The sequence below is a fragment of the Phoxinus phoxinus genome (genome assembly GCF_949152265.1).
Source record: "Phoxinus phoxinus genome assembly, chromosome: 9".
NCBI classification, from domain to species: Eukaryota; Metazoa; Chordata; class Actinopteri; order Cypriniformes; family Leuciscidae; genus Phoxinus; species Phoxinus phoxinus.
This window is the reverse complement of record NC_136884.1, coordinates 19,310,817-19,382,905: the sequence shown is the minus strand read 5'-3', so window position 1 is coordinate 19,382,905 and position 72,089 is coordinate 19,310,817. Positions and strand designations below refer to the sequence as shown.

General features: G+C 39.1%; 2 protein-coding genes across 3 annotated transcripts in view; both read right to left on the bottom strand.

Moving 5' to 3' along the window:
• The window catches only part of kcna1b (potassium voltage-gated channel, shaker-related subfamily, member 1b), a 5,502-nt gene extending 518 nt beyond the window's left edge, over nt 1–4,984 (bottom strand). Inside the window, exons 1-2 of the mRNA XM_079623449.1 lie at nt 4,807–4,984; nt 1–4,193 (exon numbers count right to left, since the gene is read on the bottom strand). The exon at nt 1–4,193 is cut by the window's left edge and continues 518 nt beyond it. Coding sequence (XP_079479575.1) covers nt 2,471–3,952 — 1,482 coding nt within the window. The 5' untranslated portion in view covers nt 3,953–4,193; nt 4,807–4,984 and the 3' untranslated portion in view covers nt 1–2,470. The remainder of the gene's footprint in view (nt 4,194–4,806) is intronic.
• A 25,459-nt stretch (nt 4,985–30,443) lies between these two features.
• On the bottom strand, nt 30,444–49,912 carry LOC307003843 (shaker-related potassium channel tsha2). 2 transcript variants are annotated; one of them, XM_079622672.1, is made up of 3 exons: nt 48,294–49,906; nt 46,829–47,038; nt 30,444–35,307 (listed from the first exon to the last, which is right to left on the bottom strand). In XM_079622672.1, exon 1 carries the CDS (start codon nt 49,775–49,777, stop codon nt 48,344–48,346), a length of 1,434 nt encoding a protein of 477 aa, XP_079478798.1. In that variant the 5' UTR covers nt 49,778–49,906; the 3' UTR covers nt 30,444–35,307; nt 46,829–47,038; nt 48,294–48,343. The 2 variants fall into 2 exon arrangements, with proteins under 2 accessions (XP_079478798.1, XP_079478797.1); XM_079622671.1 differs by having other exon boundaries at nt 46,829–49,912.
• Between the last annotated feature and the right edge of the window lie 22,177 nt (nt 49,913–72,089).

Here is a 72,089-nt window from a genome sequence, read left to right as displayed (position 1 = left end):
GCAGTCTCAGACCGGTGTTGGTGTGGAGCTTATAGCATCACTAAGGGTAGTTTCAGTGGGTTAATTCATTAAGGTAGAGCTTATAGTTATAGTGAAGGATGGGTTTAGTGGTTGGGGTGGGATATGCGATCGTCAGCTCCACCTTAACTTCAGGTCTGAGGCTGCTGTCCTACGACTGCTGTGATGTGTGGTTCTGCAGTTAGATATATCCCCTGTGTTGTACCAGCTAAACCAGCACTATACCAACTCTAACCAGCCAGGACCAACATGGAATTCATGCTGGTTTACGCTGGATTTTTCAGCAGTGATACCAAACCCTTCCATATTCAAAAGAAATCAAAATAATGCTAACAAAGTTAGAAGCCTGGATGATTATGTAAATACACAGAATAATTCCCACACATGATAAAGATTCAGAACCCTGTTTATCTTGTTTCAAATTTTTTTTTTATCCATTCTATATCACAGATGGTAAATTAGAATCTGATTTACTGTAAGATAATATACTGACAAATTTTAATTATTGCCATTTTTTATTTCCATATTCATAACCTACATAAATTACATGAAAAACTTGTTTTGGTCCACTGTTTTGTATTGTATTTTATTCTTTAACGTTTTATATAAACGTGAGTGTTTCTTAAACTGCAGACATTTATATTCACAGTATATAAACACCACTCTGGCATGTATTTATTATACAGACTTGTGTAAATACATTGTCTTTGTAAAAAATGTTGTTTTTTAAAGAGTTGTCATCTCCGCTATTTAAATGGCTGGCAAAGCATAACAGTTGTGATGTTTAGTATTTAAGTGACTATAATAAATGCCCCAAAGAACGAATTAAAGGGTTGTAAAACACCTATGCTGGTTAAGGTGCTTAACACACATCCTTAGCGTGGACAAATCAACAGATTTATTAGTCTTTAGATTCTTTATTTTACCTTTCCTACTTTTATGTCATTCTCGTTGCTAAACCTACATGAATTCTCTTTAAAGTGCATTCGATTTTAAAAGACAACATGTACACTCAAATTAAAGGTTTTCTTTTTAGACTGCAACTCACATTGATATACGGATATTAAAGTAATGGCAGTTTCTACCGATTACAGTCCCTGATGCAGACCTGTGCGTATTATACAGCACTATTAGCGCTTGTGTTTTGCATCACTCAGAATCGTCTAGTTGCTTTAAACAAAAACTGTGTAGTATTTCTAAACTTTGTTTGTATTTATAGTTGTGTGGACTTATTTTAAATGGAAGTGTTTCACTTCTATTGCATACTCACTTCGCCCCAACTCGTTAAACCCACAGGACAGGACAATTTGACTGGATATGAAGTTGTGCATTCACAAGCATTTTATGCATGACCACACTGAGGTAGATCCAAAGAAACCAATGAGCAAAAAAACAGCCATTGCAAAAGAATACATAAAGATGAAAAACACGTTTCATACTTCTTTTAAAAGCAATGTCTGATGCAGCGAGATGTACTTATTCTATTTTATGTACAAGGATGTTGAGGGACCATGTCCTGAAATTCAATCCCAGCAGCTCTGGAATATCCCTCGACACATCATATGTTTAAGATTTGCAAATGTTTTACAGTAACTATTGCATGTAGAGACACTCTATGTCAGTTAGAGGACTGAAGGCACTATTAAATTATGTATTTAAATAATAATTAAATATGTAATCATAATGTATTAAATATAATATTTCAATAGAATAATTACAACTATTGTATATAGATAAACAAATCGAATGATTAATTAAGCATAGTGTTGAATATGTACATTTAAAAAGCTTTAACAAATTAAGTTATACTTTTAAAAATGTAATACTGCCTGGAACAGTTTTTAGATAGTTTGTTTTTTAAGATGTTTAAGAAAGTTGTGCTTTTAATGGGCAGTGTTTGGTGTCCAAGAGAGTCGTACTGTCGGCTTGGCTATGAGTGATGAAGTTCATATTAATGTCATGTATTATTAAAGCAAGATACATAGTACCATATCAAACAGACCTCAACGTTTCATAAAACATGCCATGATCTGCATAATTAATCAACATTCAGTTTGCAAATGCTTAAAGTAGCCTTAATGAGCAAATAAACAAGTACATAAATAAATGATGAACATACGGTACAAAAAAAGTAATTGTTCTACATGCAAATGTAATTTTTGCAAATGAGTCACTGAATAACTAATAATATTTTGGGGTAAGGTGCATTTATGTGTCCAAGTACTCAAACCATCCGATTAATAGTTATTCTGTCTTTTACTTATTGGTGTCCATAGGCATATTTTAGACTACCATTCTGTTCTTCAAACAGAATCAAAGCAACTCTTGTGGACTTGAGATCAAACATACGCAATTAAATAATACATTATCAGAGGCCCAGTTTAAGCATTCTGATATATGAATAGACTACAATATGTACAGTCTTGTAATGGCCTAGAATGACACAGGAAATCTATACATCTGTGAGACGCTTCACTTTATTTACGCAGTTCTGATTTGCAACTGTGCAGTTCCCAGTTCGCAGGTTCGCCTCTCGAAAGTTATCAATGCTGTTATTGAGGTCATCGTCAATCTCCATGTATTCTGACTTGCTGACGACAGACGAGCTGCGACGACTGGAGTTGGAGTCAGACGCGATGTTCGGGTTGCTCACTGTGAGGAGCTGTGCCTGTTCGTCTCCTTCGGTTTCTCTGTGGTAGAAATAGTTAAAGTTGGACACAATCACAGGCACTGGAAGCGCGATCGTTAGCACTCCAGCAATGGCACATAGAGAGCCTACTATCTTGCCCCCGATCGTAACAGGGTACATGTCTCCATACCCCACGGTTGTCATCGAAACCACTGCCCACCAGAAAGCGTCTGGGATACTTGTGAAGAAGGAATCCTTCTCTTCGGCCTCGGCAAAATACACCGCGCTGGAAAATAAGATTACGCCGATGAAAAGGAAAAAGATGAGAAGTCCTAGCTCACGCATGCTGGCTTTCAGAGTCTGGCCCAAGATCTGAAGCCCCTTGGAGTGTCTGGACAGCTTAAATATCCGAAACACCCTAACCAAGCGGATAACTCTGAGAATGGCAAGAGACGTGGCCTGCTCTCCTCCACCCTTCACCTCCTTTTCACTGTCGGGGTCATCTGCCAACTCCGTTCCGAGCGTTATGAAATATGGAATGATGGACACTATGTCGATCGTGTTCATCATGTTTTTGAAGAAGGCAGGTTTACTTGGGCAAGCGAAAAAACGGACAATCAACTCAAAAGAAAACCAAATGATGCAGAGTGTCTCCACGACAAAGAACGGGTCGGTAAAAATATTTGGTTTGTAGTAGAACGTGCTGTTGCCTATCACCTGAAGCCGTCCATGTGGATCCTCTTTCAACTCTGGTAAAGTCTCCAAGCAAAATATGACTATAGAAATGAGAATAACCATGACGGAGACAATCGCGATCCCTCTGGCAGGTCCTGAGCTCTCGGGATGCTCAAACAGCAGCCAAATCTGTCTCTGAAACTCATTCTCCGGCAGGGGGCGCTCTTCCTCACGAATAAAGCCCTCATCCTCTCGAAATTTCTCCATAGCTTCTTCTCCAAGCTCATAAAACTTAATTTCCTCAGAGAACATATCCAAGGGTACATTGACAGGTCTTCTTAACCTCCCTCCGGACTGATAGTAGTAGAGGATGGCATCAAAGCTTGGGCGGTTTCTGTCAAAGAAGTATTCGTTCCTTAAAGGGTCAAAGTAGCGCATCCTTTTTTTGGGGTTGCCTAGTAGGGTCTCTGGGAACTGGGCAAGCGTCTTGAGCTGTGTCTCAAAGCGCAGCCCTGAGATGTTGATGACCACCCGCTCGCAGCACTCGGGGGAATACTGCGAGTCCTGCGGTTGCCCCTGCAGAGTGGAGGACGTCTCGTCTATATTATCTCCAGCAACCACCACAGTCATCCTGGAGATCAAACTCGCAGTACTGGATGGCAGTGGATGTTCAGGTGGGTTGAGTATGCATCCAATGCCCTGCAGTTTGAATAGTCAATGACCCAATAGGACATCCAGCATCATGTTCCACCAAATGTCGACCATCTCCATGTCCAATGGAGCTCTGCATCTACTTCAAAGTCCGCCAAAAAATTAAGGGGAGTAATGGGATACCTCAGAGACCATGACAGAGATGAAATATGTCCTGTACCTAGATAAAAAAAAGGGAAGTGATAAGAAATTTCTACTGATCATAATGTATATTTTGAATCATATTCAAAAATAAATAAAGGTCTTTCAGAACACAAAGTTCCCAACAGGACCATCACGATTTGCCAGTATAAGAAAATATCAAATTTTAAACATCTTTGCTCTGTGAATTTCTTCAGTCTACTAGCAAGATATTCTAGTACAATGCACATAACGTTCTGGATAAGACTGCACAATAATATCTAATATGGTTCTAAGGATCAAATAAGATCTGATTGGGTGATATTAATTTGAAATGGACTTGCTCAAATAGATTTTCAAGTGTCCTGAAAGCAAGTTTAACCCTACAGAAGCAGACAGAACATATCATCTTGTGAGACAGCTATGTAGAGAACATATGCTCTTGCTCTTGTATATACACACACACACATACTCAAAACATGCAATATGGTTTTTTATCATTATAATTAATATAATTATTTTTTAAGTAGCTCTCAGCACATATCAGGACACTATTTGCCAATATGAATATTATTCATTTATAGCAAAGAGAATGAGAGTGATACCAAATGATGCCAATGGGGATGTTATAAAATGACTGTCTTTGTACTTACGTGGGCAGTCAGATTGAGGAACAGTGCAGGAAAGATCTGCGCAAAACCTCCTATGTGTAATTAAAAATAGCTCTCACATTACAGCCTCACATTCATACAGCAAGAATAAAATACATCCACAATAAACATCCTACTGCCGTCAGACAACAGCAAACTTGCAGTGCTCCTCAAACCGGTGCAGCAGAACAGTGGAGACACAAACAGAGAGAGAGAGAGAGCGAGAGAGGGAGGGAGGGTGAGCGAGAGAGAGAGAGAGTGAGTGGGTGAGTGAGTGGATGTGTAATGCGCAATGCAGACAGACTCCAGTATGTTGCCAAATGTCCTTTTCCACACATCAGATGGGACACACACTACAGCTGAAGGTGAAATTCCTGTTTAAATGGTTTTTGTTTCTATCATTAGTGCGTAGTTTTGTTCACAAATTGCCATACAAACAGATTAACATGTATATACTAATTAAGTTAAATATATGAATGCACTAATTTGCATGCAACCTCAAACCAGAATTTTTACTACAAACCAGTAAAAATGTTCTTACTCTATGTAATCACTATGGACAGTTTTTTTTGGAGCATTTAGCAGACTTAATGTGTGTGTTCGAGGAATAAACATTTTAAAAATGTGCTACATCTAAATTAAAACAACGATTCAATAAAATATGATTTATGCAATCTGATGTCATTTGCTTCCACCAACAAAGGTACATTTAAAGGGTTGGATGAAGTAAAAAAACAACTGCACTTGCATTTTCAAACCCGTGACCTTGGCTTTGCTAGCACAATAATCTACTTATTTTGCTCATATTTACATAGAAATTGTGCAATAAATCAGGGCCTATTTGTGTTTAACATATCTCTGACATCTGTGTCTCCAACTGATACTTAAATCAGATTGCAAATAATTCACCTGAGAGTTTGTGGTGGTTGATCATGTTGGAGTCTTCTGCATTAGATTGCATTTAGATGCCTTTTAATGTAGAAATGGGAACCAGTATCTGTTTGGTCAAAGCATCATTGAGATGTACAAAGTGAAGACTGTAGCTCTGTGAACATCATCCAGTCCTCAGCAGACAGCGCAATCGTTCTCGGTACCAGAGATCAACACAATTCTCCATGGCAACCAGGAGTTAGTAAAAGAGTGAGGAGAGGAGGAGGGAAAACAGGTTTACACACACCGCTGCTGTCACTGCAGCACAAACAACAAACCGCACACTCATGTACAGCGTAAAATAAAATGTAACTTCATTTAATTTCAGCAATTTGTGCAGTTATCATTTGCAACTATGAAATTGTATTGGGTTGAGATTGGCATTATATTGGCCATTGATCACCATGGTGTTGTTTTCTTTTCTTTGAAAAGTCCACCGGAAAGGTCGCAGAATCTGATTTCACCAAGTGCAGCGTGACAACATTCCAATTAACCAATCGGATTTGAGGGACAAGTTTACAGTTTATGTCAAGTTTAGGGTTACAACTAAGGTTAGGGGCTTCTACAACAGTGTTATTCACCTATAATGTTTCTCTGATTTTAGGGATAATTAATGGGTAGGGTTAGCTTTAGGGGTAGGGAGGTTTAGGTTTTCCATAGTTTTTACTGTTAGGGGTGGATATGTTGGTCCAGGATCAACAAAATATGTTGACCCAGGAACATGTCTAACTCTACAAAAAGAGGACGTTATCAGGAAATTAAGTATAAATACTTAAGGAGTATGTCAAAAAGAGAAAAATAAAAGTCCTGTTTAAATCAATTATTTTGTTGTTATGTTTAACATATTTTGCTATCTTTCCTTTTGACGTGAACAGTTTTCAGATGCCTCAGGAATGGCAGTTGCTCATCAGCACATCCTCTTTTTCATGGTTATATCCCACTTTTCACTATATCTTTAAGTGAAGTTACAGCAGAAATCAACATTTATAAGAAGTAAACAACTTTAAGTAATAAGAAATTTCAGTTTAGTTTCAATAGTTGAGTGAGTAAAAGAGTTATGCCACATTAAAACCTATATTGTGGTCCAACAGAGTTCTCTTTTCATCTGAACATTTTAATTATCTTTTATATATATATATATATATATATATATATATATATATATATATATATATATATATATATATATATATATATATATATATATATATATAAAATTGACCATACATACAAAATACTACAATGATTTATAGTACAGTTTAAATATTATTATTTTTTAAGGATTGTTATTTTGCTTATTAATTTGGGGAAAATTTGCTGTAATGTCATTAAAAAATCCTTTTAATTCAGCAATATACATATTAAATGTGGGGTTAAATTTGACCTGTTCCTGTACTTGCTGTTGCTTGGGAGCAGTTTGTATTGTGAAAAGCACTACAGATAAAAAAGAAAAATGCATTGGATTTAATTCAAGGTCAGACTGCATTAAAGAGCACCTCCCCACAAAACACACTCCTGTTATCTGATCATGCCATGCTTTCTTCAAGAATGATAAACCCATTATAAGTTTGTTGCACGACCTTTCATAAAGTACAAGAACATGTTTTTACAGGGATAAAACCTGATACTCTAAATGACTCTAAACACCCCCCCCCCCCACCCCCCTAAAGAAGGCAATTATTTCAGCTGCAGCTTTATGAATAAAACAATGGAACGTAATTAACCGCAGATTCAGGAATACTCTCATGACCGAGTGTTAGCCTACATGAAGCAAATTCCTCAGAGTATTTCTCGTGTGGAAACCTGCTGATGTGGACCCTCTGCTTTTTGCCTAGCAACAGTCGCTAGTGTACTACACGTCTCTGACAGCCCTGTTCCTCATTTCATTTTCAAGGATCCTCCGCAGAGCTCATTTCATTTTGAAAGGGTGATCGCATTTACGTGGACGCTCTTGAGGATTATGGGTCCGGTTTGTAAACTCCCACAGATCCCCTCACACGAATAAGATCTGCGAGCAGCATTTAGCTTCCCCGCATTCATTTCAGCAGAAGGACAGCTGAGGAGAGGTGCAGTCTTACAGTATGAATGTAGCACCCCTCCTCCACTCTCATTCATGAATGCACCGGGCCGTTATATAACACTTGTGCTCTATTTAAAAGAGCCGTAGCAATGAAGATGGGCAAGAGACTCACGCGGTGCCCTTCAAGATGAACGCTGGAGCCCTAGGGGCTGTTGGGTCAGACCGTTAGGTGCTATTATTAGCTGCGTGTCACACCACAACCAAAGGAAATGGAGTAGAACTGACAGATGTGTGTGTGTGCATTCATTGGTAATGTGCTTTCGTGTGTGTGTGTGCGTGTGATTGCATCATGAAGCGCACAACGGCCAGATTTACTGCACTGCACCATTCTGCGCTAAACACACAAGACACATCATTTACCTCGATTTCTACAACGCATTCAAATTAGTTTCTGTCCCAGAGACCGCTTAGCTGAGCGTACACATTTGACTTTACAAGAGAATGTAATAATGTCGTCATTGGGTTTATTTTTAGGTCCCGTGTCTGCTGGGCTCCCAAGGGAGTCCTGTTGACACACACACACAAAAGAAATCTGTAAAATGTACATGTAAAATTATTTACCACATTCAATCTATTTTTATTCTCATTTTATTCTCACATAATTTATAAATTCTCATACAGTTCTTATTTTATTTTTTGTAATATCTGTTTGTTGAACAATACTGGCCAGCTGGACATAGTACCTGGCTCAACCATGGCATGGGGCAAGATTATCTGTTTTTTCGACCAATGGCAGATGGGGAGTGATCAGGAAACCTCTTTGTAAACAGTCATTCTTTTTTTGTGCAAATCAATTTGGTGGTGAAAGTGATCTTTCTTTTCTGTATGCTGCCCTCTGGTTTGTACCAAACCCCTTAATATTGGGTTTCTCCATTGTCATTCTCATGTGGGAATATCAATCACAGCAAAAATCAATCGATGGCAGCAAAAATAGAAGCATTTGATATGCGATTAGCAATGGAGTCATCAAAGTGTCAGTGAAAGAGTTATGGAGGAAGCATATTGTTAAAAAAATATTAGTGATGTTTTTACTGTCAGTAGCAGTGTTTACATAGACACTAATAATCCGTTTGTAATCAGGCTAGCACAGTCGGAATAAAAAATCCACATCAATCGGAATTGGTCAAATTGTTTTTTAAGGGGTGGTTTAAACCTTTTCTAATGCGTTCGATAGGACATGTAAACATTTGATCGGATTGAAACTGGACAATTCTGTGCATGTGCAATGGTGTAGATATGGCTTAAATTGGCGTATGACGCATAGAACAAGCTGTTGATGAATATAGTGTAATAAAATGACTGCTGTGTTGTTGTAAAGTTCTCCTTCCATCATCTGTAAAGTGGTGCAGGACAACGTTGTCCCAGCAGTCCTTGCCTCGGACTCTCATCCATAGACGCCTTGTTAAGGATGCAGAAAGGGGCATTTGTACTGCTTGATAAATATAAGAAGCACAGCATAAAGCTTCATGTGCTCATTCATTGTCTCATTGAGCGTTCGCAAAGATCCGCCCCCTATAGTTACTGTCGCTCTCACGCAACACCATGTTGTCACGCAGTGAAAAATACAACGCGGAGCAGAGAGGACACTGACAACACGCTGACAGACAGGACAAACCAGGTTACTTTTATAATTAAACATATTAAACAAAGTCTCACCTTTCAAATTGTGTCAAATTTTAAGAAGAAATCCGTTTTTCAAGTTCAAATCCTCCCATGTTAATCTACTAACTCTCCTGACTGCCTTGTCGGACAAAATGGCGGATGGCGAAGTATGATTGGTCAGATCACCTGTCAATCAAGCTCCCTGCGAAGGGTCAATTAGGACCCAAAATAGATAAATATTAAGTCTGCTTTTTAAAACAAAGAAAATATGCAATGGTAGGGGGATTTAGCTATTATACGTCAACAGCAGGATACTCTTATCTATTAGTGAAGTGTACGCAAATCAAAAGATCAATTCCGATTTGAAGCTTGTAACATCAAAACACACACACCCTTCGCATTTTGAATTCGCATTCACAAAAATGTTAAAGGTCCCATGACATGGGTGGAGCTACGATTAAATATACGATCAAAAAGGATTTAAACAGTGAATTTTGAATCTCTTCTTGTAAACTCAGAGATGTGGATTCAGACGGCAATTAAATGACCACCCGACCTGTTTGTCAAAAAATAGTAGGTAATTTGGCAAGGGATTTTTATGCAGGTTAGGTGAGAAAAAAACACTCACATTATGGATTCGGACGGCAATGAAATCACAGACTTTCCCCTGTAAATGTTTAAAATACCGTACGAGCCCATTAGAAACAATTAGCGTCCGAATAGGACTTAACTGACAGTATGCTTTCTCTGGCCTTTAAAAGTGCTCGCGGACGGCGCCGTCTTTTAGAACAACTATTCGCTATATCGCTGCCATATCGTGAGCTGTATCGTGAGCAAACTCACCACCACAATCATACCTTTGGATAATATAATTCGAACAACAATCAGTGTAATGACAAATTTATTCTTTGCATGAAAACACTTGAATTAGCCTAATTGAACACTGTCTGGGTGTATTAAAACTTCAGAATTGTATTCGTATAGACCTGCAACAGTGATAAGGTAAAGCTAAGAGTAGTCCAGACCAACCTTCTGAACGTATGACTTACAGATGGTATACTTAACTAAATATGTGTTTCCCGAAACGTTCTAACGATCAGGTACAGTTATGGAGTAACTTTAGAACGACGTAGCGTTAAGTTTCAGGAAACGCAGCCCAGATCAGTACTTGATGATGATGTCATACATAATACATCTGATCATATTTTCTCTTGCCATAACAAACGTATTTTATTAAAATACAGTTACAGCAGCCAGAGAGGGATTAAAATAAAAGTTAAGGGTCAAGAGACCAAATAAAGGTGCCACTAATCACAATTCTGGTGACTTCAAATTAAACATTCAATGAAACATCAACATCTAATCCTGTTAATTCTTAATAAGAGCACATACACAAGTTGTGTAACTATAACACATTAGTGTGTAAAAGGTTTCAACACACTTTTGTGTAAGAGGAATAACACTTTAGTTGAGTTACAGGTAACACAAAATCTGCAGTCCTCATAAACACAGAGATGCTGAAAAATTACACAGGTTGTGTGTTAAACATGTGTTGTCCCTGAGCATACATGCAACATGTATTAAATCCAACACTACATGTGTTAAATTATACACAACATGTGTTGTCCCTGAGCACACACGCTACATGTATTAAATCCAACACTACATGTGTTGAATTATACACAACATGTGTTGTCCCTGAGCACACTCACTCGAAGTGTCAGTTTTAACACATCCCTTTTTAGAGTGTACTGTTAATAATATATTGGTAGGCTATGTGGGGTTTTTTTTTACAATGAGATGGACAGCCTAATTGTTTTTAAATCCAGATGGACTGCAGGTTATATATGGTATTTACACTTGAAAAATGATTTTCAAATTAATTAATTTTCTTTATAAAAGACAAGAGTTGGTCTTAAACATTTTTTTTCCAAATTGTACACTATCTCTTATATTCTGTAGATTCCAAGTGTTTAGGAGTAGCAGAAGTATAGTGCTGGGTCTACCCGCAGACGAAGGAGAAGACGAGTCACGCAAACGTGCAATGTGACTTTCAAAATTATTCTGTAAAAAAAAAACATATTGAGCGATATACATCAAATACTGGTAAATACAGTTTACTATTTGTCAAGTCAAGTCACCTTTATTTATATAGCGCTTTTTACAATACAGATTGTATCAAAGCAGCTTCACAGTGATTACATGAAAATAATACAAAAAACAATTTCATCATCGTCCACCTTTAAGGCAGATCTATAATATTGTTGAATATTAAATGTCCCCAACTAAGCAAGCCAGAGGGTAAGGCAACAGCGTCAAGGAACCAAAACTCCATCAGTTGACAGAATGGAGAAAAAAACCTTGGGAGAACCCAGGCTCAGTCGGGGGCCAGTTCTCCTCTGGCCAATGAGTGAACAGTGTATGAAGTTCAGAATGAATCAGAGTATTTGTCCAGTTCCGGTTGGTTGAAGTCGGAGTGGAGAGGAGGAGAGACTGGTTGACACTTCAGGTCAGCGGCGTCGTCGTGTCCTGGCGCTGGTCCTTCATCAGATCTGGAAACGGCCTGGTTCCGGTGGACAGCGGTAAACCTCGGGATAGACAGAGAGACTAATATTAGCGTAGACGCCATCCTTCTTATGATGTACCAAGTACATCAGGATTTACGGGAAGTGTTCCCAGTCCCGGCTGTTCTAAACTATGCAGCCTAATTATAGAAGTCTATAATGTGTTATGTGTATGCTAGGCCGAAGAGATGTGTTTTTAGTCTAGATTTGAACTGACAGAGTGTGTCTGCTTCCCGGACAATGGTTGGAAGACTGTTCCAAAGTTTTGGTGCTAAGTAGGAAAAGGATCTACCGCCAGCAGTCGATTTTGATATTCTAGGTATTATTAACTGGCCGGAATTTTGAGATCGCAGTAGACGTGAAGGACTATAATGCGTTAAGAGCTCGCTCAAGTACTGCGGAGCTAAACCATTTAGTGCTTTGTAAGTGATCAGCAATATTTTAAAATTTATACGATGTTTAATAGGCAGCCAATGCAGTGTTGACAGAACGGGGCTAATATGGTCATACTTCCTGGTTCTAGTAAGAACTCGAGCTGCTGCGTTTTGAACTAGCTGTAGTTTGTTTATTAAGCGTGCAGGGCAACCACCCAGTAGAGCATTACAATAATCTAGCCTTGAGGTCATAAACGCATGAACTAATTGTTCTGCATTATTCATTGAGAGCATATGACGTAATTTAGATATATTTTTAAGATGGAAGAAAGCGGTTTTACAGATACTAGACACATGATTTTCAAATGAAAGATTGGTATCAAAGAGCACACCCAGGTTCCTAACCGACGACAAAGACTTAACAGAGCAGCCATCAAGTGTTAGACAGTACTCTAGGTTATTACGTGTGGAAGTTTTTTGTCCAATAATTAGAATCTCTGTTTTTTCTGAATTTAGTAGTAGGAAATTACAATTCATCCAATTTTTTATATCAGCTATGCATTCCGTTAATTTTGTGAATTGGTAGGTTTCGTTAGGTTTTGAAGAAATATACAGCTGAGTATCGTCGGCATAACAGTGAAAGCTAATTCCATGTTTCCTAATGATATCTCCTAATGGTAGCATATACAGAGTGAACAGCAGCGGTCCTAGTACTGAGCCTTGTGGTACGCCATACTGAACTTGTGATTGATAAGACATCTCTTCATTTACTGCTACAAACTGATAACGGTCAGATAAGTATGATTTAAACCATGCTAGTGCAATTCCACTAATGCCAACATAATGTTCGAGTCTATTTAAAAGGATGTTGTGGTCAATGGTGTCAAATGCAGCACTAAGATCCAGTAATACTAATAGAGAGATACAACCACGATCGGATGATAAGAGCAAATCATTTGTGACTCTAACGAGAGCTGTCTCGGTACTATGGTACGGTCTAAATCCGGACTGAAAATCCTCGCAGATATAATTTCTTTCAAGAAAGGAACACAGTTGTGAGGATACTGCTTTTTCTAATATCTTTGACAGAAAAGGCAGATTAGAGATCGGCCTGTAATTGACTAGTTTTGTAGGATCAAGTTGCTGTTTTTTAACAAGCGGTTTAATCATAGCTAGCTTAAAGGTTTTTGGTACGTATCCTAGAGACAAAGATGAATTAATGATATTAAGAAGAGGATCTATGACATCTGGAAGCATCTCTTTCAGCAGCTTAGTTGGTATAGGGTCTAACATACACGTTGTCGATTTAGATGATTTGACGAGTTTGCAAAATTCTTCCTCTCCTATAGCAATGAATGAATCAAATTTTCCCTCAGGGAGACTACAATGCACTTCCTGATGCGATACTGTATTAGACGGTTGCATAGTTATAATTTTGTCCCTGATATTATCGATCTTATAAGTGAAGAAGTTCATAAAGTCATTACTGCTGTGTTGCTTGGAAACTTCTGGGCTTGAAGCTTTCTTTTTCGCTAGTTTAGCCACTGTTTCAAATAAATACCTAGGATTATGTTTATTTTCTTCTAATAGGGTTGAAAAATAAGCAGATCTAGCAGCTTTTAAAGCCTCTCTGTAAGCAATCGAGCTCTCCTTCCATGAAATCCGAAACACCTCTAGTTTTGTTTTCTTCCAGTTGCGCTCCATTTTTCTGGCTGCTCTCTTAAGGGCCTGAGTGTGCTCGTTGTGCCACGGCGTTGGACTATGTTCTTTAATCTTCTTTAAGCGCAGCGGAGCAACTGTGTCTAAAGTGCTGGAAAAGAGAGAGTTAAAAGTTTCTGTTGCAATATCAAGTTCTTCTAAGCTATCCGGGATGCTGAGATGATGAAACTGGTTAGGAAGATTATTGATAAAGCAATCTTTAGTGGCAGAAGTGATCGGTCTAACATATTTATAACACGGAGTCAGCTTTGCAGCCTTGGCTAAGTGTAATTTACACGAGACTAGATAGTGATCTGAGATGTCATTGCTCTGTTGCAGTATTTCAACGGCATCAACATCTATTTCATGTGATAGTATTAGATCTAGAGTATGATTACGACAGTGAGTCGGTCCTGACACGTGTTGTCTAACTCCAATTGAGTTTATAATGTCTTTAAATGCCAATCCCAATGCATCTTTTTCATTATCTATGTGTATATTAAAGTCACCAACAATTAGTACTTTATCTGCAGCCAATACTAATTCTGATAGAAAGTCCGCAAATTCTTTTATAAAGTCTGTATGGTGCCCTGGTGGCCTGTATACAGTAGCCAGCAGGATTTTCAAACGTGATTTATCGTTTACACTATATATTTTTACATTAAGCACCAACACTTCAAAAGAATTATATTTACAACTAAATTTCTTAGTGGTTTTGAAAATATTACTATAAATTACAGCAACACCTCCTCCTTTGCTTTTCAGACGAGGTTCATGTTTATAACCGTAATCTTGTGGGGTTGACTCATTTAAAGCAATGTAATCGTTTGGTTTTAGCCAGGTTTCTGTTAAACACAGCACATCTAGGTTATAATCTGTAATCATATCATTAACTATTAGCGCTTTTGAAGTAAGAGATCGAATATTCAGCAACCCAAGCTTTATCATTTGCTCATTTGTATTATATCTGTTTTTTATTTGTTGAAGATCAATTAAATTTTAACCTTAGATGGGTTTGAACGTTTTTCGGATTTCCAAGTTCGGGGAACAGACACAGTCTCTATATGATGATATCTAGGTGAAAGAGGCTCTATGTGATGGGATTTATCTGACCTTGGTGACGTGAGGCCGCTAGCAGACGGTCGGTTAAGCCAGTCTGTCTGCTCCCTGACCTGAGCCCCAGATTGAAGACTATGAGCCAAATTACTAGAGAGAAGAGCAGCACCATTCCCAGGAGGGATGAATACCATCTCTTTTCAACAGGTCAGGTTTGCCCCAAAAACTTTTCCAATTGTCTATGAATTCTATATTATTTCGTGGACACCACCCAGACAGCCAGCCATTGAGTGAACACAATCTACTAACTATCTCATCACTCCGGCGAACAGGAAGGGGGCCAGAGCAAATTACAGTGCTTGACATCGTACTTGCAAGTTCACACATCTCTTTAATATTAATTTTGGTTAAATCACAGATAAATAATGTATATTTTTTTAAATGAAAATGCATGTTTTTGTATATTTTCCCAGATGGAACTCAATGCAAAATCATCGTCCCATTACACATAAATGAAATATAATTTAGGGAGATGCTGAGGGAAAGATTCCCTGACCTCCCAGACAGATTTGAATTTTGCAAAGCAGCCGGAGACCGAAAGGGGATGCCAATTCAGCTGTCAGTCTTGTGCCTAGATGAAATAAAGCATGTAATGTGCTGGGGCGGTCAGCTCGATACATGACTACTGGTAGGCAACATTTTTACCATTCTTTTACAAACAGATTTGTACATTTTCCATTTTCATATTTCTGTAAGCGCTGAAAATATATGTTATAGTCATAAACCACCATAGCTTTAGCCAAACCACTTCAGATGCCCATAGTCATTGAAATCCGGAGGCAACTGAATCATCTCCACCGATTTCCCCAAACCCAGCTGCCTCTCTAGGGCAAAACCATACATCTGTGTCAAGAACCTCAACGTCCACAACAGTAACATGTCTTCACCCGCTCAAAGCCCCTCTGATAATAGTGTAAAATATCAGATTATGATTTTATTTAATTATCTGTCAGATCAGAAATAACATCTACCTTTTTTTGTTTTGCAGCATTATCAACGTAGACATGGCAGTTTTTTTTGAGGAATCAAGGTTGCTCAATTGCTTTAAAATTATTAATTATCTTAGGCTGTTAGAAAACATTACTTAATTAGTCTGCTTTTGTAATTTGTTTTGGAAAGTAAAATCACCTGTATTGAATATACACTGTGGAATCCTGGGGCCTCATTTATAACCGTTGCGTACGCACAAAACAGACCCTGAAAGAGGCGTACGCCACTTCCGACGCATAAATGTGCGCACCTGCACGCAAACTCTGACCCATGCGTACAAACGTTTTGGAGACGGAGCAGTTTGGCGACACCGATGGTGAGCTAGAGTTTTGTCTTTTTGGCCACTTTTAGACAGAAAATCGAAATAAAACGATACATATAAAGGAAGATAATACAAATATAATTTCACTCACCAAGCCTATCACTTGAAGCAAATATCCACACCTTAAATGTCCGCGCCAGCGAGCGCGTTGGGCCGTTAGTGAAACATATCTAACGGCAGATGAAGTAAAACTGTAAATCTTCATTATGAGTCCTAATCATTTAAAAAAAAAAAATAATATATGATTTATTTTATAAATATAAAATCTCAAAATGTACAAGTGTATTGTATGTTAAATGATATGCTTTAATAAAAAGACGTTTGATATGAGTCTTAATCATAAATAGGCTACAGTTTAGGCCTATATAAAACAATGATTTAAACTATGTTTTATTTCTGATATAAACATTTAGATTAAATATGCCACTAGTCAACGGAGTTAAACACTTAAACTACATGACATTTAGGCCTACTGAATAGTAAAAAAAAAAAAAAAAGTAAAAAAAATAATAATTATATATATATATATATATATATATATATATATATATATTCAATAAATAGCCTATAAATATTGGTTGTGGATGCAATGCTTTTGAACACTTTTCCTTTGGCATGCTGTGTTTCAATGTTTTAACTACAGAGATAATTGCTTATCATGATAATAGCAGATTGTGCAAATATAATGCACAACAAGGTCTTTCTGTTTCCATTAAAAATATAAATCAATTAAAAAGACTATTTGGTCAGTGGAAAAGATTGAGAAAAACTTTATCTGAAATGTATTTTACACTATTTTATTTATTTATTCAAAAACAAGGCAAGGATACTAAATTATTTTTATTAATGTAATGTGACGGCACATCCGTATTTCATATTTTCCTAATGTCTTGTACCGTTAAACATTTTATCACTTCACGTGGATGAATAATCATATGCAAATGATATGCAGATGAGGATATGCATAGTAAAACTAGGCGTTGTAAGCTCCATATATGGTTATTTCGGGGAGGAGACGCATGTGCGCACAATCTTCCGCTGAGTGGGATTTATAAAGTGAATCCTGCGCAGGTTCGGGCGTACGCACGGTTTTATAAGTCTCAATATTTTTTTGCGCACGCCATTTTTGGCTTTTGGGCGCACGTACACTTTTAGTAAGGATCCTACGCACAGTTTTATAAATGAGGCCCCTGGTCCTGGAGGGCCACTTTCCTGCAAAGTTTATCTCCAACCAGCTCCAAAACACACCTGCCTGGAAGTTTCTAGTAATCCTGTAGACCTTGATTAGCTGGATCACATGTGTTTAATTAGAGTTGGATACTAAACTCTGCAGGACAGTGGCCATGTAGTACCAGGATCGCCCACCCCTGATGTATTGTTTTAGTGCTTGCTTTTTATCAAGTGTATAAACAGTTCATGAACGGCAAGTGTTATCAATTAATGGACAATTGTCAATTGTAATGTAAACCTAATTTTAATTTACTGGATGAACAATTCAAATATATTTCAAACTGGGTTAGTGCAAAAAGACCTTTTGGATGTTTTAGAGGAATTAAGGGGGGTTCAATTTAGACCTAAACCACCCATGTCACAGTTGTGGCCCGCCGAAGAAGAGTATAACATAGTGCGTGTGTTGCTCTTCATAAATCCTATTTTGAATGGCATAAAATACCAAACATTGAATTTGTTGGTGAGATGGCGGAAGATTATGGAGGACCACGTCGAGAATTCTTCAGGTGATTTCTGACTTTAAGTTTGAAAAAGTAATGATACTTTCAGCGTTTAGGGATGTACGTGTTTTTATGAAATGTGACATCCTGATCTTTTTTTTTTATATTCTCAAATTTCTCATGAGCGAAGTGCAGACATCCCTTGGTATTTTTGAGGGGAAACCTGGAAACATACAGTACTCTTTGCATATAATCAGGATGCACTGAAGCAGAACAAATACTACACTGCAGGAAAGCTGACTTTCTTCACACTGGACCTGGGATTAAATGCCTTAATCAGCACCTTTTCCAAACAATGTGAGGTTGTACAATAGACCTAAGCAAGTTTGACCTAGAAACTTTCCCAGCACAGATGTACAACATAAACTGGAAAATGTACTGTATTAATAAATAATAGTAAAACGTGTGCTCTAATCGGCTTTTGTGTAAAACACTTTCATATACACAGATTGATTATGTCATGAGTAGAATATTTTATCATAATTATGGATTTTAACAATGTGTTTATCAATTTTAACTAAATTACATTTTACAATGCAAGACCACAGCGGAAATGTTGGAGGTCAAAACAGAACTGGGCGACTGGATTGCTGAATGTGGGATCCCCAACATATATTCTGCACCACTTGCTGATTTTCCAGTCATTTACCAACAAGTAATCACCCACTACATGTAGCACAGGTTGGGCATTTAAATGTAATGTCATGTGCATATACTTGTTATTTAAACATGTAAATATATGGTTGGCTAAGTATTAACAAATACTAGTTTGGCATTTTGACAACTTCATGTCACTGGCAAGAGTTCTTCAAATGTCATTAATAATGTTATTGTTTGTCATAATACAATTTTATAAGCACATAGATATTCTGCTATGATCACAAAAATATGTTTGAGACGCAATTAAATGCCAACACCTTAAAAGATAATTGTTTTAATGTTAGGGTTTTCAGCATGATACAGCAATTCATCTCCGGAATGAATGATTGTGGCTAGACGTGGTAAGTTGTCCAGAGAAACTGGGAAACCTTTGAACCACTATTCACACATACAACCAAAAAGCTGTCACGGAATGATATGCAAGAACTCTTCGACATTAAATGGAGTCTGCAAGGCAACAACAAAAGAGATCAGGAGGAGGACACCATCTTTATTTGAAAGTGGTGGTTGATGTCAATTCAAAAAGTAGCCTAGTTATTTTTGAAAAAATTGATTATGCAAATGTTGCTATATGGTGTTTAATCAAGATTATGTTAATGTAAAAATTTTGTTTTTCTGTTTATATAGATAGAACTAGCTAGATGTTTCTTTGGAGGACATTCTCATTTTTGTAACCAGAGCAGATTCTGTGTCCCCACTGGGTTTTCCACACAACTGTGAAATCCAGTTTTATGAGCAAGAACCTGGAAGCCAACACATTCCATACTCTTCCACCTGTGCCCTCATTTTGTACCTGCCAAGAAGCATTACAGAAGAGGTGATGTTTAAAGACTTACTGCAGATGGCCATTAAGGATTCTGCGGGCTTTGGAAAAGTCTAATTGGCTTTCCTGAGGCAATAATACATGTATGGCAAAATGTGTCATAATGTCTATGAGTGCATGCTCCTGATACACTGTTTGAACTAGTGCAAAATCGTTTGCTGCAACTTGTTGAACAATGTGACCCTATTGGCGAGGACAGAGGTTTCGCTGGGAATACCCATACTCCAAAGAGTTCTGGCTTTCCTGAGGCAATAATACATTTATGGCATTATTTAACACTATAAATACACTTACCAAACCTCCATCTCAGGTTCAGCTTCAGATGAACTTTGCTGTTTATTCCTGAATCACTTGCTAGAAAAGACAGATGCTATTAGACAGATCTAATATTCGTAGCATCATTGGAGAAGCACTGGTGGACAACCAGTGCTTCTCCAATGATGCTATGAATATTAGATATTTGCCAAATCAATCGGGGGTGCGTTTCCCAAAGCCAACTATGGTCGCAAGATCCGTCGTTACCAATAGAGTTCAATAGAAATTGCGATCATAGTTGGCCAACGATGCTTTTGGGAAACGCACCCCTGGTCAATTTCTCTGACTACTCTATCTTCTGTCTCTGAGTTAATTTTGAAATCCAACCCTTCTTCTTGTCGTCTTGTTCCTACTCTTCTGAAACTCTGCCATTCAGTCATCTCTGCACCTATCCCTCACTTCATCAATGCATCTCTTACCTCTGCCACTCAAAACTGCTACTATTACCCCTGTTCTCAAGAAACCCAACCTTGATCCCTCAGTTTTATCTTTATATATATATGTGGCAATGTGGGTGACGTAGTTCAGTCTTATTGGCTCATTGGTGCATGATTGTCACCCACCATAGCCTATTGGAGGTGGCACTGATGGTATTTTAGGGCTGGAGTTAGATCGCCTGGTATGCGTCACGACTGGGACCGCCCATACTGAGCGCGCTGGTGTGGACGGTGCGTGGTTTCTCTTGGTTTGTTTGTAGCTTTTTGGCTAATAGACGTGAGCAGGTGGATTTTTAAATGTAGACTTTCTCTTTTTTTAGTGCGTGTTATGCCGGGTTGGGTCATAGGCTGTCCACTGTATGTCAGGTATGTGCGTGATTCTTTTCCCTACTGTTATTTTGGCCTCGGGCGATTAATTATCTGTTTTACTCTTAGCCGTGAAATCAGTGAAAAGTCTTCCTGCATGCTAATGCATTATGAACTGTGAGCGACTATACACTCCGTGTGGCACGAGGAATTGCTTTGGGTAAGCGTGATCAATCTGCTTCCTACTTTTCACAAAACAAGTGTTTAATTAAGAACTTCTCTTTCTTAGTGCGCTGAGCTGTCTCTCCCGTCGCGTTTTCTGAAGGCGGAAGTTTATATCCGTTGTTAAAGGAGGATGCGCTGCTGTTTTTCCTTTACTGCTGTTTTTGGGCTGGTTTACATCTAGGGCATTATTAATGTCATCGCTCGTGCCCCGATACCGTTAAGTGTGTCCACGCTAGTGTGGGGAGAACTTTGATTCTGGGACCTGCTTTAGTGAGCATTGGAACTATTGCATTTATTTTACTTTTCTGTGGTGTTGTTTATATTGTTGTTTACTAGTATTTTGTTTTCTATATTTTCAGTAGTTTAAGTTTGCTATTGTAATAGTGTTTCTTTATAAATGTCTTTGTTTATTTTGCTGGAAATATCTTCATCATATTACGGAATTGAATTTGCTTTGTTTGTTTTGCTGTATTCTAGGCACTGCTGGCCAGAGGCTGGGAGGCTAGCTAGCTAGTTTGGAGTATCACAGGTGGTGGTGCAGTTGTGTGGAGTGCAGTGCTGCTTGGATTCACCTCTCACTGTGTGTGCGTGTGTGTGTGTGTTACACGAATCCGCAGATAGGATCTTTACTCCATCTAGCCTGCCCCCACCGCTGGAAAGCCTGTGTCGTTTATTATTTCTTTTTGTTTATTTTTGTTTTGAGTATTTTCAAATTGATATTTTTATTTTTTTCAGAACACAGAGTTTTTGATTGTGACAGTGCTTGATCGTGACCTGACATTTGACATTGATTATCATTGAACATTTTAATTATTTATGGTGATTTGAATAAAGTCTTTTGTACATTGTTCACACGCCTCTCTCGGATTACTTCAGCCTACGAATTTGTGTCCCTTATTTTGGTTAGTTCCCCGTTTCTTTACGGGGTGGCGTAGTCGGATTGTATTTGGGGGTGTTTAAACATATTTACAACATTGACCCCCTCCCTCAGCATTGCCACATATATATATATATATATATATATATATATATATAATTATCGTACTATTTCAAATCTACCCTTCATAGCAAAATTACTGGAAAGTACTGTTGCCTCCCAGCTTCAGTCTTTTCTAGTCGAAATTGATCTCTTTGATCCCTTTCAATCTGGTTTTCTCCCTCTTCATAGTTCTGAAACTGCACTTGTCAAGGGACTGAATAATCTGCTTCTCTCTGGTGACTCTGGTTCTCTGTCTATGCTCCTGCTGCTCAACCTCAGCTCTGCCTTTGATACTGTCTCCCACAAACTACTGTACTCATATCTCGCCTTTCGGATGTGGGTATTTCTGGTGCTGCTCTTTCTTGGTTCTCTTCCTATCTTTCTGACAGACAATTAGATTTCAGTACAAGATTTTCGCTCATCTACTGTCCCCCTGAAGCAAGGTGTCCCCCAGGGATCCATTCTCGGGCCATTATTATTCACTATTAACATAATACCTCTTGGTCAGATCTTCCACCATCATGGTTTTAATTATCATTTTTACACTGATGACATCCAATTATACACCATCTGTACACCTGCTCTATCTGTCACAAACCGACAAAATCTCTGCTTGTGTGCATTCGTTCAAATTTTCTAAAACTTAACATGGACAAAACTGAGATAATTTTTTCTGGACCTCCGTCACTTACTAGCAAAATTACTACCAATTTCAGCTGTGAGATTGCTGGCTCTCACATCAAACCATCTAGTACTGTTACAAATCTTGGTTTAATCTTTAACTCCTCTCTCTCTTTCCAGGCTCATATTAATTATATCACTAAATCGGCATTCCCTCATCTACCTTGCATTGCCCAGCTCCGTCTCTTCATCAGCATCAAAGACGCTGAAACTGTCATCCATGCATTTGTCACATCACGTCTTGATTACTGTAATGCCCTTTTCATTGGTCTATCTGATTACTGTAATGTCCTTTTCATTGGTCTATCTGCTAGCTCCATTTCCAGATAAATTCAAAACTCTGGTGCTAGAATACTTACCCACACCAAGCGCATATCACCCCATTTGTATACGATCTTCACTGGCCTCCCTTGGCTTATCATATTAAATTCAAAATCCTCCTGCTCACTTTTAAATCTCTGCATAGCTTGGCTCCCCCCTATCTTTGTAACCTGCTCCACCCCTACACCCCAACTCTCTCTCTCTACGATCCTCTGACTATCTTCAATGGGGGGCAGATCACTGAGTGTTGTTGCACCCAAACGATGGAACACTCTCCCCCGATCACTCTGTTGTGTACTAATACTATTTCTGAATTTAAAAAAATTCTGCTCAAAACTCATTTATTTTCTGAATGTCACCATTCTGAAGTTGTATTACATTTCATTGTGTCTGATTGTATTCTGCTGTATGCTGCCCCGTCTACATAATTCTTCTTTACTGTACTTGTACTCTCATCTACCTACTGTTGCTTTGATTGTTATCACTGTCCATTGACATTATTGTTGCTTGTTCATTGTAAAGTGTCCTTGAGCCCTGGAAAGGCGCTATATAAATAAAAATTATTATTATGGCAAAATTTGTCAATGTCTATGAAGACATATCCTCCTCCCTATTTCTATTGTTTCTCTGGGTAGAAATTGTTATTCTGTAGTTTTATACAGCAGTTTATTTACCATGCTAGGTGTGTTTAATTATTTGTAACCAGGCTTGTCCATACTTTATTTTATGTTATAAATATTTTATGTTGTGTTACTTATATTCAGTGTGTGAGCGACTCAATTCATCTTGGCTACAGCTCGTTAAGCTGTAAATAAATGTATTCAATTGAGGAAAAGAGAAGAAGACTCTTTGTTTGTTTACTTTTTATTGGGATCATTTAAGCAAACTATTATTAAAGCTGTAATCTTAAGTCTATCCTCCATCTTTGTCTCCTCCGTAAATGAATATTTTGAGCACTTAGCAGCCTAAAGCCCATTAACGGGTCTGTTGTTTACACTGAGCGCAAATAGTTTGCTTTGTTGACAGGAAAATTAACTCTGCCTACCAGTATCTGAATAGATCTGGAATGCTTTGCAACAATGCAAAATTGTGAAAGCGCTATAGAAATAAATTAAAATTTAATAATAATAATAGTTTTTATGAGCATAGGCATTTTAATATAAAATACCTAAATTAAAAAAATTCCACAAAGTTGTCTAACCGCTGGCTTTGTCTTTATATTTGCTTCATTCTTTTAAACATTACAAATTAAAAAGTTTTTAGTATGTGTTTCAGACCATGAGAGTGAAAAGCGTTTCTGAAGATTCCACATACCGCTTGGGCTTGAACGAGACGTCCGCAGTTCCCGCTGCTTCAAGATATTTATATTTTAGAAAGCATACTGTAAATTTTTTTATTACTAAAAAAATACAATACATTATTTTTTTAAATACAAATTTAAAAGAAAAACCTAATAAAATATGAGGCATTATGGAAATACAGGCTTCTCATAACTCTTTATTATTTACAGTCCATAAAAAAGGGCACGTATTATAATAATAATACGAGAAAATATTTCTTACAGTTTTCTCGTATATTTTTACTGAGACATTGAATTTTATTGAGTTTTAGGGTTAACGGAAATTTCTGTGAAAAAATTACTGAAAAATGTCTTCGCAAAAAATTACCATTACAAAATGAAAAAATGGCTCCTTTTTTCCACAATGGTCTGCTAAAAATGAATCTGAATTAACTCATGTTAACAAATCAAACCATATTGTAAAGTGTTAAAACAAATCATTTACTCAGAACACCTCATAAAATGAGTCTGTAAGTGTTTACCCCATTTAGCAAGAGTTAGCAAGATTTAGCCTTTCAGGCTATTTATATGACAATGTGAAGAAAAATTAAACAAATGGTTTAGTTTAGACTGGAGTGAGGTGAAACCAGAAAAAAAAGTGCAAAGCAAGTTGTTAGCTAGCTGCTAATTTTATTCAATTGTATATGGTAGAAAAATAGTCTATTAGTTAAAATAAATATACTACTTTTTACACCAAAATAATTATCAGGTCGTGTGTGTGTGTGTGTGTGTGTGTGTGTGTGTGTGTGTGTGTGTGTGTGTGTGTTTAAAATATATATATATTTCGGGTTTATTTAACAGGCGCACTAATACGAAAATAAATGTATAGTGTGCCAGAATTAGCCAAAAGGCTATTTTACATCTGCTGTCCCTGGACAGATCTTAATGTCACACCTAAAAAATAAAATAAAAGGATTGAAATAGTAATAGTACATACAGGTTAATATGAATGTATAAAATTACTAATCCAACATATAAAATATAACAATTATGTGTGTGTATACCAGTTTTGGTGGACCAGTGTACTCTTTTTGTCTATTGTGCTTTAATTAACATTACAGACAGAAGTAGGTATATTAGGCTGCTGCCACTTTAAAAGCTTATTCTCAGATTCAATATAATGTTACAAAACATGCGTTTTCTTTCTCAACTGTTTACATTCCAAACCTGACTGTGTTTACCTGAATACTCACAAGAATACTCACAAGTAAGAGTGGTGTGTGTCAATAGTTTCGGATATTTCAGTATCAATACGTATCGAAATATCTATATTTTTGAAATACTAGCACAAACAAATGCACACACGTTGGGACAGGTTACCTCTCTCTTCCCCCCCTTGTGAGTCCCTGTTATCATGAAGCTACTCATGATACTAAGTCTCTACTCAGAGACTGAGCTACTCAAGTCTCTCGAGACTGGCCTCTGGTATTGGCCGAACAGCCACTTCGCCCTGTACGGCGAACCGGCACGAAACAACCGAACTGACTGCTCTACGACCCTCCTCGGAGGATCGTACGGGAACGCTGGCATCTCGGTGCCCTGAAGCGGCGAACCGGCAGCGAAACCGAACTGACCCTCCTCAGAGAGTCGCTTCCCAGGAATGAACAGCCACTTCGTTGCCCAGTAACTGCGAAACCAGCAGGGAAAACCGAACTGACTTCGTTGGGAAATGCAGGCACCTCGGCACCCTGAAGCGGTGAACCGGCAGGGAACAACCGAACTGACTGCTTTACAACCCTCCTCAGAGGATCGTACGGGAACGCTGACACCTCGGTGCCCTGAAGCGGCGAACCGGTAGGGAACAATCGAACTGGCAGCGTCAGAGATACCCTCAGAGAGTCGAGGAGAAACGGGCAAGTCTGACAGCCTCAGCATCAGGACCTCTTCTTAGTCGAAGCCTTCTTCAAGATAAAGACTGTCCTCAGATATGTCTTATCCCAGGTGACTACGACTGAGACTACTAAAGGAACCAGCCTTTTGAGACTGGTCTCTAGTATAGCTTGAGAAACCAATCCAGCGTCCTGAAACGGATGACCGGCAGGAAAAAAAAGATGAGATTCAATCATAAGAGAAAGAGAGAAAGGGAAATTCCCATCTGCTCAATTCCTTGCGCATATTATACACTGCAGACCCAATATCTGCACGTTGCCTCAGCAAACGTGAGATGAGCCAATAGATTCTTATTGTAGAGATGCAGACCCATAATCTAAGCGCTGCCTCTGCAAACGCGAGATATGAGCCACTAGATTCTTATTGCAAACCCCGTAATCTACCCGCTGCCTCAGCAAACGCGAGATCCGAGCCAAATCATCTTTATTAACTTTCTTCCCTCGAGAAGAAAACCATCAGGAGCAGAGCTAAAACTCTCGATAGTGCATATGTTACACGTCGGGAATTTATGAAAGAACACTGTCAGCCCCCTTTTTACTAGAGCTTACCGTGCATGCTCCACTCCCAAATAAACAACACATGAATCACGATCCAAAGATGTTTGCTCCCCATCAATGGCGCCACCCCTGGCCGACTCCTGGCCACCCCACTGGCCATTATAAATTTTAGTAGCATCAGTTATCCATTTCATCCCTAATGCACAGCCAGGCAGGCAAGCCGCTCTAAACTTTCGATCGCACACAGTAGCCCGCCCCGCCCCTCCGTACATGCCGCTGTTGAGCGCTCAGACAGCAACAGCTCAGCGCGTGCCCGTCGGTCAACAATTTCAAAAGAACTTAAGAAAGAAAGACGAATACTACCGGTAAGTAAATAAGTCACAAATATTCTTTAGTAAAAGAAGACGGGGAATTATGTGTCGTGACGTGCTTTTTAAGTGCCAAATGGTTACAGTTAGGGATGTCCAGATCCGATCACATGATCGGAAATCGGGCCCGATCACGTGGTTTCAGACTCGATCGGAATCGGACGTTACCTCCCGATCAGGACTCGGATATATGTAATGTAGGGCTGAACGATATTCGATTTTAACGTTGACATTGCGATGTGCGAGTGAGCGATAGTCACATCGCCGGAACATGCGATGTGAAGGGTAGTAGCACAGTAGCACCAGCGGGAGATATTACGCGCTTCATGAGGCACGCGCGCGGTATCTTGCACTCTCTCCCTCTCTACCGTGCACGAGCTGCGCGGTTTGGAGCACAGTCTTTGTCTCGCGGGCGCGCTCGCTCTAGATTCGTGGGCATCAGTGAGCCGCTATCAATATGCGGGAGACTCCCGGAACCAGGGGCGCCGCTAGAAATTTTAGGCCCTATGAAAGAATATGAGGTTGGGCCCCCCACCGCACCTATTCCATTAATAAAATCAATCTCTGGGGGCCCCAAAAGTGCGTGGGCCCTTAGAATCGTCCTAACTTTTCCCCCCTTAGCGGCGCCCCTGCCCGGAACGTGGGATGTCTGTATCTATAATAATATCGGCATTAGAATTATTGATTTTTCATTAGGCTATTTTTTTGGTGCTCCCTCAGCTCTTGATGCGCGTGGTGGGAGCGGCGACGCTGACAGGCGGTATGGAGTAAAGCTGCTGTTTAAATGTGTTCGGCTTTTCTGTTTACAGAAACATGTTCTCTAATCCGTTTAGAAGATTTAATACAAAATATATTAAAGTTTTATATCATTTTGTTTATTTCATATGATTATGATGACCAACACCAACACTGTTTTACTTTGGCACTTTGGCTAAGAAAAGTTGACAAAAGATTGTGAACCAAAATTTATAAAAAATATATTTATTTTAAGTTATATTGTTGTAAACCAATCAGGGGGTTGGTGTAAAGCTGCTGTTTTATTTAAAAATGTGTTCTGCTTTTGTGTTTACAGAAATGTTCTAATTTTGGAATAAAAAATTAAGTGACCTTTTTGTCACTTGTAATGAAGCTTGCTTATTAGTGAAATTATTAATATCATGGAATGGTAATTATTGTCTTTAGCCTGGAGTTATGGCTCTCAATATCGCAATATATATCGTTGGGGAAAAAATATTGCAATGTAATTTTTTTCCAATATCGTGCAGCCCTAATGTAATGTATATATATTCTCATTATTTTTTAACACATCTATAGTTATGCGATGGCACAGAGTTAGACCCTTTTGACTCCACACAGAAACAGCAACGCGTGCGGCATGACATCACCAAAAGTGAAGAATTTATGTTATTTATTACTTGATTGTTTAAGCTACCTCACAGAAGTGCTCTGTTTGTTAACAGAGTTGTTGAATGTTAAAATAAGGTGAATTAAATAAAAAATAAGGAACATCCTGGATCTGTTTTTTCGCTCTTCTTTATTCTTTTTTTATGTACGTATTATAGAAGTATCGGATCGGGACTCGGTATCGGTAGATACTCAAAATCAAATGACTCGGACTCGGACTCGAAGGCAAAAAAACCTGATCGGGACATCCCTAGTTACAGTATACTGTTACAGCAGCTTTTTGATGCGTTTTTGACACGTTTTGACAAGGTGCATGTATGTGTGTAACGGGAGTTTAAATAATGCTGTTAAATTCATGCATTAATTGGGAAAACTCGACATTGGCTGTTGTGTCACTAGCATTTGTGTGCGTGATATTGCGGGTGGAGCTACGTCACCACCAGAGCAGAGTCTCACATCTCTGGCTGCTGATAAGTCCCATCAATAAGAGCTGCGTCATAAAAACAGAGTTTAGATTATTTTCAAGTGCAAGGTTGGACTTTATAAACTATACACAAGTTTCCTTCATGTGTCTGTTAGTTCCTAGTTCTGTCAGTTGAGTCATACAGTTTGTGTTATTTGCATTGATGAAACGGAGTGTGTGTATGTATTAACCGTGTGAGCTCTGTTTATTTCATTTAAGAAATTCATGCAACGTGATGCACTGTCCGTTAAATATAACACAATAAACCAAGGTACATCAGTAGGAGTTTCCTTAAGTCTTTCTGATAGTTTTCTACAGGCCGGTTTACTACAACAGTAGAATAAAATTCTGAAATTATGGTTTATAGGTTTGGTGTGCCACCCCAAGATTTTAAGTGGCCCAATCTGGCCACCCCTATGAAAAATGTATGGAGGCGCCACTGCTCCCCATACTCCTGTCTAGATATATAAATATATATATGCTTGTGGACAAACAACAATAAATAGACAGAGACAGATTCACACAGAGCGCTTGCTGAAGGCACAGAAGCTGGTGCGGTCTGTTTGTAGGTGTGCTTTATTTTCCTGGTCGATGACGTCACTCCCCTATGATGTCTCGTCTCTCCATTGGACTGATTATACACGTGCTTCACGACACAATCACACAGGGGCGTTCCCAAACTCAAAATAAAACAAAGGTTCTTCAGAAATTTTAATATCAAAACACTTTGAACAGAACAACCAACTTAACGCGATGAAGACCGAACAAAGACGAATAGAAAACAGGCTTAATATACTTAACACAATCCAATTAACGAAACGAGTGATAGTGAATTTGACAATCAATGAATAGCCAAAACACTAATAAGGCAAAAGAGCAGGAAACAAAATAATAATGCAAAATAAATTCAAAGTCCAACTCAAACACAATCCAGATGTGACAACACTAAACTTGGTTAAGATAGTTATCTGATAACAAGCCAAAAAAGGCAAACTACAGCTACAGGTTTTATTTTACGAGGGGGGAAAAAAGCGTTTACACTTTTTTTTTAAAGGTGACCATGTATTTAATTATACATTTAAGTACTGAGTAATAATAATTAACTACATGCGCTTTCTATAGGATTAGGGTTATGATTGGGGTTTGATTTAGGGTTAGTTGCATATACTGTAATTATGCATACTTTATAGTTAGTACTACAGTAACTACATGTACTTGTAACAAGGACACTGAAAGTGTCCCAAAGTGTTACCAAAAATACATATATAAAAAATTTCATAAGAAAAAACATTACATTTACTACAGCATAATTAGTTATTCATATTTAATATTCAAATTAGTGACAAGTGCATGTGAACATCTAACAATGCATTTACATTTTTTAAATCTTTCTCTAAAATTGTCACCTGATGCAAAAAAAAGGAGTTAATCTTAGACTATTTGCCATAAGAACGTTTTGTAAAGTACATGTTGCTGTAATGACACATCCAAGTCCAAAATGTAGGAGATCAGACACAAATAGTATTCAAAGGGATTTATTGCATACATTCTGCATGTTTGATTCAAATATATATATTACCTCAGGTATACAACATACTCTCTAAGACAACATATTTAGCAAAATTACTGTACGCCATACAATTACATCATCAACTAGACATTTAATTCATCGCCCTGCAGGGTAAGAAGACTAGACAGAAGACACTACAGGACATTTTAACAGATTCCTGATTGAAACTTAACTCACTCAAGGTCTCTGATGTATTTTTACATGACAAAATTCCTAATGATTCATTACAGTAGCAGCAAGAACATGATAACAGACAATAGTTAGTACAGGAACTACTCATACACTTCATATTGGACATATCAGACATCTTTTTTTACAGTGTTAACAGAGTGCTAAGGCTCTTCAGATGGACACCAGCTGCATTACACAAAAAACACATGCACTATGAAAACACACAGGAGTGAACAATCTGACAAGTTTGAAGCTCAACGCTATCTCTGCTTGGTTTGTATTTGTTCTGCATCATGCAGGGTAGCCCCGCCCACAGTGAAATCTCATTGGTTTAAAATACTGCTTTCACATAGACATTAACTATGGTCTGATTGTATGCATCGTTGGTTTCAGAAATATGAGAACTGAAAATATCTTAAGCCGCGACTGGTTAGCACTGTTTGTTTATTGAACTCTGTTTTTTGGTGAATTGAACTCGATCTATTGTCATGTGGGTTTATGCTAAATGCATTCTGTTGCCAATTTAGATTCTCCAGAAAAACAAATTTATTGATTCAATTCTGAGTTAAATGCAAGCTCAACAGATTTTGTGGCATAATGTTGATTATTACACACAAAAATTAGACATCCCAAAAAAAATTCACTTCTATTGTAAGTGCCTCACTGTAACCAAAAAAAAGAAATCGACTTTTATGTGTGTGGTCCTGGTAAACCTTATAGAACAATATGTCCCCGCAAAGATGCCAATGTCCTAAATCCTTGTCCTTAAGAGGACATTTTTTAGTCCCCATGAGACTAAACGCGTTGTGTGACGTGAAAACTCTGTGTGTGTGTGTGTGTGTGTGTGTGTGTGTGTTTGTTTGAGTGTGTGCGAGTGTAATCAACATTATGCCTTAAGTGCTGTCAATTGAGTTTAACTTGCACTGAACCAGGACATTTTCTTTAACTGTAAAAAGAGTGAGTTCATGACTGATGAATTCTTTGATGTTGCACAAATTCAAAAATGTTGACGAGAAGAGGTTTTGTACATGCATTGCTGAAAAGTTGAAACATGGGAATCAATCCTAGAAACACAGGATGTAACATGATCGTATTATGAAGAATATTACAATCCCAGGAAGACTTTGAGTGCAATACATTCATATTACAAAAAAGAATCAATGACATAATTTTCTCAATCAAGAATGTTTAGCATTTTCAGTTTTAAACACTAATGATATGATACATGATATAAGGCACTAGTAAAGAAAGACATTTACATGAACAACCAGTTAAAATCATTTGCAAAGCAACGATAATTCAGTCATTGTACTCGTACGATTTATCATGCATTATTGCTTACTATGAACAAATAACAGATGGATATAGTACTAAACTGTGCAACGCTTTGCCCATATTTAATTATTTCTCACAACATTTCATAAATATATATTCAGCTTATGCTTTTGAGAATATGTTTCCCTTCTTTGCATATACACCACTTCATTTAAGATGCCGTTTATAAATAAGGTGGTATTAAAGGAACAAAATGTGTTTCTTGCTTTGCACACAGTGTAGTTACATGTACATGCAGTCAACAGTCAGCAGAAATATGACATAACATACATGTACTATATAGCATTGAAACCGCATGTGCTGATATCAGAGATGTGTAGGGAATGATATGAGCGTTATGAACGTTTGAAGAATCATGCCATGGTTTGCTGAACTTTAGCACTTTTGATTATATCGTCTTAAAGTTTTTTTGTCGAATGCCTAAAATAAGGTCTGAATTAAACAAACCCGATCTCACAACAAACTATTTTACAAGGTGGCAATTTCATATGTGAATTAATAGCCTAATCTTTTGAATTTTAGCGAAAATTTAAGCATGAAGGTCTAGCCCTAAACAGTCACTGGGGGGTAAGCAGATCATATGAAAACGTATGAATGAGATTGTACAAATTCATATGCTTTTGTCACCAATTTGCCAAAATGAATATGAATTGCCATGAGATTATGTTGGGTCAAAGATTTTTTTCACATTTTATTCAAAACTCATCTACACTCTAGTCAGCTTTTACAGCCTCATTGTGGATGGTAGCTGCTAGCAACAGTGTTCACATCTGTCATTCATGTTAACTAAGTCAACAACTTAGCTTGGCTTAAATTCAAAGGGATCCAAACTTAAAAAAAAAAAAAAAAACACTAAATAGGCCTACCTCAAAATCGCTTTTCCCTTCTTCTAACAAGTGAGTGTATAGACTAAATGTCACTCTGGCCTATTTGTGACTGTCACAGTTGTTTCTGGTGCCCCCTACCCTGAGGCCTCTTTACATATAGATCACTGCAGTTTGGTAATGATAAAATGAATGTTAGTAAGTACATTTTTGTATCACGGCTCAATATCCAACCCAACCGATCTATCATTATCAATACATACGGCAATTTGTACATATTTTACAAGGTGGCTAATTCGTACGTACGGATTCACACGACCTCACTCGTGCAAATTTGTTTGATTTTTGCTAAATCGTACATATTTTACGAGTTGCCCAATTCGTATGAATTCGTACGAATGACCTACCCCTGACCCCGCCCCTAAACCCACCCAACACTTACCGTGTTTAGACAAATCGTACAAGTGAGGTAATACGAATTCGTATGAATTAGCCACCTCGTACGAATTGGTCGTGAGATAGCGTTGCAATATCACATCTACTGTAGTCACTGAGCAGCAGTGAACATGAAAACCACCATGTTTAAAACAAATGAATAAAGCTGTTTTGGCATGATTATACCAACACACAAATTTGAAATGATGGACCAAACATAATATTGATTTATAATTCACAAATGATTCGCTCAAGGCCTTTTTAATGATTGTTTATATATAAAAGTTTATATGGTACTACAAATTCGGAGTGATTCAATTCATTAAAATAAACTGCTCACTAAAATAAACATTACTGCTCTGTCTGTCCTATTTTTTTGTCCAGATGATACATGTTTATTTATCAAAACTAGCTCGTAAATGAAATGAAAGAGAGAAAACAATGGCAGTGTAAAGACATCATTATCAGGCATCTTGAAGCTTCCACATGGAAGACCCCGGCCCGGAGCATTGAAGCTTTCAGATGCAGAGACGAGCGAAATGATGCCCTGGATGCTGGACATTCATCTGACATGATGCAGACATTCATACTGTATGTATGTGAAAAGTCTTTTCCATTCCATGTTATCAGAAAATGCTTTTCAGGAGTTAAAAAGGATTCAGTACATTTGTGCTTGGGAACAGACATGAGAATAATTCCTCATTTAAATAGGTCTACATTATTTCGTCTAGGGAAATATAATGTCACACAATCAGTATCATGATCAGCATACGTAAGCTCTGTCACATTGCAACTTCCCGTATTTTACCTAGGCCTAATAAAATATACTTATATTTTTCAACTTCATAGTTCCACACATCGCTATTATCAGAAAACAGGCTTAATACATTACAATCAATTTAATTCTGTTGAGGGGCATGTTATGATGATTTTTTACTTGCTCTCTATAGACTATAGTTAATGTCATATTTCTCCTGGACTTTTGGCATTGAGTACACAATGGACAAAGCCAGAACAACACACATCCAACAATAAGGGGAATTGCAACATATTGTTTGCTCGAGTTGTTTCCAGAAATAAGGCTTGTGATCTGCTTGACGTAACTGAACACAGAGAGGTAAGCGCACAGTAAAACAGCGAGGTAGATGCTTTCAGTGATGGGTGATTCTGAAACTATAACAACAATAATCATAAAAGAAATAATGACACAAACCTGCAGCAACATTTGTGCTTCAGTGTGTGTACTGCATAAAAGGAAAGGTGCCATAATCATGACAGAATTTCTACAGCTACACATTTCCTTTAACTATAGGCAAAAGTATACCGAGTGAAAATAGAAAGAATAGTGAAAATGATTTAGCAAAATTTTTAAAAGCTAGAAAAATAACCTGTCACCAGTTTAACCGATTTTATACAAAACCTATAATACTTAAAAAAATAGATATTTAACAATGTTAACCTCAACAGTCAAGTAATGTGTTGTCATTGGTAGTTGTTCCCACTGACTACCGAGTTTGTTGACCGAAACAATAAATCAAATAAAATAAAATGATAAATTAACAAAATAATCAAGATTTATTCCATGCCCAACTTTCTATGCATGCCATAATATCTTTTGGTATAGCACATGATCTGTAATGCTTAAACATGACATACTGCTGGTCTGAAGACATATATGTATACATATTCACGTGCACGCACAAACTCACACACACACCCGTCCCAGTAGCAATGTTGTTGTTTAGGGGGCAAATAAACATCAGGAAGCATCTCACAAATTGTTTGTGCATGTAATCTTTGATTTCAAGTAAATTTTTTCTACCTCAATGCGCTTCAAAGCATTTTTTTTATCTTTATCACAATATCGCTTTGTCCATGTTTCCTCACGGTTAGATTCCACATTAGACAACATGATCCTTTTGAGGCGTTGTACATGTGGAGTTTGTGTTGTCCCATGCAGTGCTGCTCCGGTGAAGATTCATATTTTCCTTGACGATATTCTACTGCTTATATACGCAGATCTGTAGGACGGAAAGTCCATATTCATGACTGTACCTGTAAATCAAAAGAGAACAGAACTCTTATTCATAACAAAGTTGACAGAAACACATTTAATTTACATTTACTAAATTAATCCTATATTTCATTGACATTATGACACTTGTTTAGGGGGTAAAGTTTAGCTCCCACAGGTCAACCAGAGTTTTTCATTTTATGTTAGATTTTTTTATCAATAAAATTATTTATTTAAGTAAAATATGTTAAAAGATGTAGCTGCTATTCTATTTTAGCACGACTGGAACCCCAAGAAGCCAGGACCAGAACTATTGATTTTAGAATACATTATATAAACGGGCTTTATTTGAGAAAAGATGAAAACAGTTCGGACGGGTAGTTTTACACTAGTTTTACATGGAGAGGTGGGGTAAAGTAATTATTACCAGAGCTTCTCAGTGATTTTAGTCCCGTCCAAATGTGCCATCTCAGTAATCATTACACTTGTTAGAGGCACGAAACATCTTTTAGCGCTAGGTAAGTGCCTATTTAGCCTGGCTTCGCCCTCATACGTACTTCCGCTCAATTTTCATTTTTCTTCAGAACTACGTCTGGGATTGTGGTATATTCTTTCTCCAGTCAATTTTTTACCGGTCCAATCAGCGAACAGAGGGAGTGGCTGAGAACGATGACGTTGAGGATAGTGCGCTAGTTTGAGTCGTCATACGTCATGACCAAACGTTAGCAATTGGTTATGGCAGATCCAGAGTGACTCAAGGCAGATCCAATAGTTTTAAACTTCAACAGAGAACCTGCCTTCAAGGAAGTTAACGCTTGTCAATGGAGAGAGGCCAAATGAAATGTACGAGAGTCTGGTAGAACCAGGCTAGTGCCTATAGTGCCTAGTGCCTAAATAGCATACTGTGTCACCCGGACACTTTAGAGGCGGTGCACCTTCAAAAATAATGTGGCGTTACATCGCAGGTGTTAAGAGGTCCGCAGTGAAAACATCTCAGGAGGAGCCCGTGGACAAAGAGGCAAAAATAAAAAAAAGTTTTTTTAAAAAGAACGATGGAGGAAAGCAGACAATGGAGAGTCCCGCGATTGGTTAGTTTATGACGAGACCAATCTAACAATGCACTGCTCGTTATGTCGTCGTCACGCTTCAGAAGAGGCCAAAACTAATAGTTTCATTGTTGGGACAAAAAATCTCAAACTTGAAGCAATAAAAGACCACGAATCGTCAAAATGCCACATCCATGTAATAAAGAAAGCTCAAGGAAAAGCAGAACCGGAGAATTAGGGATGGGAATCGAGAACCGATTCTTCTTCAGAACCGTTGCCCAGTGAATTAATTCCTTGGAACCGTTAGCATGCCTGCTTAACAATTCCGCGTATCGGTTCCGCTCGTTGCAAATGTGTCATGACGTCACACGCGCTGCGTTGTTTTGATTCAGAACGCGGCAAACATGGCAGAGGCAGAAGTTCGACGCAGAAGTATGATGAGGCCTTTAACGGGACGCCACGTTGCTTTCTGACCAGCCATCGCGTGCTGTCTCACACACATTCACTCGCACACATACATACGCACTCACTCACTCTCATGCGCGCGCGCACACACACACTTGCGCACACACACTCTCTCGCGCTCACTCACACAAACGCACACATGCTCACTCACACACACGGGCGCGCGCACATACACACTCACTCACTAGCGCTCACACACTCTCGCTCACTCACTAGCGCACACACACACTCTCTCACGCTCACTCACTCACACACAAACGCACACATGCTCACTCACACACACACTCACTTTGAGAAGTAGCTCACCTATACTTTTAGATTTGTTCTGAGGTTGCTACACATAATTTGTGTATATGTGCTCTGTGCTGTGTCTTCTGATCAGATATTAAAGCGAGTTAATACAAACAAACAAATTTGTACTTATTCCCTCACCCAATGAGAATCGATAAGAAATCGGATCGATAAGCAATATCGATAATGGAATCGGAATCGTTAAATCCTTATCAATTCCCATCTCTACGGAGAATACAGCTGCCATGAAGGCACTTACCAGCCTAAAGACGGCCCAGCTGGATAAAATGAAAATACTGTTTAGAAACGCCCACTGCTTAAGTATTGTAGATCTTCTAGTATCAATTTTCACATGCAGTTACACATTGTCGATTTAAAAACAAAAAAGTGGCTGGTAAAAACATTGAGTGGCTGGTAGATTTTGAAATCCACCAGCCACAGTGGCCGGTGGACAAAATTTTAAATTTCCATCCCTGTTATTGATCTGACTGCATTGACACCATTATATGAGACCTGAACTGAGCTGGACAATGACAGCACTGTTTTCTCCAGAGCCGCTTTATAGAAAATAACTAATGATTTTTACAACTGAAATGAATTAACGCTGAAATTACTTAAGCTGGACAATTACACTATTTTCTTTTAGACCTGCTGTACAACCAAAACAAACTTTTTGTTGCATTATTCTCCTGTTATCAATGTGAAGCTGTTTTGAAACAACCTGTATTGTAAAAAGTGCTACATATATACAGGTAAATTATAGGTGACTGATAGTAACACGACACAGTATTACCACTGACAGTAACACCATTGACAGTAACACCACTGACAGTAACACCATCAACCGTAAAACCACTGAGGGTAACATCACAGACAGTACCACCACTGACAGTGACATAATCGACAGTAAAATTACTGACAGTAACACCACAGACAGTAAAACCACTGACAGTAACACCATCGACAGTACCACAGCTTACAGTAACCCCATCGACAGTAAAACCACTGACAGTAACACCATCGACAGTACCACAGCTTACAGTAACCCCATCGACAGTAAAACCACTGTGGGTAACACCATCAACAGTAAAACCACTTAAAGTAACAGCATCAACAGTAAAACCACTGACAGTAACACCATTGACAGTACCACCATCGACAGTAAAACAACAGACAGTATTACCATCGACAGTAAAACCACTGGCAGTATCACCATCAACAGTAAAACCACTGACAGTATCACCATCAACAGTAAAACCACTGACAGTATCACCATCGACAGTCAAATCACTTACAGTAACACCATTGACTGTAAAACCACTGTGGGTAACACCACAGACAGTACCACCACTTACAGTAACACCATCAACAGTAAAACAACAGACAGTTTAACCATTGATAGTAAAACCACTGACAGTATCACCATCGACAATTAAATCACTTACAGTAACACCATTGACAGTAAAATCAATGTGGCTAACACCACATACAGTACCACCACAGATAGTAACACCATCGACATTAAAACCACTGACATTAACACCATCGACAGGATAAACCAGTGGGTAACACCATCGAAAGTAAAACCACTGTGGGTAACACCACAGATAGTACCACCACAGACAGTAACACCATCGACGGTAAAACCACTGACAGTATAACCATCGACAGTAAAATCACTTACAGTAACACCATTGACAATAAAACCAATGTGGCCAACACCACAGACAGTACCACCACAGATAGTAACACCATCGACATTAACACCATCGACAGGATAAACCAGTGGGTAACACCATCGAAAGTAAAACCACAGTGGGTAACACCACAGACAGTACCACAGACAGTAACACCACTGGCAGTAACACCATCGACAGTACCACCACTTACAGTAACACCATCGACAGTAAAACCACTGACAGTAACACCATTGCCAGTAAAACCACTGACAGTAACACCATTGCCAGTTACAGACCTGCCAACCTGTAAGCATTTTGCGTAGCGGGCACGCATTTTGACCTCAAAGTACGCTGGTACGATTTGTCACTCTAAACTACGCAAAAACCTGGTGACGTCTCTGTGCGCGCGCAGTCCTCAAATCAAACAACAGCAAAAGAAGAAGAGGTCGACCAATCATAGCGCTGGGTTCATTCCCCAAATAGCAAGCGGGGATGATTGACAGATGCGTATGGCCTATCATTTAAAAGAGACAAATCAACACCAATCTAGAATACCACTCGATCCCCCTTCCACTCCCGCCGCCCACCATCTGACTGATTTCATAATGCTGAACAATAAATCTAAATAAATTTGAAATCGCTATAGCTTATTAATTATGAAAGTGCTGTGATTTGTGGATTACTGATAAGCACGAGTCTGGAGAAATAGGCGTTTATTTATTCATTCTCAGTGTTGAGAAACGTAGCCTGCATGTAACGTTATTGTTCCAATAATAACTAAATGTTAGATATTTATTTTGTATGAAAACTAGCGCGTTAGTTAGGCCTACTTATGGATTAAAAAGTACCATTGTATCAGTGCTGTGCGAGCTCTCTCACAAACACGGACGTGCGCACACACAGAGAGAAGATAATTGTAAAATTAAAATTGACGGGCTACATTTTGTTCTTGCTTGTGTATTTTTCTTTCAAAATGTCAGAAAGCAATTTGTATTATCCATCCGTGTTTTTAAAATTCGTTAAACGGACGGACGTTTTACTGTTAACACAGCCCTCATTATATGTCGGATTCGTTTAACTTATACTTGATATTCTTTTTAGAATAAGTGATTCGTTTTGCTATTATTGGACTCCTGTCTATTCATTGTCAACTGTTTTCTATAAATACGTTTGTATTGGCTAACATTTATTTAACATTTTAAATGTGTGTACTGTTTAAAATGTGCAATGTCCAAATGCAAAGACAGCACGTCTCAAATGGAAGCCCTTTTTTTCTGTGGGATTTAGTATCATATTTGGATATTGTAATAATAAATTAAGTAGCCCATCTTAAATGTACACACAGTGTTCCTATGTTGTTGTTGTTGTTTTACTGTTTTCTTGGAGTTTCTTAATATACCATCAAGTTTTGCTTAAATAATTACTTTTTAAATAATTGGTTATTAAAATGTAGGGGGCTTTCACACTAAGCTCGTTTGCTGCAGTCCGAGCCCGAACACGATTGTTCCCGACGGCGCCCGCAGCGTTGGTCTGATTTTATCGAACCCTGGTGTGTTTGCGTGCATATTACCTCATCGCAAACGTGCACGGTGCATGATTGAAGACAGAGTCAATATATATATATTTTTTTTTTTTATTAATTCTGTGTAATTATGTGCAGCTGAGTGAACAACAAAGGTTTACTGTGCGTGTTTAAGGTGGCCTTCTGCTGCTTGCAAACGGACTCTTTAACAGTGGATTTCCACATTTGTTGCCCTGATTCCACGCGCTATGCGCGAATACACTGCAGGCTCACTCTTGCTTGTATCCAAGGTAAGTCATAAACACTATCATCCCTTACATGCGTTTTATTTAACTAAATACATCATCAGCTAAAACGCATATTACGCAGGTCACTTTACTTCCAGAACAAGTGCGCACCCGAGTCCGTGTTGCTTTCACATTCACGCGAACCGCGGCACGGTTCGGGAGCAACCGAACTCAGAGCAACTCCTCTAGGTAGTCTCGGGTTCGGTACCCCAGTGTGCATCCGGGTCCTCATGACAGCGTTCACATTAGCGATTTTTCATGCGAACCGTGCCCCGTTCTGAACTTAAAGGATAATTCCGGTATTAAACACCTTGAGTCTATATTGTAGTTTGTTTTGGATGAACAAGAGTGGTGGACAACATTTTTTTGACAATGGTTCCTCTCTCGAGTTTTTGACTATAATAGAATTGGCCATGGACCCATTTAACATTGGAGTCAATGGGCATGTCCGAAAATGTCATTAAAACAGCCAATAATGTTCGTTTACAAAACTGTTAAACTCACCGAGTCGTTAGTGGTGTTCGTTGATGATTATAAACAATATATCGTCGCAATATAGATTCCAATTCGTTTATTTTGCTATAGTGGAACTATTTTTTCAGACACTTCACAACTGTGTAACTTCCGCTCAATATTTGAATCTGAAGCGTTAGCACACTCCCGACCACTTGATGGCGATAACTGATGTTTATGTCTCGCGGGACACTCACAGTCGAGTTCAACTTCATATTACAAGTAACAATTAATGAAGGTTTTGTTTGTTTATTTCGCTTACTCTCCCGGAGCACAGTTGCTCTGCTCGCTAGCCTTATGAGAAACGGAAGCGAGCAAAAAGACTACATCGACCAAATGTAAACAGCCCCCTTTCCGTTTCCGTTAGCGCATTTATATTAACGAGCACTCAGTCCTTCAACAGAATTCAATGGGATTTTACAAAATGACGAATAAAACATGACAGAAACTGTATTTCGCAACACTTTTTGTTTCTGGAACATCAACTTACATCACTAACCACTCGGTGAGTTTAACAGTTTTGTAAACGAACATTATTGGCTGTTTTAATGACATTTTCGGACATGCCCATTGACTCCAATGTTAAATGGGTCCATGGCCAATTCTATTATAGTCAAAAACTCGAGAGAGGAACCATTGTCAAAAAAATGTTGTCCACCACTCTTGTTCATCCAAAACAAACTATAGACTCAAGGTGTTAAATACCAGAATTATCCTTTAACTGGGTGTGAAAGCCCCCTTAATTAAATCATTAAAATGGAATCAAGAAAACTATAAAAAGAAAATAGAATTTGGTAAAAAAAAAAAAAAAAAGTCAGTGCCCTTAACATAAGGTAGTAATTTATTAAAAAAATTGTAATCAATTATTGTTAAATTGTACATGATTTCAATTAATTAGACATGCTTTTTGATTACTAAAATTTGATTTAACCATTAAAATTGAAGTCCAAAAAAAAAAAAAAAAAAATCAGAATACAGAAAAATGGGGAAAAAAAATTAAACGGATTTCAAAGGGCTCTACAACCAGCTTTTTGGTGCATTACTATCACCTTCTGCTCCGGATGGTACCATAACGTACCAAACCATTGGGCTGACACGTGAGAAATTTACTTGATGTAAAGATGCACTCGACACTCTCGACACCTGGTTTTGTTATAGTCCTGCTTTTATATACTTATATGGTTTTATATAGTTATGGTTTTGTTATTTTTTTTGTTGTTAATTTGGTTTGGAACAGTTGTTGAATAAACAATTAAACTGACAAATTAGGCCTTCCTATCTGTTTGACTGACAGTTTTATTGATCACTGAGATAGCATTGACTTGGAATGAAGTTTGTTCAATATAAAAATTAAAATAAAAAAAAATAGCTTAGATTAAGTAAACTACTTTTGCCATATTGCTGTAGGTTAGCTTGCTACATTTCCCAGGGTGGCAGCTTCAGTATAGTGAAGCTTAATTTAATATAGAGTAACTGCTAGCTTAACTCACTACATTTTCCAAGTAGCTTGCCCAACACTGCCGCAATCAATGTACGAATTCACTCATTTGTTTTCGTTCAGTCCTTTAAGTGGACTATATTAGTGGAGTAATGTAGGGAATATTGAATGAGGGTATATGGGGCCATTTCAGACACAGCCACCGTCTTAACTTAATGGTTATGTTTCAACTGTTCAATTAATAGTTCAATTAGGAAATTTAGGTAGCTTTTATAAACGTGCCTTAGAAAAAGAACATTAACGGTTTGTATCTTCAGAGAAAACGATGGCTTTCAGTTAAAACAGCTCAAACATGCATTTTAGTCTGGGACTTGGCTTACGCCTTTGTCTGTGAATCCGGGCACAAGTTTGATTTAGAAGTTCAGAGGAAACCCTAACTAGGATGTCTCAGAAATATCAACACTGTGCTGCCGTGCAACTATGTCAATATCACGCCTTTGAAAGCCAGAGCTGTTTCATTTGCACTACAACAACAACTGCAGTTGAGTCACAAAGTCACGCTGACCTATTCAACACCTGTGAAGCTGTAACACAAGCCAATAGCACGAGTTCCACACATGACAACAGCATTATGCAGTCGCTCTTATTGTGTCTTGCTCACCATATTTTCCAGCAGAAAAAAAAACCTCTGTTCCTGTCAGTGTTCATTCTGATCCTCAGACAAATTCAAATTTTGGAATATTTTGGCCTTACAGACGAGCCACTGCTGCTTAATATTCTAAAGCATAGACCTCTATATTACCTGAATTGATAATAAATTGTGAATGTGTTCAGTATTTAAGTCGTAAAGCGAGCAGGATATATTCAAATGTAACGTTTGGCTTCAAATCACACTTATTTATATAGCAAAAAGCTCAAAGCTTAGTTCAGTCTCATGGTGTCAATGCAGGCAGATCAATATTATTGAATATTAAGTGTCCCCAACTAAGCAAGCCAAAAGTCAAAAGCCAAAGGCGACAGTGGAAAGGAACCAAAACTCCATCAGGTGACAGAATGGAGAAATGTCTAATGGTGACATGTATAATGATATTAAGCGAGACACGGGTGCCTGAGCCTCCCCAGCTCTACAGCGCCCCACAATTTCCCAATGTAAATCTGTGGTGACAAATGGAACTGCAGCGCCGGTCTTATAGAGATCGATTGGGGCAGATTTCAGACTGCCCTGCTTATTTTTGCGTTACTTTACGTAAACCTCACTCTACGCCAATACACTTCAGCTATGTGTTTGTATCAGGTCAGTAACTAGTTGGCATTCTGTTCTTCCTATGTGCAGTAACATATCAAATGAATGAAAGTATAAATCCTTTAATTGAAACGTGCTCATGTGAATTGACCCTTCGCAGGGAGCTTGATTGACAGGTGATCTGACCAATCATACTTCGACATCCGCCATTTTGTCCGACAAAGCAGTCAGGAGAGTTAGTAGATTAACATGGGAGGATTTGAACTTGAGAAGCGGAGTGTACTGATGCCTTTCTGCGGTTAAAACAACATTCCTTATGTTCATTCATGTTTATTTGATGGTATAAATGAACTAGAAGGAAGAGATGATCGGTTCACGAGCAGCTTTAACTGATGCTCTACAGCGATCTGTCAGACACATTAAAGAGCCACAAAACGGTATTTAGTGTTTCAGTTTCTTTAAAAAAATGACCAAATTTGAAAGGTGAGACTTTGTTTAATATGTTTAATATCAAAAGTAACCGAAAGGTAACCTGGTCTGTCCTGTCTGTCAGCGCATTGTCAGTGTCCCCTCCGCCGTGATGTATTTTTCACTGTGTCGTGAGAACATGGTGTGTGTGAGAGCGGCGTAGCTTGTCGGACATAGCGACAGTAACTAAGAGGGGCGGGTCTTTGCGAACGGACAATTAAGGCAATTCCAAGAGTGTTCTATGCGTGTGTCATGTGCGTAATTGATTACTAAATAATCAAAATACCAAAGTTACTAAATAACAAAAAAGTAAGAAATGTTTCTGTCATTTAATTTCCTCTGATGTAATTGCATTAAACATTGAATAGCCTATAGAACAATTCTATATACAAATAATAGTGGACTTAACATCAAAATGTAATGTTAATATTTTTTTTATATAACCTTCTCACTTTACACACTTTGGTCAGTTAAATAATAATGTATGCAATTGTATATTGTTTATTTAAAAGAATTAAAAGTGCAGTTTCATGTCTATCTTTGTATTATTCAACTGGTGGAGGGTGATATGGGATTTTTTAAGTAATTAGTAATATATAGTCCAATACTGTTGAAATAGAGTAATTAGCACAGTAATCATATTGAACTGTTGAAAATGTAATTTTGCTAACATTAGAGCGTCACCCTCAGGCTGAATAATGCAATCACTGCCAAAAGTGTGTCTGCATGTGTTCAGTGATTAGAATATTAAACCTACAAAATGTTTATCATAAACCACCGCTAAGACCCAGAATTTACCCAACCTAAATGTAAAGTCAGGAGCCGCTACTGGTTTTAGGGCCAATATTCCTGGACGTATATGAGAGTCACATGACGGCCACTGATCAACTGTAAGTGCCAAAGCTTCCTGGATTATGAGAGTATCCACAGCTTGAAATAACATGACCTTTGCCGAAGTGAATGTGACAGTCAAGTGTGTGTGTGTGTGTGTGTGTGTGTGTGTGTGTGTGTGTGTGTGTGTGTGTGTGTGTGTGTGTGTGTGTACAAATCTATAACACGCATTACAATATGACATGGTGGGTTTCTCTACGTCACTCTTATTTCTATCTTATTTCCATTTGACCAGACCGGCATTCCCTCATAAAACATTAAACACATATGGACAATGCAACACACCAATATTAAAGTGGGTCATGAAATACCCACAACTCAACAGCTGCTCAACTGACCCTGCGTTCTGAAAAATATAGCCTATATATATATTAAAAATATCTGTTTTCATTCCGGTCAAGGAATTCAAGCTCACTTAATAATTATTAATAAACAGTTTTTATGCATTGCACTGATATTTTTATTATTATTGAAATAATATCTCCATTCAATTTAAAAATGAATTTGCATGTTGTGAAGAAAGACTCAAACTCGTTCACAATGTCTGTATATGGAACTAGTTTGTGAGGGATCTGTTGGATTGATGCATGAGAACACATTTGGATGTTCCCCAATGCATTTTATGAAAACGTTATGCCATATTAACCTTATGTATCAGAGATATTAAAGACATTCACGCAATATTAGACGCAATATTATATTACAGTAGTTAGAATTTTTTAATAAATGACAAAAATCCTAAATTCTCCCTGAAATCATTAAATGTTATTGTACACTGACTGTACCGTTCGTTTACATTGTCTATTTTTGTCTGGGATTATTTAAAATATAATATCTTCACCAGCAAACACTTGATCTGAACCGTTCCTTGAATCGGATGCTTTAGTTAAAGGTATTACAAAAAGGATATTGACAAAAGAGATCAAAACAAGCAAGTACATACCGCCCCCTAGTGTGAACAAAGAGCACAGACAGAAAGTCTGCATTATCATTTGTTGTCATTATAGATCTAGAATGAATATTTCTAGGTTTGTAATCTGCATACTGTAAGTCTTTTTTGATAACTATATTTATGGACCTGTGTCACATTGCTGTGTAATTGAATTGAGTCATGTGCTTCTTGTTTCCTACATGAAATGGAAATAATGGTATGTGATGTTATAACATATAACAATACAGTACATAGTTTGTTTTTCTTAACCAATAAAACAAAATAGGTGTCTTTCAAAAGAATTAGAAGGATATCAATTTCATTTTCTTTCGCATTCATTGTCACAAAAAGTGTCCAAAATAGTATCTGTTTGCAGGTCTCTTTCTGTTATTTTTTTATTTTATTTTTTTACATGTTATTCTAAAAACGTGTTAATATTTCCAGTTTATATTATTTGTTATCGCCTGTCTATTTGTTTCTTACTGTTTTTTGTTACGGCCTGTATCAGGGATCTCCAACCCCTGGTCCTGGAGACTTCAGTTCCAACACTTTACCTGTTATTTTCAAATCAATGATAAACTGCTTCAGGTGTGTTTATTAGAGTTGGAGCTACACTGAATGGGTCGGCTAAATAATAATTGAATATAAACCTAAAAGTCTTTCGTTCACATTAATTAGACAAATATTGGCATTATAACTATATTCCTCACAAATGGCTAATTCTAAAATGGACACTTTAGCACACATGCACAAAGTTATGCTTTGATGGATGTGCAAGTGTTACATACCTCATCCTGTCTGAACTCTTCTTGTTATTGTGAAAATCCCATGAAAGGAGCAGTGAGTTAGGAGAACTTGATGATGCGGTGTGTCCATTTTCAGTTAGTCCGTGTTGCATGAGTTGATAATCCAGCCAATAGGCAGATGGGGTTTTTCTTCCTCACAGTGACGTCATATCGAATCCCTTTTTGAGCCGAGTTCGTGATTCCCTCTCGATGCTGTTGCAGAGCAGAAATGTAGACGCGTCACCATTGTGCGTGTTATGGGCTACGTCGTTTTAGAACGTTACTTTGTATTCACATGTGATGCATTGGATGAGCCTCTGTAGCTTATTTTAGCTCGACTAGGCCTGATAAAAAGGTAAACCTGCCTTATAATTAATACATTTCTGATATAATGTCGTTGTTTTATAATAAAAGCGCCAGAAACCTTATCTTATTAGGGTAAATTAAGGAAACAATAATAGCCCAATGTCTCCAGAACCGTCTGGAAAGTTGCTATGGAAACACATTTATTCTCTTAAAGGTTGCAGTTTCCACCTCTGTCCACTAGATAACGCTATTGTATTGTTTAAAAAACACCTCGTGCCCAGAATTGAGCGCGCATTGTTGGAATCGAGCCTCTGCTCATGCATTCCATGCGCATCTGTTGATAATATGAAGACATAAATAAGCTTACGTCAAAATAATGCTAATCATTAAAAGTATATCCCTGCAGTGCTTCTAACATAGAGCGATAAAATGATCAAGTAATTTTAAGATGCCATAACATTTCAGTGCTAATGCAATGGCACCGATTTATGACACAACCTGAAAATAAAGTATGCTCCTAAAAATTATGAATAATCTCAAATTTGGTTTGCTCTTCTACTGATCGTTCTCAATGAAAGCACAGAGATGTGCGTTTCTCAGATTTCAAAATTAATCGTTAGACATAGCAAGCTTGAAAATTTTGAAAATAATAACAATAACAACAGTAAATGAGCTGGGGTAAGTCGTTTTCCAAATGACCTTGCAGTTGAACTGTCCTCGTTGGAAAAAAAAATAAAAAATAACAACAAGATATAGCCTATGTGTGTATTTTGGTCCTACCATTTCTCTCCAAATAAGCAAATTGTATGTAAACTTTATCGCACTGTCACCGAATTTGTTGAAAAACCAACGGATTACGCACCAATGAATTTGTGGACTGTCTACGAATAAAGTGCTACACATTGATTTAATTGGGCTTGCTTATAAATAACTTACGTTATGTTTTTTTCCTATTTGTTTATTTTATTTTTGCGCCTACGGCTAAGCCTAAGTCTCGCGCTTCGATGATCGGCGATCACAACAATGGAAGACAGTTTGGAAAACAATCGAACAATCACGTTATAGCTAAAATCTGCTGTCCTGGATTCCAAAAGAAGTCCGTGTTCCACGCAGATTGTCGGACATCTACTCAAGCCAGCGCGAGGGATGAGGATGTACTCACAGTCACAGAGAACGGTGCGCTTCTTTGGGTCTATAATTGGCTTTCAACATTCATACATCAGTAAGCTTCCCTGCGTACGCTTTACGCGGGCTGCAGTTGGTGTATTTGACTGAATCCCCATCCTCTGAATCCCGATAGTCTGATTTGGAAAGGGAGGCTTTGCTGTCACTCCTTTTAAATTCCTCAAACGAGGGTTGCTGCTGGCCACACGTTACATGCGTGTATTGCATCTGCTCCCCGTGCTCGGTCTCCCTGTGGTAGAAGTAATTGAAATTGGACACGATGACGGGCACTGGTAGAGCAATGGTGAGCACACCAGCGATGGCACATAAAGAGCCCACTATTTTGCCACCGATGGTGACTGGGCACATGTCCCCGTAGCCTACAGTTGTCATGGAAACCACTGCCCACCAGAAGGCATCGGGGATGCTGCTGAACCCCGACTCGGGGTCGTCCGTCTCGGCGAAATACACGGCGCTGGAGAACAGTATAACTCCAATGAAAAGGAAGAATATGAGGAGACCCAGTTCCCGCATGCTCGCTTGAAGGGTCTTCCCCAGGATTTGAAGCCCCTTCGAGTGTCTGGAGAGCTTGAATATGCGGAACACCCGCACCAAGCGAATGACCCTCAGGATGGCCAGAGACATCGCTTGCTGGCCATTGCCCTGATGCTCGGCCAACTCCAGACCTAAGGTGATGAAGTAGGGAATTATGGCCACTATGTCGATTGTGTTCATGATATTTTTAAAGAAGGCTGGTTTGCTCGGGCACGCGAGAAACCTCACGAGCAGTTCAAAGGAGAACCAGATGATACAAAGGGTCTCCACAATAAAGAAGGGGTCTGTGAAGGGATTGGGCTTCTTTAAACTGGCAGTTCCGTTTATTGCGAGGGGCTCGTGCATTTTCCCGTCCTCCCTAAACTCAGGTAAAGTCTCCAAGCAAAATATGACAATTGATATCAAAATGACGAGCACTGAGACTATTGCGATGCCCCTCGCGGGCCCAGAGCTCTCGGGATACTCGAACAGCAGCCAAACCTGCCTCTGGAACTCGTTTACTGGCAAAGGTCGCTCTTCCTCCTTGATGAAGCCCTCGTCCTCCTTAAAATTCTCAATGACTTCTTCTCCCAACTCGTAGAATTTGATTTCCTCCATAAATATGTCGACGGGAACATTGACGGGTCTCCTCAGCCTGCCTCCAGACTGGTAGAAGTAGAGGATGGCATCAAAACTCGGTCGGTTCCTGTCAAAGAAGTACTCGTTCCTCAGATCATCGAAGAAGCGCATTCTTTTCCTGGGGTCACCGAGTAAGGTGGCAGGGAATTGCGCCAGGGTTTTCAGTTGGGTTTCGAAGCGCAATCCGGAGATGTTGATGACCACCCGCTCGCAACACTCATTGTCTGCCCGTTCAGGTTCGTAAACATCTTGGGACAGGGCTGCCAATGCCACAGTCTCGTCGAGGTTCTCCCCGGACACCACAGTCATGTTTGTCCCCTCAAAAGGGCGAGTCGTTTTCGCGCCCCGGTCCTCGCGCTGTTCGTGGAAAATGGTCCGAGCACTTGTAGAGCGGCGCGTGTCACGTCACTTCGCGCGCATTTTCCTCACAGAGGTGTCTCCTCATTCCCTCCCCAAGAGGAGGCTGGCAGTCTGGACGATTGGCTGTCACATTCACAGCATTTTAAGCAGCAATGCCCTCCCTCGCTCGCTACGAGCTCTATGGCAAGCCAGAGCAGCATTTATTCCTTTAAACAAATTAATATTGTGTTACAGGTGCTTGATTTTCATTAGTCTATTTGTAAGGAGTCCAATTGAGACTACGTAGGCCTATGTCATTTTTACTAACTAGTCAAGATGTGATTATGTGAAGATGTGATGTGTTAATTAATATTTTTGTGCAATATTTCTATTTGAGTAGGCCTATAAATATTTATGTTGACTTTTACACTAAATCAATACATTCAATTGATTGATGCACTTTAGAATACTGTTCATTCATTAATTAATAACTATAGGACCAAATAAGTAAAGCACTATTAACACTCCAGTAACTACTATCAACTAACAAGAAACTCAGATTAACAAATTAGAATAGAAGAAGAATAGAATGTGGCATTTATATAGCGCTTTCATATGTACTACTGTACACCCAAAGCGCTTTACAATCATATCATGGGGTCTCTCCTCAACCACCACCAGTGTGCAGCATCCACTTGGATGATGCGACGGCAGCCACGGTACAACGGTGCCAGTGTGCTCATAACACACCAGATACAGGTGGAGAGAGGAGAGAGAGAGTGACAGAGCCAATTCAATGGATGGGGATTATTAGGAGGCCATGATTGGTAAGGGCCAATGGGTGGAATGTGGCCAGGACTCCAAGGGTTACTCCATTGAATTCTTATCTGTCGTTTTTTACTTACTTGAATTGATATTGGCGCGTAATATTGTTAAATTAAATAACGTCATTTGAACTTGCCATACCTTGACTTTAAGTGAATTGGCGCCACTGTGGGACGGTCCATAATTTTTTCTCTCTCCCAAAATTAAGTCAGTTGAAAAACATTGGATGATGCAAATTATTCCGGCCCACCCACATTTTTAAAGGCCCACCCATCATCTACTTTCTGCCTCCACCACTGACTATAACTACTATATACAGGTTCATAATTAACTTGAATAATGCATAATGTATAAGTAGTTCTGAAGTGAAGATCATGATAACCCACTATCAATGACTCAAGTATTACCAAATCCTTCAGAAGGAATTACTAATTATTTGGATCAGTATTCTGAAGTAGTATTCTGAAGGATCAGTATTCTGAAGTAAAAATTTAGAATTTATTATATGTTATGTATTTTTTAAGATAATTATGAACCTGTATAGTTATCAGTAGTCCTCTGAAAGGTATGAAAAAATGTTAGTTATTGATTAGCTAATAATGACCTATCACATTGGACTGAGCACTACTTACTGATTCATTAATCAGAGTTTCTTGTTAGTTGATAGTAGTTACTAGAGTGATAATAATAGTGCATTACTCATTTGTTCCTGTGTAGTTATGGAACAGTTTTCTAAAGTGTCACCAATTGATTTGCCAACCCTCCCAACCCTATTGTTTCTTTTGCAACTGCAAACCACAAAACTAGCACAACTGCATAAACTGGTATAAGCTGTACACTGGAAAACTTTTATGTAATTGTTTACATAAAAAAACTGTAAAAGTACAACATTAAAAACATGTTAACTGGTTAAATGTAAGTTGCCTTACCATATATGGTGAAAAACTGTAAATGGTTTAACATCATATTACATGTCGGTTTACTGCTAAATAATGTCACATTTGTTTGCAAGTAAAAACTATGAATTACCATATCATTTAAGGTTTTAAAAATATATTTATGATAAAAATTGTGTTTTCTTATTTTTGTTATCAACATAGGTCACATTAGTTTTAGTTTTTTACATTTTCTGTTATTTAGGTAATTCATTATTTTCAGACCATGTGTGTTACCCTGATGGTATTTTGTCTTTATATGTATGACCTTGTGCACAAGTATTGACCATGTAATGTAAGGTAATCTAGATCTTTAGAATCCATGCGACTGCGAGGAACAGACCCAAAATCAAGCGTTTATTCAGCGACTTTCATCTCCATTTTCAGCAGAGACTGTAAACGTCAAATAAAACTCGTTATAAATAAAAAAAATGGCCACCTCAAGAAGCTTTACATCAGATTTTATGGCAGTGATATCAAATGCTCATTGGCTCTTGCCTGCTTCATTACAGATTGCGACATACCGTGTTTTGGGTGATGTGCCTTTTGAATGAGAAATACGTTCCTTCACGGAGTGGATCGGGATAAGATCCACTTATTGCTTTTTTGTCAAAGGCTAAGTCTGGATTGGATTCAGAAAGATTATCAAAACATAATTAGAGAAGATAGAGCCCGTCAAAGCGTACACAGTCCTATACCACTTCCTGGATCAACATTTTATTTAGTAATGTTTGGCAGCTTTGATTTATACACTGTTTAATATTTGATTATTGCGTTAGTTTACATTTGTGCATTTGTGTGAGTTTTTTTTTAAGACGTTGACAAAAGTTTTCACAAAAATGTCATGGCACCCAGAACATTTTGAACAGAAATCGGAGAAAATCGTGCATAAGCACGATTCACTTTTATCACTTGTCTGTTCATTTCCAGTGTTTTGATGCGGAGAATCTCTACTCTCTCAAAAGATTTATAATAGTGTGATAGAATGGCAGGTAAAGAGTTTATTTATTCTTGCAGTCGATTCTTTTTAATAATCAATATCAGTTCACAAAGTGCTTGAAATTATTCACTCGGTGAAACGTGAATTTTGAATCTGAATCTAAGTCACAAAAGAGGTGTCTGGCTAATTTCTTTTAAAAGATCATATAAGATTTGTTCACAGAAGTCCAAGAAAACTATCATATTTGAAATATTGAATATATAATGTATCAATAACTTTAGGTAATATGTACACTTTGTCTACTAATACTGTATGTATCTTTAATGGGATAGTTCACCCAAAAATCACCTTCAAGTTGAGCACCTCCAAACCTGTATGAATTTCTTTCTTCTGCTGAACACAAAAGAAGATACTTGGAATAATGTCTGTAACCAAACCATTGATGGGGGAAAAATACTATGGAAGTCAATGGGGCCCATCAACAGTTTGGTTACCGACATTCTTCAAAATATCTTCTTCTGTGTAAAATGATGACAATTTTCATTTATGGGTGAACTATCACTTTAATCTACTAATATGTACCCTTTAGGAGTAAATACATATTCAAATATGTACATTTTGAAAGGTCAGTTCCCCAGTGACAACTTTTGAAAGTGTACCATTTATATAATTGTATAAAAGTCTTTCTTATATTTTTTTACAAGCTGTTAATCAATAAAGACAAGATTGTTACATGAAAATAATATAATAACAGCTGCAAATTAACAACATGTTTACAGTATGTCTCTTTATGCTAAACACAAATATCACTATAAATCAGGTAAACAACCATTTAAAGCTACAATATGCAAAAAAAATTCTCCGCTAGGGGTCGCTAACCTCTTACAATAACAAAGGTGTACGTTGATGACGCAAAATTCCATTGGAATTGTGGGATAAAGTAGGGGGCGATTGCTAATGAGAGACAGATCTATATCAGCGCCACACTTGAATCCTGCGAGTCCCGCGGATATAAAGGAATAAGGACGTGCGGGTGCTGTATTAATACTCACACTTGTCAGTTTATTAGACGAATTAAACTTTTGAGTTTACTTAAGTTAATGCAGCGCTGTTTCACTTGGTCTACACTATCTATCACACTACACTGCATTTGAGTGTGGTCAGTACCGCTGCTAGCCATTTTGGTGCCCTAAGCATAATTGCATAATTGCTTTATGATGCCCCCTACCCCGAGAAACGTATTATATTACATGCGCTTCATGAGGCACACGCACGCGGTCTCTTGCACTCTCTCTGCCGTGCACGCGCTACGCGGTTTGGAGCACAGTCTGTCTCGCGGGCACGCTCGCTCTAGATTCCGGAGATTTTAACTAATTCGCGGGCATCAGTAAGCCGCTATCAATATGTGGGAGACTCCCGGGATGTCTGTATTTCTATACTGAAATAATATCGGCATTATAATTATTGATTTTCATTAGGCTATTTTTTTGGTGCCCCCTCAGCTCTTGGTGCCCTACGCACAGCGCGTGATGCGCGTGGTGGGAGCGGCGGCGCTGAGTGTGGTGAAAGTTATAATGTTATTCTATGTGTTAGTTTGTATGAGACTAACAGTAAGCTAGATCAACATTAGAATAACATACTAATCATATTATAATATTTCATCATGTTTAACTATATAACATTGATTAGTTTTATGAACATTTGCTCACCTGTCTAATAAAGTACATACAAGAGCTCTGTCAAGTCGAAGTTTGTCACGGACATGGCCCTTTCGTCGCCTCTAAAACGCCACGCTGATATTGATCCTCGTTTTAGTTCTCCTTTTTTCCCAAAGTCTGCTTGCCATGGTCCATAATGTTTGAACAACAACAGCGTGAGCGTGCCGCTAGACGTAACGCAGTTGTCCACGTCTGTCGCCATGGTTACTATGGAAGTACGAGCGGCCGGAAACCAGGGATAACGCGGATATTACGTCAGTGACAGGCGACAAGTGAACAGGAATTCCGGGATGGACAATAATTTAAAATTTCTCTGAAATTAAAATTTTTTGGGAACTTTTGGGATATTTTAAGTACACAACTGCAGGAAATGTATCACACTGTGCAAGTGATTTTTGGATACTTTATTACAAAATTCTTACATATTGTACCTTTAACTAAGCATTTAGATGCAAATACATTATGTACAGAATCACAATTAAACAAAGTATTTTTTGCATTATGTAGGCCTACAGACAATGTGAGTGGTTATTGACAATACAAGTATGTTAAACTAATGAGATTCTTACTGTTCAAAAAGTAGAAATAGATAGATTTCATTTTAAGGAGTAAATGTAAAAATGGCTTGCCATAGAGGGCTGTCTATGAATGTCGACATTTAGAATTAATATGAGAATACACATCCAATTCCAGCTGATGTTTAGAAATGATATTGTTTGCAATTTAAACAGACCATCCATAATCTTTGGTGGCTACGAACAGTTAATTTTATTGGCATTTTATTGTCCTACAAGTTAATGGAGCCCAAATCACAGCGTTTCCTTACATTTGAAATTCTTCTCATTCCTGGTCTGAGCTTCATTTTAAGCAGTATTTATTCCACTCATCTTATGATGTCATTGTTTAAATACTCCAAACTATAAAAATGCTTCCAGCTATTATGCAAGTATCTGAAAAGCTCTAAAATGCTTCAACACAACATTCACTGGTGGGTGGAGTTGTGGGCCAAGTTGAAAAGAATGACGAGGAGACCCAAAATAGAAATAGATTTCTTTTCCCATGGAGTAAATCCGGGAGCAGCACAAGGGGAGAAAAAACTACACAAGGGTCGTACCCTTTGTTAAAAAGACATTTGCATAGTTCATAGATTTTCAAGACACTTGCGTGGTACGGTCTGCTTGTGTGACACTGCAGGTTCATTCGATTTACCTTAAATTAGACGGAAATTACATTTTAATAATATTTGATCAACTTTTCCATGTTGATGTTTTAGGAAAAGGTCAAAGTAATAAATAAAATCGTCCCTTTCCACATACACAACATTGTTTCGTCCCCATTCTTGACCTTCTATTATGCTTTCTAATGTGCTTGGCAAATGGTAGTTACTCAACCCTTGCTTTACTACAGACTCCTCCATTCAATCCATGACCAAATGTTTAATTACACTCATTAAGTGTAAATGACCTTCACAGTTTTGACTAGTTTGCATGGTAACTCACCCTAGAAATATGCTAATAGTTTATAGCATCATTGCGTTCACTTCCTATCCTGAGAAACATCTGGATGTGACGTGTGTAAGCTGTTTTCAATTTCTCTCTTTCTGCATTTTTCTTAATTGGAGACTGAAAGATCAGAGGAACGGCAGTTCTGTAATTTAATTGGACCATTGATATTTTTGAATGTTTGTATTTATTTAATGAAATCAGTTCCCACCATATTCATCACACCGCTGTGAGTCCCGGCAATCGTTCCTCAAGAAACACACAGCTCAGGTATCCAGCGTCCTGCGGACTCCATCAAGGTGACTTACGCTCCATCAGAAAGCAAATGCCGCAGTGATTCATGCGTCTTTGAGAGGACGGGGGTTTTTGTGCTGCTGTGGAACAGATCAGAAGAAGGTTTTCCGGTTACACTTTATTTGGTAACACCTTATTTTGTGTTACACAGTAATAACTATTAATTATGCATAATTACATGCAACTAACCCCAAACCAAATCCTAAACCTTTAGTAAGTACATCTAGATATGTATTACTTATAAATGTATAATTACAGTGTAAAAATACACCTTAAAATTAAGTGTAACCCTTTATTTCTAGGTGTCATTGTTACAGTTTTAAAGTCCTAAGTAATAGTAATTAACTACATGTACTTGCTGTATAATAGGGTTAGGGTTAAGATTTGGTTTAGAATTAGTTGCATGTAACTATGCATAATTGACTGTTATTAGTATAATAATACTGCATGTAAAATGTGTATCAGGGACACTGTAAAATGAAGTGTCGTCCTACTGTATAGATACTCTGTCATTTTGCCCAGGGATGCATTAAGGAATTGCACAGGTCACTCCAGGAAGATTACATTTACAGGCTCCACCTACATAACACGAGAGCTGATGATTGGCTGAAAAATGAAGAAGGGTGTCACTCATTGTGAGTGTGTGTGGGACACATACAGTATAACTCTATGGCATTCATTTGATCTTCATAGTTACACTTTATTTTGAAGGTCCCCTTCAGACATTCTGTTGACTATATACAGTCAAGGTTTGAAATCAGTTGATATTTCACTGGTTTTGTCCATCCTTCTGTTAGACTGTCTCACAAATTAATTTTGTTGAATATCTGTCAGCTGTTAAATTTAAGTACACAATCAGATAATACCAGTTTAGCTCAACCAGTTACCAAGCAATACTTCATTTTGTTCAGGCTGTGGTGTAAAAGGTCGCATTAGCAATTAATGAAAAAACACTGAAGCAAAACATGGTCAGGTCAGAGTGTCTGAATACATTTTGGTCTCAAATTTTTATAAATTTTACTGGCAGTCCACTGTATGAATAGTTTTTGGGTATAATATGTCACAGTTTACTTTATTTTGCTATTCTCACTAACATAAATTAACTATAGTGTCCTGCACCCACTAGTAAAACATATCAAAAATGATATCTGGTGTCTGAATAAGTTTTGGTTTGACTGTAAATAACTGTGCACCTATATGTCAACTAACTCTCATTCGAGTATTAGTAGAGGATTATTGGACTGATAGTGTTAGTGGAATACGTTACTTATAGTCAGTAGAATGCCAGTAAGGGGAGCATCACAACAAATGATATGTTATACCACACGAGCCTCTACTAGAGGAGACTTGATAATACCTCACAGGCATACCACCTTCGGTCAGACGGTCCTATCTGTCCGGGGTGGGAAGTTGTGGAATAGTCTTCCTCTAACACTAAGAGAATGCACTACCTATAGCTCATTTAAAGTCTCACTGAAAAAATGGCTATGGGCAAATCAAAGCTGTACACATTAGTATCTATGTTTTATCCTTTTTTTAAAGTGTTTTACGTTCTAATGTGTATATGGATGAGTGTTTGTGAAGTAGAATGTAGTCTTGTTTGAATATTGTAGGACTTGACTGTAGATGTAAATTTTAATTTTTACAATGTTTTGTGAGCTGTGTGATCCTAGTACGTGGGACTACGGATGGAAATTAGCCCTTGGCTATAATCCGGCATTTTTACATGCATGTACTCCATGTTATGTTCATTAAAATGCATTGTCCCAATCAAATAAATAATAAAAAAAATAAAAATAAAATGTTAGTAAATATTATGCAGACAGTCTACTAATACTCTGATGAGATTCAGTTGACTTGTAGGTGCAACATTACTTGCAATTTAGTACAATGTCTAAATGGGTCCATCAAAATAAAGCGTTTCCCTTTATGTTTAGAAACATAGAAACTACCAAATGTAAGTGGATACTTGACAAAGACATGAACCAGATTTAAAAGGTATTTATTTGTATTTGTACTTATAATTATTTATACGTTTAGGGGAAAGTTTATGTATTTGAGATAACGAAACTGGTCACAATCTGGTAGTTTTTTTGCCTTTTGACTATTTCAATGAAAATTGAAATGAAAGAAATAATTAAGTTAAAAAATTAAGAAAAAATATTCAAGTAAAAATATTCCATACAGTTCATCAAGTAATATGAGCTCATGAATATGACATGCACAATATTTTTTTTACTAGGTAAAACTGTGAAAGCCTGTTTCAGTTTTAAAACTTAAAAAAAGTGATTAATTTTTCATTTGCTTATTTTGTTTTGACTTTATAACTTGTATTTGTAACTACATATACTGTATAAAGTTAAATGTTTTGTAATTCTGACATATCTTTATTTTAAACTTTATTTTACAATTACCTGAAACAATTACCTTATGGCGCTTTTCCACTGCATGGCACGGTACAGCACGGCATAGCTCACGGTATGGCTCACGTTGTGACGCTTTTCCACTGCATGGTACGGTTCGGTACGGCGCGCTTTTCCACTGCATGGTATGGCTCGCTTCGGCTCGCTTTAAATGGTACCACCTTTGTTGAGGTTCAAAGCGTACCGTACCGATACTAAAACACTGCAGATCCCTGATTGGTCAGACAGAATCGTCACTACCAGCGTCATTGTATTTGTGACACGAGACACCACCAAACCCGCTAGATTTGAATAGCCAACAGCCACCGCTGAAGCACCTGTTTATAAACTACTTGCTTGACTTGCTTGAAGAAGAAAAAACGTAAAGAAATAAATGACTGAATCGTGGTCAGTGGACGAAGTGCAGACGTTCCTCTCGTTGGTTGCCGAGGAGCGGATAAACTATAACTATCAGTTTATAATCCCACCCACTTTGAAGTGGTACTAACTGCAGTGGAAAAGCAAACCGAGCTAAAGCGAATCGAGCCGAGTCGTACCACGCAGTGGAAAAGCGGAATTAGTCAGTACCTAGGACTATTTTTTGTGATGAAACTCTTCAGAGGTCATATTCATTCATGAAGTCATGAAGAAATGTGCTTCATTAAAAGGTATATGATCAGTTTATTATGATGATTCAAACCATCACATTCACCATAATAAGAGTCAGGTGTGCAACAGATCTATACTATGCAGAGACTATCCATATACAATATGTACAAGATGAACAGTCTGCATACGTGCACACTTACTGATGTTGAAGAAATATACTTAAAAGCAGTGAGGTTTATGTCAGTGTGATTATATACAGTTAACTGTATATGCACAGTCTTATATATTGTTTGGAAAAAATGCTACATTTATTTCCAAATACCCAAAGTATACATACTGTACTTTTGTTTAGCCACAATAAAAGAAAAGGTTGGAATACACTACACTACATGTATGACTTTTGCCCAGATTTGCCGTCTCGAGGAGTTGATGCTATTGCAAAATGAGGATATCAAACATGTTTAGTATTTAGTTTTGAGCCAAGTTTAGAAAAAAAAATTTGTTTTAATTTGCCATGTATCTCTTAGCAACGAGGCTTGTTTCTGCATGAGTTTGTTGTGCTTGCAACAACTTGTGATCCTTAGTCGTTTAGTGTACAATGCAGTGCACGTTCTGCAACCATTTACAAGTGTATGACACCTAGGGCCCTAATTTTTCTATACTGTACGTAGGCGCACATTACTAATGCTCCCTTTAAATAACAACAAAAATACTGCACCATTGACTTCACACCAGGTTTTTGTTGGTCAATGGCGCAGTCTATTTCAGTTTCCTCAAAATAGCAACGTGCCAAAATGCGCCTGAACACACGTCGTTTTTAGACCAGCACGTCCATGGACGCACAAATGCATTTTCAATTTAAACAACGTGTCGCAGGACGTGAAAATGATAACTGCGTCGGGCTGAAACTAGCAAAAAACACTTGCTTCGCTCCTGGCACCGCATTGCGCAAAGTGTATGATAGGGCCCTCTGTGTTTTAAAATTTGTTCTGATTTTTAACAGTGATCCAGGCTTAATTTAAATGTAGCAATATTTAAGCACTACATATACCAGAATATCTCTAGGCATATTGTGAAATGCTCATGATAGCAATCACTGTCTGCACCTCAAAGCCACCGGCTGCTGTCAAGTGTTTTTCGACGCTCATTTTGCATAAAGTTCAGCATTTCTCAACTTTTTACCACTCTTGCCACTTGCTCTGCAGTCAATCTACTTTTCCACATTCCTCTTTTTACTAATATGATTATTTGACCTACTGAGCTGCCCGTAGCCTCTCTTAATGACTTCCATCCACTCCGAGTCGTTTAATTAGTGTGTAATTATCTTTTGCTACCTCACAGGAATTTGAACGCAACTAACTTTGTCAGCAGTTTGAAGATTTATATTTGCTCTCTTTTAAGAGTGTCAAAAATAGCATTTATGGACAGGCCAAATTAACATTCTCTGTCTCTTGTCACTTTTTGCACAGATCATAAAGAGAAATCTGAAGCAGTTTATCATTGCATACAAACCAAGACAGTGAAGTGTTACATTTCTGTGCCACTAGTAGTTTAGTTTTAGCTGTGTCCAGACATGGAAAAATATATAATAATAGGGTTCTATTTCTACTACTATAGTCTAATTCTAAAAAATAAAAATGAAAAATAGTATCAGTGTTAGATATTATCTCAATTATGAGAGTTAAAGTATAATGATATAAGTCTCATTGACAGTTTATATATCTGCCTCAGAGTAAAAAAAAAAAACTATGTTAAACATATACACTATACTATATGTTTCCAAAAGAGCTATTCTAAAAAGTATAAACATGACAGCGTGTATGATCATTATTAAAAATCTGCTGTCTAAAGGTAAGCTAGAGCTATGTTATGCTAACGCTAACTTGTTGAGTTATTGTTTTCCACCTGCATTCACTGCAGTGCTATTGTTTACTATTAACCCACTTTTTGCATGCTTACATCTATTTAAACAATAGAAAACACTCTGCGTCTTTACAAAGTAAATTCTTGACATTTACCATGTTTATAGAACTCTAACCAACATGTATAGAGCTCAGTTCTGTTCTGGCTCTCAGCGGTGGGTGAGTCTGTAACGCTAAAGCAAACAGTGTGTCGTGAAAGAGACTATCATATTTTTAGTCTGTGACTGCCTTTACATAACTCTTATTAATAATAGCGCCATTGATCGTGGCTGAATAGACTGGGAGTGCTGGAGAATGTAGTGTTTTGTAATGAAATGCATAATTTGACTTTCACTCTGTAGGAATGCTATCAAACATTTAAACCTAGTTTTACAAGTGTGCCATATAACTCAAATAATTCATTTATTTCAGAAACCTAGTGTTATGTTAAATTCATTGATTCTGCTTATATAGACAGTGATTATGAGATCACTCACATAAACGTCCTGCTATTTCCTGTATTTTCTGTTTTTATTTACGAGCTCGCATACAAAGACTAATCACAAGGCAGTATTGATCGTAGAGTTATGTAAAAGTGTTGGTGTATTTTAGGTATCTGTCCACAACAGGCTTTACATGTAACCTATAATAAAACTTGTATGTCCTGTTCTGTCTAGTTTCATTGTGTTTCTGTTTCTCTTTACCTGTGTTCCCTGCCATTGTAAGTTGTACTAGGCTGAATCCGAAATCGCCCCCTATACCCTCAAATAGGGCCCTATCCGAAACCATAGTGGACGTTATTGAGTGCACTCATTCAATCCCACAATACAATAATGAGTTTACAACCGATATACGGTCAACGGCTGTCCAAATACACTCACTTCGTTTTCATTCACTCTTTCAAGTGAAAAGTATTAGTAGACTAACGTAGGGAAAAGTGAATGAGGGTTTAGGGGGTGATTTCGGATTCAGTAGGTGTGCCAGTTTGTTCCCTTGGTTACTGATTACATTCACCTGTTGATGCCAATACTTGGAGCCAAGCCAAGATGGTGCCGTTGTATGTGACTCGCCGTCTGTCGCTTGGTGTGGTGTCCAGTTTGTTTGTTTTATTCTGTTATATGTTCTATTTGATGCAGTGTGCTTTGCCGGTACTGACTTATGACCAATTTAAACTTACAAGCCACTTCAAACAAACTGCTTAATCAAGTTCGAAACGGTTCTCACTATTGTTTTTTTTTTTATTCTCCTGCTCAACGGGTCGGGGTGGAGGTTAGGCCACTATTTATAAAGATACCTTTTCTGGTCGCTCTGTCACGTCTAATGGATATAGCAGTTTTGAACTGCAGTTGTTTGCACTAGAACTGTACAATCCACCTTTGATAGCAGTAATATACCGTCCCGCAAAATAAAATAAGAGCAAAAAATAAATATATATTATTATTATTAGGAGATTTTAATGTTAATTTTTGCTGCACTGCTGAATTTCTAGCTAAGGAGTTTACCAACTTATTAAATGTCTTTGATTTAGCTCCAGGTCAATGTTCCTACCCCTCAGCATGGACATACACTTGATTTAGTGTTATCTCCTGGCTTCTCCCTCTGTGACCTCGAGGTGTGTGAAAATGTTTTTTTCTGATTATAAGACTGTTATGTTTACTCTTCCTTGTGTATGTAATTCCCAGGTCTGAGCCCTGGCTAGATGACACCATGCACTCTCTCAGACAGACTTGCAGAAGAGCAGAGCGAATATGGGAAAAGGACAAGCTCCATGTCTCTTTTTAAATGCTAAGAGATTCATTATGTGATGGTGTGGAGAAGGAGATGAGGACCCAATTGCGAGATGAAATGAAATGGTCACTTTAATCAGGTATATAACAGAAAGGTAGCCGCTCTGGCAGGCACAGTAAAATATAACATAAACAGTCTTTGAGGAAATAAAGTCTGCTCCTCAGATCTCCTGGCAAACTAGCGGGAGGAGCGTGGGTATTTGACGTTCACAGCCCACCGTCCTCGTCAGCGCCTCAGAGTCGAGATGATTCAGCCGAACCCGATCTCGTAACGAAGCTGTACACAGTGCAGAGCAAACGTAACAGGTTACCAACGTAGATGAAATCACAGGTGGTAGAACACATACAACTGGACACGACACGACAGGACAAGGACACGAGAGGTGCGTGTAAACTCGGGGTATAAACATCAAGAATCTGACGAAGAGCAGGGAGAAAAGGGGACCTAGATGTAGCAAAGATGATTATCGATATAGAGAACAGGTGAGCCCTAATCAAAGTCGATGAGAGGAGATAATGTGGTTCAGCTGATGAGGTGGAACTAATGTGAGTGTAACAAAAAGACCAGTAGAGGGAGGTAGAGGAACAGAAAGAGCCCAGAACCATGACAGTGCCCCTCCCTCAAGGAGCGCCGCTTGGCGCTTCCAAGAGGGAACCCCGGTGAGTGCGGAGGAAATCATCAATGAGAGAGCGGTCCAGAATGTCCCGTGAAGGTACCCAACTTCTCTCCTCGGGACCAAAACCCTCCCAGTCAACGAGAAACTGGTGACCCCGACCTCGGCGACGCATATCAAGAAGTTTACGCACGGTGTAGGTAGACGCGCCCTCAACGCGTAACGGAGGAGACTGAGGCGCGCGAGAGGGCGCACGAATTACCGGCTTAATGCACGAGACATGAAAAACGGGGTGAACGCGGCGGAGACCGGGAGGAAGCTTAAGCCTAACTGCGACAGGATTAATGATCTTCGAAATCTGAAACGGCCCGATGAAACGGGGAGCCAGTTTGCGTGAAGTAGACGGGAGAGGTAAATCTCGGGTGGAAAGCCACACTCTCTGACCACAAAGGTATCTCGGGCTCTTTCTACGACGCCTATTGGCAACCTTACGGGCTCGGGTCTTAGTACGGCACAGCGCGGATCTCACGTTCTTCCAGGTACGCTTACAACGGCGAATGAATGCATTAACAGACGGGACGTTGGACTCGACCTCCTGAGAAGCGAACAGAGGAGGCTGGTAACCCAGGCAACAGAAAAACGGAGACAGACTGGTGGCAGAAGTAGGTAATGAATTATGGGCATACTCGGCCCAGGGAAGCTGTTCTGCCCAAGTGGAAGGATTTCGAAACGCTAAACTGCGCAGAAGGCGACCCACGATCTGATTAGCGCGTTCGGCCTGGCCGTTAGTCTGGGGATGAAAACCAGAGGACAGACTGACGGACGCACCAACCAGACGGCAGAACTCCTTCCAAAACTGGGACGCGAATTGAGGACCCCTATCCGAGACGACGTCAGTGGGAAGACCGTGTATCTTAAATACATGCGCGACAAGAACCTGCGCCATCTCTTTGGCCGAGGGTAGCTTAGCGAGAGGAATAAAATGCGCGGCCTTCGAAAACCGGTCTACGACCGTGAGAATGACTGTATTACCAGCTGATGGAGGTAAACCAGTAATAAAGTCAAGGCCAATGTGAGACCAAGGACGGGACGGAGTGGGTAACGGTCTTAAGTAACCTGCTGGCGGCGCGCTACTGGACTTGGTTTGTGCGCAAACTGCGCAAGAGGCAATGAAGCGTCGCGCGTCACGGTCGAGAGTTGGCCACCAGAAACGCTGACGTATAGTGGATAGCGTGCCCCTAACGCCGGGATGAGCAGTCAATTTAGAAGTGTGAGCCCACTGGAGTACGGCTAAACGGGCGACTGTCGGGACAAAAAGTAGATTCCTAGGAACATTTCATGGTGCGACGGAGTGAGACAAGGCGCGCTTGACCACTCTCTCTATTCCCCAGACAACCGAACCGACGACTCGGGAAGGAGAGATGATCTCCTTCGAGGCGGAGGAAGTGTCTGGAGAATCAAAGAGACGGGAAAGCGCATCGGGTTTCACATTCTTAGAGCCTGGACGAAACGAAATGGCGAAGTCAAAACGCGTAAAGAATAACGCCCAACGTGCCTGCCGAGCGTTAAGCCTCTTTGCGGAACGGATGTATTCAAGGTTACGATGATCTGTCCAAACCACGAATGGCACGGTAGAACCCTCTAACCACTGGCGCCATTCTTCCAGAGCTAAACGAATGGCCAACAGCTCGCGATTACCAACATCATAGTTGCGTTCTGCAGGCGAAAGCCGGTGAGAAAAAAAAGCGCACGGATGCACCTTATTGTCAGAGGATGAGCGCTGGGAGAGAACAGCCCCAACGCCCACCTCTGATGCGTCGACCTCAACAATGAACTGCCTAGTACTATCCGGAGTCATGAGAATAGGCGCTGAGGTAAAGAGAGACTTTAGATGGTCAAAAGCTCTTTGTGCAGATTCTGACCACCTAAAACTTGACTTGATCGAGGTTAGTGCAGTAAGAGGAGCTGCCACCTGACTGAAGTTGCGTATAAAGCGCCGATAGAAATTTGCAAAGCCCAGAAAACGCTGAAGCGCGACGCGAGAGTCAGGAACGGGCCAGTCTGTCACAGCCTGTACCTTTGAAACGTCCATACTCACTCCCTCGGATGAGATAACCGATCCGAGGAAGGAGACGGAGGATGCATGGAAAGTGCACTTCTCTGCTTTAACAAATAGGCGGTTCTCGAGGAGGCGTTGCAAAACCCGGCGCACCTGTTGTATGTGGACCTGGAGAGACGGAGAAAAAATCAAAATGTCATCCAGATATACGAAGACAAAAATATTGAGCATGTCTCTTAAAACGTCATTAATTAGAGCCTGGAAGACTGCCGGGGCGTTGACGAGGCCGAAAGGAAGAACCCGATATTCAAAGTGCCCTAGGGGCGTGTTAAAGGCAGTCTTCCATTCATCTCCGTCCCTGATACGGACAAGATGATACGCGTTACGCAGATCCAATTTAGTAAAGAACTTTGCTCCCTGCAGCAAGTCAAAGGCCGATGACATAAGTGGCAATGGATACCGATTCTTAACAGTTATGTCATTGAGCCCACGATAATCGATACAGGGTCGCAAAGATCCGTCTTTCTTCTTTACAAAGAAAAAACCTGCACCCGCTGGAGAGGAAGAGGATACAATAGTACCCGCTCTAAGAGACTCTGACAAATACTTCTCTAACGCCTCGCGCTCAGGGGCGGACAACGCGAAAAGCCTACCGCGAGGGGGCGTGGTCCCCGGAAGCAAATCGATTGCGCAATCATACGGACGGTGAGGCGGGAGAGAAGTGGCCCGGGAACGACTGAAAACCGCCCTCAGATCGTAATATTCCTCCGGCACGCCGGTTAGGTCGCCCGGCTCTTCCTGTAACACAGAGACAGTAGAAACAGGGGGATTAGCAGACATTAAACACTCAACATGACATGACAAGTTCCAAGAGAGGATAGAATTGGTAGACCAGTTAATATGGGGGTTGTGCTTGGCTAGCCAAGGATGTCCTAAAACTATAGGAGCAAAAGGAGAGTGAAAAATCAAAAAAGAAAGAGTCTCTTGGTGATTGCCAGAAACAGTGAGAGATAAAGGTATAGTTTGGAGATGAACCCTAGGTAGGGAGCTACCGTCAAGGGCGAAAAGGGGAGTGACCTCCTTGCGACCCCTCAAGGGGATGCCTCGCTTGCGGGCCCACGTCTCATCTATAAAGTTCTCTTCAGCCCCTGAGTCGATCAAGGCATTACACGAAACTGAAGAGCTGGACCACTTTAAGACCACTGGGATCAAGGTGCATGACTTGGACGGAGAGATGGAAGTAGCGCTCACCAGTAATCCCTCCACTACTGGCGAGCGCTGGCTTTTACTGGGCAAGCTGACACGAAGTGGTTGGCAGCGCCACAGTACATGCAGAGGCGATTAATAACGCGACGTTCTCTCTCCTTAGAGGTGATCCGCAGTCCACCGAGCTGCATGGGCTCCGGTTCGAACCCGGCAGAGGGAAAAGAAGAGGCAGGTGCAGCGGACGGCTGTGACGAATCAGCGATCCTCGACCGATGACGAAGATCGAACCTCTTCTCGATCCGGATTGCCAGCTCAATTAGAGGGTCAAGACGAGTAGGCAGCTCACGGGCGATTACCTCGTCCTTGACGTTTGCAGACAGTCCCTCCAGAAAGCGCGCAACGAGCGCCGGTTCGTTCCAGCCACATGTGGTTGAAAGGGTGCGGAACTCCACCGAGTAGTCTGCGACTGTGCGTCTTCCTTGACGCAGAGTAGAGAGAATCCGAGATGCCTCCTCGCCGTGAGCAGAACGATCGAACACTCGAATCATCTCTTCTTTAAAGGAGTTGAACCGGGAAGTATACTCAACTTCAGCCGCCCATGCGGCTGTTCCCCATTCACGAGCGCGCCCAGTGAGGAGCGAGATGACGAAGGCGACTCGAGCGCGTTCTCGGGCGTAAGTGACTGGTTGCAGTGAAAATACCAGCTCGCACTGTGTGAGGAACGCCCGACACTGAGTCGGTTCTCCAGCGTAGCAGGGAGGATTATTGACTCGAGGTTCCGGACGCTCCGTCTCTCTGGCGGTAGTTGGAGAAACTCTCTGGAGATGATGTACCTGAGTCGAAAGATCCGAGAGCTGGGCCGCCAGGGACTCGACCGCGTGACAGGCAGCGGCAAGCTCCGTGTCGTGCCTCCCGAGCATAGCTCCCTGTATCTCGACAGCAGAGCGAATAGGATGTTCATCCGCTGGGTCCATTTCTGGTCAGATTCTTCTGTGATGGTGTGGAGAAGGAGATGAGGACCCAATTGCGAGATGAAATGAAATGGTCACTTTAATCAGGTATATAACAGAAAGGTAGCCGCTCTGGCAGGCACAGTAAAATATAACATAAACAGTCTTTGAGGAAATAAAGTCTGCTCCTCAGATCTCCTGGCAAACTAGCGGGAGGAGCGTGGGTATTTGACGTTCACAGCCCACCGTCCTCGTCAGCGCCTCAGAGTCGAGATGATTCAGCCGAACCCGATCTCGTAACGAAGCTGTACACAGTGCAGAGCAAACGTAACAGGTTACCAACGTAGATGAAATCACAGGTGGTAGAACACATACAACTGGACACGACACGACAGGACAAGGACACGAGAGGTGCGTGTAAACTCGGGGTATAAACATCAAGAATCTGACGAAGAGCAGGGAGAAAAGGGGACCTAGATGTAGCAAAGATGATTATCGATATAGAGAACAGGTGAGCCCTAATCAAAGTCGATGAGAGGAGATAATGTGGTTCAGCTGATGAGGTGGAACTAATGTGAGTGTAACAAAAAGACCAGTAGAGGGAGGTAGAGGAACAGAAAGAGCCCAGAACCATGACACATTATCCCAAAATCAGAAAGCAGCAAAATCAAGTTTTTTTTTTTTAAGAAATCATAATACAGAACGAAAACTCTTTTTAATTTCATTAATGCTACTATCATTAATGCTACTTATGTCTCTTTATTCCCTGATGTGTTCTTTGTCAACAAGATAAAGGATCTAAGATAGGGGATAATTCCCTTCTCCTCTGATCCCTCTCGTTCACCTGCCTGAACTGCTGTTTTTGAACCCATCTCCGACACTTATCTTCAAGAAATAGTAGATCAGCTTATGCCTTCTGGATCCTCTATATTATCCCTCCATATTTCTTGTCCTCATCTCCTGCGCCAGTGTATAATAGGATGCAAAGAGTCGCTGACACGAGAGACTAGTTTAGTCAAGCCTTTAATGGTGAAAAAGGTTACACAACAACAACCGGAAAAAAAACCTGTGCATGCGCCGCCAGGGTCTGCGCATTAGCCCTCAACGTCACATCACGATCCACGTTACACTCCACATACTGGTGCCACCCGTTTTCCTCCGGATTCCTTAACTTTTCCAGCACCTGTCGAATTGAGAAACACACAAACAGGGAAACAGAAAGGTGGTATGTGACAACACAAGATAACTTGAATGAACCATCTGTGCAGTGCCAACGGCACAGCAGACTTCACGGAGCTGCGTAGAACACCAAGGCAACGCCTCAAACAAAATACTTTTAAACCAAAATAAGGATACAGGCGAAGGCAGCCCATCTATTGAAGCTCGTAATCGTTCAACTTGTCAGGGGGCCGACGGAGACGGACAGACCGCCGTGGGACCTGCACCAGGACAGCTGATGGAGAGGTCAACTCGTGACATGGAACCTCCACCAAACAAGACGGGGACACATGTCTATCCTCCTGGCGTCCGCTGCCATCAGACCTTGGGGATGAAGCAGGCTCGGGGATAAGGGGATATCTGGATCACTAGAGGGAGCGCTAAGTGGCACTCTGCCCTCCTCTTGTTGACCATTGAACCGTCTCGTTCTTCATCGGGCAAGGACACTTGAGTATTGCGCTTAATTTAGCATAACTCAGCTAAATCAGATACTTAATTATTCAAACACTCCCTGTATTGTCATGTCATGTGAAGCTCCGATTTGCTTTGTTCTCTGCCAAGTTTACCTGTGCCTGCAGTGCCACCCTCTTAGGTCCCGGATTGTCTATCTGGTCTCAGACTCGTGCCTGCCTACTGGTTTCTGGGCTTGCATCTCTCCTCTGGATTTGTTGATGTTTCCTGGACTGATTCCGGTTACCGCCCTTTATCGCCGACTTTCAACTAAGTTCCCCTGTCTGCCATGTACAGAACCCAGTTTTGTTTATTAAATGTTCTGATCTGTGTTTTTTTTTTTTTTATACTTAAAATACATATTATTTATTTATTTTTTACAAATGTATGACTTTTGGAAGTGCAATTTGATTACCATATGCAGTTTTAATAAAGTTGAACTAGCTAAACTTCCATGTAATTTTTACTCTTCAAAATGTACACTGGCAGATGTTGATTTATAATTAATTTTCTCTTAGGCCCATAAATAATAATAAGGATAAACAATATTTAAAAAATATATAATTATCTAACATCTGACTAATTAAAAATTAACCACAAAACATAACATGCTAAATGGGGGATATCTAGAGATATAGCGTAACAAAATAAATTGTCAGAACATCCTCTCTCAGTTGCTGAATCTCGCGCAACAACGTTGCTACAGCCCTGTTGCGTCTTACAATTCTATGTTGTTACAATGTTGCGAGCACGTAGACAGCAACGTTGTCATAGCAGAAATGCAAGGTGCCACAGACGTTGCCACAACGTATGTTTTCTGGGAGGGGGCAATTTCAGCATCTGTTTTAGCATCTGATTGGTTCAGTTTGAAGTATGGTTTTGGCTGACCAATAGGGTGATAATAGGGTCATATTATTTAAGGACCTGGCGATTCTGGGTTCTCCTCTCCCTGGCATTTCCGTTCCCGTTCCCATCCAGTTTGATAAGAGCGGGTTTGGTGGCGTCAGCTTAGTGGAAAGTTGTGGCGGAGTTCGGAAATGCCAGGAAGAGGAGAACCCAGAATCTCCAGGACAAGTCAACACTCAAAATAAGGGTCCTTAAATATTATGACCACTTCCACCCCATTGGTCAGCCAAACCATACTTCATACTGTACCAATCAAATGCTAAAACCACTTATTCTGGTATATATTTATATATATATATATATATATGCTGATAGAAGGATACATTGGTGGATGGACAGTAGCAATGCTATTTGTGTGCTGTCATCACATCATTGACATCCCTATGACACACTGACACACTGTTGTACCCATAAAGATACAAGTTTTGCAAAAAATTTCTGACAATTTAATAAATGAGGATCCACATGAGCAGAACTCCAAAACCACTTTAGGTAAAACACTGTTCTATGGTTGCTTGTCATACAAAACTCTGCCTGTAACCTCTGTAAAAGTACTGTAGTGTCTCTAAGCATTCAGGGGATTGTCCTGTCAAATTTGATATGAAAATTAATATTGTGACCTCAGTCCGTCCTATAAAAGGAAAATGTCTGCCAAAATTGAAATACTGTCATCATTTACTGACCTTCATGTCATTCAGAACTTGCATGGTTGTTTATTTTTTCTGTGCAGTGTAAAACATAAAAAACGAATAGCTTTTTCTGTTTGTAATTTTTAATTACTGCTGATGCCATCGTTTTTTTCACTGAATATCAACTTAAATCATTTTTTCCTCATACAAACCTATCGTATGACTTCAGAAGACTTGCAATATAGTGCATGGGCTATTTTTTTTATGGTATTTTAATCTTGTCGATTTCAGAGCCATGGTCACTGTAAAATGTCTTTGTATGGAAAAGAGCTGGATGAATTATTCTTCAAAACAATCGGATAATGACAGACATTTTCTTGTGAACTATCCCTTTAAATAAAGGAAACCAAGAGAATAAAGGACATTTACAAGAAATAGATATCTTATGAAAGTTCTTAGGTAAACAAGGAGTTCCCTGACTTCCTTCCTTCAATCTATTTTATGATCAACGGATCAGATTTAGGACAGAGCAAAGGTTGCAACATGAGACTGTAGGATCTTTGCGCTAGCATATGGTGGGATATACCAATGCCAAACCTCCTTGGGTGTTCGTCGCATCAACACCTCTGTGCAGGGGAGCTGTGGAGTAACTCTACATGAGCCCGACTACATACTGTACCTTACAGTCATTAACACAGGCTTCAAGTTCAGGGAAGAGCTAACATATGTTCTATTCAAAGACGCTAATAATACGAACAGTATATTTACAGGTCTCAATGAGGCATTCAGTAGTACTTATTGTTATGTTTTTGTCACAAGCAATATAACTAATTTAATATGGAAGCTAAACAATGCTTTGATTGTACTTTAGCTTTAAAGAAGCCCACTAGGAGGAAGCTGCATTGTTTGAACATCTGTACGTTATCTTTATGAAGTTCGTTATTGATAAGGCCACTTGAAAAAACATAGAGTATTATTCATCGTTTATCTTATCTAATTTTATTCGCAAATTTCTTATCAGTAGACCAGGATGTTTCAGGCATACCTTTGTTCTGTATAAAGATATTTATTGCACTGAAGTCATTAAAGCAACCTTCATGTTCAGGGGACAGCTAACAAAGATCCTAATTATACGAACCTTGAATAACCTTGCAGGATATATAATGAAAACGGGACATTTGAGGAATCTGTTCAGTTAGAGAATGAATTACCACTGGAAGACAGAAGAATACTGATACTGTATACACCATTCCATTTGAACTAGCATTCAGATAAGCAAAGGAAATATTATGACAAATATAAAATATGCTCAGTTTGAGAAAGCATTTCAATTTTCA

What these genes read in the sequence shown, in the direction of transcription:
- LOC307003843 (XM_079622671.1), bottom strand. Translation starts at nt 49,777, where the DNA reads ATGACTGTGGTGTCCGGGGAGAACCTCGACGAGACTGTGGCATTGGCA.